This window comes from Triticum urartu, chromosome 4A (genome assembly GCF_056163025.1).
Source record: "Triticum urartu cultivar PI428250 chromosome 4A, HENAU_Tu73, whole genome shotgun sequence".
NCBI classification, from domain to species: domain Eukaryota; kingdom Viridiplantae; phylum Streptophyta; class Magnoliopsida; order Poales; family Poaceae; genus Triticum; species Triticum urartu.
In genome coordinates this window covers 67,806,384-67,878,159 of record NC_141876.1, presented here as the reverse complement: position 1 = coordinate 67,878,159, position 71,776 = coordinate 67,806,384, and the positions used below count along the sequence as shown (strand labels likewise).

Genomic DNA, 71,776 nt, shown 5'->3' with positions numbered 1-71,776 from the left:
TTTGAAATATAGGAAAAATATTACCGCATAGACAATAGCCCCTGATGCTCTTTTCGGTTTTCACAAAGAAAAGCCGAACAGAGGATCAAACAATATCGCAGGAGTCTAATATAAATATGTCTATATGCGTATGCAGGCTTTGCTGCTGGCCTCTGCCGCACTGACTGCGGAGGTCGCCGCACTGAAGCAGGACCTCGAAGGGTCCAAAGAAGAGCTCGGCCTTGACAAGAGATAGCTCGAGGCGAACAAAGGTAAGTAATACCTAGTCTATGGATATATAAAAAAGAATGCGATTGCGAAATGACAGGATCATCGTAAATTTGCCAGGGGCCACAACCGAGGTGGCGACGCTGAAGCAAGCGCTATCCGAGGCCGAAAACAAAGTGGCCAAGGAGCGCACCGAGCGGGAAAGGCAGGAGGCACGGGTGGGCGAGGTGCAGCAAGAGCTCCACGCTCTCGTGACGAAGCACGAGGCGTTGGAGCTTGACTTGAAGACGCGAGAGTCCGAGCTTGCCACGGCCCTCGAGAGCGCAAAGAATTCCAAGGCCGAAGCCCAAAAGGCCCTCCAGGAGATTGATGCGATGAAGATAGCGGCGGGTAAGGCATTCTATATGCAAAGCAAGCATGTGAAAGTAAATTACTTGTTACTTACCCGAATCCGGAGCTCTCCAGGAGCATTCGTAGATTTGCCCCACAACGTGTCGGATGCCGCATAGTTTTACCAGGCCGAGGAGGGAAGCTCAACGGAGAAGCTGTTCTGGTCTCAGTATACTGGGACCGAACACCCGATGCCTCTGAGCGACCAGCTGAAGCAACTGGTTGAGCTGCACAAGGCGGCCGAACATGCCATGAAGGGCTTTATAGTCCGGATGTGGCCTGGTGACGCCCTTCCCAACAGCTACTTCGGCCTGGTGAGGCGGCTTGTAGATGCCTGCCCACGGTTGGAAGTCATCAAGCGGTCCGTCTGCATCGAAGGTGCACGCCGGGCTTTCGCCCGTGTGAAGGTGCAATGGGCCAAGATGGACGCCGTGAAGCTGGTGAAGGAAGGGCCGCCGCAGGGCAAGGAGCATCGCCACCCCGAGATGTACTATGAGGGTGTCCTGAAGGGTGCCCGTCTCGTGGCGGACGAGTATACGAAAGATGTAATATTTGAGTAAACTTGCTCGTGTGATCCTGTATTATGAAAACTTGTTCATATGCGCTATGCAATGCTTGTCTGAATTTAAAATATTACCTTCTGTTCGGCTGTTTATCAAATCTGAGAGATGGCTAGTCGTCGGCTTCTGCCCCCACGCCACGAGTGCTAGGGTGTTCGGGATAAACCTAAGCACTCTTGTTCCCATTGTTGGGTCCTTCGAGGGAGGTGCTCAGCACAACAAACAAGGCAATCGGACCATAATGTGTTATCACTCTCACTTAGCCATAGAATTCTATAATTTTAAATTTCGGCGAAGCCCCTAGTATTCGGAAGGCCAAATTCGGGGCGTGATACACGCCTTAAGCCGGACACGGCCGACTCCTCGCTCTAAGCGGCATAAGTCTTTAGGGACTTGAAACCTCTCGAACAGCGACCAGTCTCTCGCCTTATCATGATAGTCAGTTTTAGCTTTCTCTACTGAGGTGCTTAGCCCAGCAGAATCGGGGCACAATCGCAGTAGTTCTCCCAGTGCTACCTTAGCCGATATAGTGGAACGTAAGGTACCAAAACATGGGAGCCGGGCAAACCCAACTATTGACCCAAGACATGATTTGGAGCTGATGCATATAATGATATAAGTTCGGGGTGCCGCACTGTCGAAAGTGTTCGGACTTCTCACGCCGTATTATGGGGTATGCTTAAGCCCCTAGCGTATTGGCCGTACCAGAGTGTACGGGTGCTAGATGTTGTGAATGAACATATATATAAAAAGGAAGAATGCAACAATAGTCTTAATGCTATGCATTGTTTATTCAAAAAGGTGCATTAAAGCAGAATGATACAAGTAGTGCGATAAGCAAAAAGTAGGACTGTTTGACATGTCCCTTCCAAGGGAAAGCTGAGGAATAGTATTAAAGCAAATATTTCACTCGTTATCGTAATCCACCTGGGAGTTCCGTGGTGTGACGTAGCTTTCTGCCTCCTTGGTTGCTGCACCATGTGTTCGGCAATCATGCTGCCGGACAGGGTTTCCAGAGATTAAAATCCTGAAAGAGAAAAATAACAAAGCGGGAAGCCCCTAGAGTGGTTTAAACCACGACTTGGGGCGTGCCGCAGTCGTGCCCCCCTCCCTGCCTGTGCCCATGGTATTTTTAATGCGTAATTATGTACGTGTGGCACGGATTTTGCCGTTTGGCTGGGACCGGGGTGGGGGCCGCATTGCTATGCGAGCTCGGAACGTGCCAGGCGGTCCTGTTGCCGATTACTCCGGGCGCGCTTGAAGGTGTCCGGGTCCTTAATCGCCGAACTAGTGGATTGCCTTAAGAGGCTGCTTTGTGCTTCTGCTGCGAGGGCCGCAGTGTGCTCCTCCGTGCGGAGAGAGCGCTCTGTGTTTCCATTGACTGTGATGACCCCCCGAGGTCCTGGCATTTTGAGCTTGAGATATGCATAATGCGGTACCGCATTGAATCTTGCGAATGCGGTTTGCCCGAGCAGTGCATGGTAGCCACTGCGGAACGGGACTATGTCGAAGATTAACTCTTCGCTTCGGAAGTTATCCGGGGATCCGAAGACCACTTCCAGTGTGACTGAGCCTGTGCAATGGGCCTCTACACCTGGTATGACGCCTTTAAAGGTCATTTTGTGGGTTTGATCCTTGAGGGGTCGATGCCCATTTTGTGCACCGTGTCCTGATAAAGCGGGTTCAGGCTGCTGCCGCCATCCATAAGGACTCGAGTGAGGTGAAATCCGTTAATGATTGGGTCTAGGACCAATGCGGCGAATCCGCCATGATGGATACTAGTGGGGTGGTCCCTGCGGTCAAAGGTGATCGGACAGGAAGACCATGGGTTGAATTTTGGGGCGACTGGCTCCAACGCATATACGTCCCTGAGCGCACACTTCTGTTCCCTCTTGGGGATGTGGGTTGCGTATATCATGTTCACCGTCCGCACTTGAGGGGGGAACCTCTTCTGTCCTCCGGTGTTCGGCTGTCGGGGCTCCTCCTCGTCATCGCTATGTGACCCCTTATCTTTATTTTCGGCATTTAACTTGCCGGCCTACTTGAACACCCAACAATCCCTGTTGATGTGGTTGGTTGGTTTGTCGGGGGTGCCGTGTATTTGACACAAGCGATCGAGTATACGGTCCAAACTGGACGGTCCCGGAGTGCTTCTTTTGAATGGCTTTTTCCGCTGACCGGGTTTAGAGCCTTTGAATCCGGCATTGACTACCGTATCCTCGGTATTGTCGCTGTTAATGTGGTGCTTATGCTTGTTGCGGCGTGACCTGCCATTGCCGTCCTTGGTATCCGAAGTACCATGGTTCTTTGATATGTTATTACTGCGAGCCAGCCAGTTGTCTTCTCCCGCACAAAAGCGGGTCATGAGTGTCGTGAGGGCTGCCATAGATTTCGGCTTCTCCTGACCAAGGTGCCGGGCTAGCCACTCATCGCAGATGTTGTGCTTGAAAGCTGCTAGGGCATCTGCATTCGGAAAGTCGACGATTTGATTTTTCTTTGTTAGGAACTGTGTCCAGAATTTCCCGGCCAATTCCTATGGCTGCTGAATTATGTGGCTCAAGTCATCGGCATCTGGTGGTCGCACGTAAGTGCCCTGAAAGTTGTCGAGGAATGCGGCTTCCAGATCTTCCCAACAGCCAATGGACTCTGCTGGCAAGCTGTTGAGCCAATGCCGAGCCGGTCCTTTGAGTTTGAGTGGGAGGTATTTGATGGCGTGTAGGTCATCACCGCGGGCCATGTGGATGTGCAGGAGGAAATCCTCGATCCATACCGTAGGATCTTTTGTGCCGTCGTATGATTCTATATTTACGGGTTTGAAACCCTCTGAGATTTGATGATCCATTACTTCGTCTATGAAGCATAGGGGTGTGCGGCGCCTCTGTACTGGGCTATATCGCGACGCAGCTCGAATGAGTCTTGCCCGCTGTGTTCAGCCCGACCGGACTTACTTTTACTGTATCCGGCGTGAAGATTATTGTCTCGCATAGTGGCGCGCCCTCGTGATCCGTAGATCGATCTTGCATGTTTTTCTTTGTCCTCCAATACGTCTCGCAGGTCTGGCGTATTTCCCCAAGCCTTTTTATTTCAATGACGTCGGGGTGCGGGCTGAGCTTTTGGCTGGAATGTCTCTCTGTCGTGGCCACGAGGTGGCCGATCGGCCGCGTCATACGCCGGGGATGTAGGTTTCGGTGCTTCCTCCTCCAGTCGGGGTAGCAACCTGCACTTTGGGTAACTCTTGGAGGGGCGTTCGAGTTTATATTCCTCGGCCGCCAGGACTTCAGTCCATCTGTGAGCTAGCAAATCTTGATCAGCTTGAAGCTGCTACTGCTTTTTCTTAAGGCTTTTTGCTGTGGCTATAAGCCGGCGCTTGAAGCGGTCTTGTTCGATGGGATCCTCTGGCACGACGAATTCGTCATCGCCGAGGCTTGCCTCGTCTTCGGAGGGAGGCATGTAATTATCATCCTCCGCCTCTCCATCTGCCGCTCTCTCAGATGGGCTGGATCCTCCATCCTCCTGCTCTAAATCTTGCTGGAGGGGATTGTTGTTGTCTTCGGCACTGTCCGGAGTGCTATTATCTCCGGTGCCGGTATCACCACTTTTGCCTTGGCGGGACTTAGAGCGGCGCCGCTGACGCCGGCGCTTTGGTTGCTTCTTGGAGGGGTCATCCTCCATTGTCTCGTCGCCATTGCCTTCTTTGGGTGTGTCCACCATGTATATATCATATGATGAGGTGGCTGTCCAGTGCCCTGTGGGCACTGGTTCCTCTTCGACTCCCGCATCGTCGTCCATACCGTCGATGTCTTCGGAGTCGAAGTCGAGCATGTCGGTTAAGTCATCGATAGTGGCTACTAAGTGGGTGGTGGGTGGGCGACAAATTTCTTCATCATCCGCATCCCAATCCTGCCGAATGTAGTTCGTCCAGGATCCTCCTGACAAGGAGAGAGAGACCTTAATGAGTTCAGTATGTCGCCGAAGGGCGAGTGCTGAAAGATATCCGCGGAGGTGAACTCCATGATCGGCTCCCAGTCGGATTCGATAGGCACGGGCGCATGCGGTTTGGAGTCCGTGGCCGGAGAGGGATTCGGCAGTTTGGTAACACGGCTCTCGTGAAGGGTAAGGTCGATATTCGGCTCGATCGCCGCTGAGGATACGGCCTCCGTGACGGGGTCTATCCACCCGTCCATGGATGGCGCAACTGGCTCCGAATTGAGGCTCAGAGCGGCTGCCGGTGCGATCTCCTGAATACGGTCTGATGGTAGAGCTAAATCGTACTCATCGTGACCGCATGTCGCACAAGGCAGGGGCTCGAATCCGTCGAAGATCAAGTCTCTGCGGATATCGGCCATGTAGTTTAAGCTTCCAAACCTGACCTGGTGGCCAGGGGCATAACTTTCGATCTGCTCCAGTTGGCCAAGCGAGTTGGCCCGCAGTGCGAAGCCGCCGAACACAAAGATCTGTCCGGGGAGAAAAGTCTCACTCTGGACTGCATCGCTATTGATGATAGTAGGAGCCATCAAGCCTAACGGCGACGACATAGAGGAACTCTCAATGAAAGCACCAATGTCGGTGTCAAAACCAGCAGATCTCGGGTAGGGGGTCCCGAACTATGTGTCTAAGGCGGATGGTAACAGGAGGCAGGGGACACGATGTTTTACCCAGGTTCGGGCCCTCTTGATGGAGGTAAAACCCTACGTCCTGCTTGATTTATTCTTGATGATATGAGTATTACAAGAGTTGATCTACCGCGAGATCGGAGAGGCTAAACCCTAGAAGCTAGCCTATGGTATGATTGTATGTTGTCCTACGGACTAAAACCCTCCGGTTTATATAGACACCAGAGGGGGCTAGGGTTACACAAGGTCGGTTACAAAGGAGGAGATATACATATCTGTATTTCCTAGCTTGCCTTCCACGCCAAGTAGAGTCCCATCCGGACAAGAGACGAAGTCTTCAATCTTGTATCTTCATAGTCCAACAGTCCGGCCAAAGGATATAGTCCGGCTGTCCGGAGACCCCCTAATCCAGAACTCCCTCATACAGGAAGAGAAATAGATTGGATTCCAAGAAGGACCTGAGTCATATCACCTATTTCAGGTGCAAGGAGCAGGGCACTACTTCAGCGGTTCTCCAAAAAGGAAGCCGGGGATCCAAGGAGGCTTCGAAGTCACAAGGAAACCTCGAGACTTGTCAGAAGTAATATGTTTCAGTTGTAATGAAGTAGGGCACTTTGCCAGAGATTGTCCCAATGAGGATATCCATGTTAAATAGTTGAGTCTGTGAGAAATATAGCAGTAGTAGTGGGAACAATTCTTTTATATTGAGGTGTTGAGTTGAGGCATGTAATGGAAGTGCAGGAGATGGTAATAATTTGAGAATCAATAAAGATAGCATCGTTGGTACTGATTTGGATTTTTGAGTAGTTACTCTATGAAGAAATATTTTGACCATTTTCGAGGATATGAGAAATATGGTATATGGAAGATTTGTGCATTTTAAGGGTGGTAGTACCCTGTGAGGACACTTGACCTCTGGAAAGGATTATGATATTCCACAGAGTGTACTTCGGACAAAGTAAGTATGAGTTTTATCTCGAAATGTGGGATACCTCAAGAATATGGAGGGACGAAGTACTATTGGATATAAAGGAGGTATAATGTTGGTAATATGGGGCAATTGTAACTCCATGATGAGTCAGAGTAATCACGCCTTAGTTTGGTACCAATATAAGGAAGAGAGACACTACAATTGGATGGATTTAAGAAATGCTAGGAAGCTGGATGTTGGAATAATGATCAGTTGCCCCCGATGGTGATTTCAAGGTTTGCAAGTAATGAGATGGGCCATAACCCACAGGCCCCAGGACCTGCCAAGAAGCAAGCACACTCTTGTTGAAGGAAAAACCCTGGAAGAAGTTACGTTTATCAATAGATGATCTTATGGGAGTAATGCAAAAACCTAAGAGTTGTGAAGGAACGATAGATGTTTGTTCGGCTTGCAGAATCAATGGATTTTTTTCCTTTCGAACCTACTTCGTGGACAAGAGAAATTCTGGAAAGCTTGTGAGGATGACTGAGTGTTAGAATGCGAGATTCACTAAACCATGTACAAGGTAATGATTTGGGTGCGGGGTGGATTGATCACCATACCGACTTACTCTTATTATTCGCCTTGCTATATGGGATGATAAATCCGAGTGACTTGCCTATAGTAGAGCGACGATGATCAAAACCTTGATTAAGCCTTAGAATGGTATGTCAATTTTTCCCCTTGTACAAGGCAGTTGTTGCCAATCGTAGGATATACGGTGAGGTTCAAGCCCAGACCCATTTCCTGCAGGAGAAACCATAAAATCGTTGACCACCATGAGATATCGATAGTTGTTTAGTATTGGCGCCAGACCCGTCAGCTCAGAAGACCCAGTCACAGAAGAACCTTATCAAGATGAAAGGACAGAAGAATTGTGGTAAAGGTTATGCCACTACCGAAAGAGCCCAGAGAAGGAATTTTCCTGAAAATCTGAGAAGATGGACACTGTCAACGATAAGGATGGAGTATATGAGTTTTGATGGAACAGTAACCATGCTTCTAAGGGTGGTAGCACCCCAGACCCCCTCTGACAATCGATGGATTTTTCAGAAGACCCCAAACCCAACATATTTCTTTCTAGCCTCTCCGAATCTCGAGGACGAGATTCATTTTAAGGGTGGTAGGTTTGTAACATCCCAAAATTCTAAATTTTGGAATGTTATATTAAATAAATAGTTTTTGATTTGTTTGCTTGATTGTGGTGTGGTTTCTTGTGTGAAATTGAGTGAAATTTGAAACCCTTTTGAAAGTTAAATAAGAGGGAATAAAATGACTTTCCCAAACTTTCATTTTTGCATTGTGATCTCCATGAATTCAAATTCATTTCATCACAAAACCCTAGAGTGAAGATGACATGACTTCTTCCATTTAAATAAATTAAAAGGGTTTTGAAAATAATTGAATTCCATTTGGAACTATTTCAAATTCAAAAACTTTAAGCAACTCAATGATTTTCATGAGAGAAGATAAAATGACTTCTTCAAACCATATGAAATATGAGTTGGGAGTTTTGAAGAATCAAATTTAAAGCCCCTTTGGAAATTATTTTCAATTTGGAGTTATTTGATTTTTTACAAAATTATTTTTTTTCTCCCAAAAATAAAATATATGGAAATTAGGGTAAAATGATTCCCTACATTAGAAAATTGGAGAGAAATAAATTTGAAATCATTTTGGTATTTTTAAAATGATTTTTACTGGGTTTTATTGCAATGGTAGCACTCTTTGCTTTATTTTATTTTCTGTGGATTTTATTTGACGCTAAAAAATGTTCATGTTATAGAAAATCTTTTTCTGAAATTTTTGATATATTGTATGCCATAGTATATTTTTATTTTATTTTGGTTTATATTATTTCCTGTCAAAATTGTTTTAAAAAAACAAATTTCCGTGCCGCCGAACCGGGCCGAGGCCCAGTCCAGCCGGCCCGCCCGCCTCGCCACCCAGCTCAGGACGAAGTCCCGAGCGCTGCCGCAACCGTCGCCGCCTCGACGTCCGTGCTCCGCTCGGACTCCACCGCCGCCTTGGCCCCTCCTCCACGCCACCGTCGCCCCCTCCTCCTATAAATCCCGCAGCCCCCCTCTCCTCCTTGCTTCGCGTCGATGCGTCGCCGCCTTTCCCGCCGCCGCCGCTGCTGCTATCGCGCCGCTGCTGCTGTCGCGCCGCCGCCGCGCCGCCCGTCGCCGCGCTGCACCCCCCGCCGCGCCTCACGCCCGTACGCCGCCTCCCCGCGCGCAGCCGACGCCGCTGCCACCGTTTACTCCGTCGCCGGCGACTCCAACCGCCGCGGTAACCTCCGCAGGCGTCGAACCTTCCCGAACCGAAAATAAACTAAACTCGGTCCGAATCGGTTTTTTTAAGGTTCGTTTTTTTGGAAACTCGTTTTTTATTTAGTTTAGTTATTTAATGAACGCTTTCTGTTTAGGAAGTTTTAGTGCACGTTTTCGTTCTATAATTCTGTTTGACAAACGTTCCTTCGGTAGAATTTTTCTTTTTCTTTTAAATTCGTCCAGGGACCCATCCATGAATATTGTATTTACAGATTAGTCCCTAATCTTCAAACCTACGTTAATTTTTACTCGTTTGTCCAAATACAACGAAACCAACGCCCACTTCTTCGTTATGATCCCCTCTATCGAGATAAACAACTTAAACATGTTTCTGAAAGTTTAAAATTTGGTTTCAAATAGATTTGGATTCAAACTTCTTTTGTTCATAACTCGAGTTTTATAACTCCGTTCGAGTTGATTCTTTTTGCTAATTGAAGCTCTTGACCTAAAATTTCTGATAAGACCAAATCTATCCAATTTTGGTACTGTTAGAATTTTTTCTGTTGCAAGAGTTAATTGCCTATTTTCGAAGTTTTTCGAGATCTTTTCTTCAATTTTTTTGCATGAGTGCTTATGTATGCAATTGCTTGCTTACGATAGATTGACCGGAGTGTGATGAGTAGAACTATCAAGAGTTATGAGTGCGAATCATCTTCATCAACAGTACAAGGCAAGTTCACACTTTGATCATACTTTTCATACCCAGTTTTTATGCATTAGTTTCAACCCTCAAACATTGCATGAGTAGGATTTGATAACATGTGGGTATTGGGAAGTAGTTGATGAGGTAGGAACCTATTGTCTTGCATTCAAAACCGGGGTATTATTGCGTTGTGCTTGCATTACATTGCTATGCTCGTAGACGTGGATTGGTATGTGAGATTCATGAAATATGTGAGAGTTATTGTTAACTAAGGTTTAACTTAAGGTGGCTACTTTAATACACATCTGGGTGGATTGGTTGGGGCACCCTGGAGCACCCAGTAGTTTGCCCGGGCACCTGGAGAACCCAGTGCTTGCCCAAGGGGATCCCGGAGTATCCGTGTGATCACCCTATGGAATGACACCCAGGCTCAAAGGGATCATAAGATTATTCATGCTAGAAACTTCCGTGTGCAGCCACAAGCCATTATGGGCTCTGGCATAGTTGAGTATGTTGTGTGACCTCTTTCAGTGATAGGCTAGCAAATGTAGGGGGAAGTAGGTGGTACTGTCTACCCAGAGTAAAGAGTTAATGCTTCGGAAAGACTGTGTCTCGATCATCCGTTTCTCAAACATCATGTAGTGCGAGAAATTCAACGGAGGAGGTCGAGTCTTGTGGGGGAAAGTGCGCAAACCTCTGCAGAGTACAAACTAATCATGATTAGCCGTGTCCCCGATTACGGACATCTTGAGTATCTGGTACTTGAATTATTGGTTTGATCTCATCACTTTACTTAATTAATTTCTGGGGTTATAATTATTATTTTGGGATTGAGTTGGAGGAACCTTCTCAGTAATTTTTAACCAACTTGGTAGTTAATAAAAATATTCCTTTGTTGTAGGGAAAAATTAGCTTTATGCAAATGTTAAACTTAGAGTCTCCACCAGCCAAATATGCATGTAGTGTCAGCCATTATACAGCATTGCTCTACAGTGTGAAATTGCCAGTACATTCGATGTACTGACCTACATGGCTGCAACGTCTCATGTTGCAGGAATCTTACGATGAGTAAGTGATACGTTAGGGTTACGATTTCTACACTCAACTTTGTCGTTGGTGTTGATGGGAATCCACAACCTTGTTGTTACTTCCGCTATTTGGATTGAGGTAATAGTATTTACGTTACTTTATACATGTGATTTACCTCTGTTATAAATCCTCGAGTACTATGTGTTTCAGCATACCGATCCAGGGATGACACTTAAGCATAGAGACTTGACCGTCTGAGGTCGGGTCGCTACAATAGGGCGCCATCTAAATCAGTTGAGTTGACACCATATGAACCGTGGTTTGGCAAGAAACCTAAGCTGTCGTTTCTTAAAGATTGGGGCTGCGATGCTTATGTGAGAAAGCTTCAACCTGATAAGCTCGAGCCCAAATTGGAGAAATGTGTCTTCATAGGATACCCAAAGGAGACTGTTGGGTACACCTTCTATCACAGATCCGAAGGCAATATATACGTTGCTAAGAATGGATACTTTCTAGAGAAGGAGTTTCTCTCGGAAGAAGTGAGTGGGAGGAAACTAGAACTTGATGAGGTAATTGTACCTTCTCCCTTATTGGAAAGTAGTTCATCATAGAAATCAGTTCCTGTGATTCCTACACCAATCAGTGAGGAAGCTAATGATGATGATCATGAAACTTATGATCAAGTTACTACCGAACCTCGTAGGTCAACAAGAGTACGATCCACACCAAAGTGGTACGGTAATCCTATTCTGGAGGTCATGTTACTTGACCATGACGAACCTACGAACTATGAGGAAGCGATGATGAGCTCAGATTCCGCGAAATGGCTTGAAGCCATGAAATATGGGATGGGATCCATGTATGAGAACAAAGTGTGGACTTTGGTTGACTTGCCCAATGATCGGCAAGCCATAGAGAATGAATGGATCTTCAAGAAGAAGACTGACGCTAACGATAATGTTATTGTCTACAAAGCTCGACTTGTTGCGAAAGGTTTTCGACAAGTTCAAGGAGTTGACTACGATGAGACCTTCTCACCCGTAGCGATGCTTAAGTCTGTCCGAATCATGTTAGCAATTGTCGCATTTTATGATTATGAAATTTTGCAAATGGATGTCAAAACTACATTCCTTAATGGGTATCTTCAAGAAGAGTTGTATATGATGCAACCAGAAGGTTTTGTCGATCCAAAAGGTGCTAACAAAGTGTGCAAGCTCCAGCGATCTATTTATGGACTGGTGCAAGCCTCTCGGAGTTGGAATGTACACTTTGATAGTGTTATCAAAGCATATGGTTTTATACAGACTTTTGGAGAAGCCTGTTGATAACCCACAAGTATAGGGGATCGCAACAGTTTTCGAGGGTAGAGTATTCAACCCAAATTTATTGATTCGACACAAGGGGAGCCAAAGAATATTCTCAAGTATTAGCAGCTGAGTTGTCAATTCAACCACACCTGGAAACTTAATATCTGCAGCAAAGTATTTAGTTGCAAAGTAATATGATAGTAGTGGTAACGATAGCAAAAGTAATATTTTTGGGTTTTGTAGTGATTGTAACAGTAGCAACAAAAAAGTAAATAAGCAAAGAACAATATATGAAAAGCTCGTAGGCATTGGATCGGTGATGGAGAATTATGTCGGATGCGATCGATCATGCAACAGTTATAACATAGGGTGACACAGAACTAGCTCCAGTTCATCAATGTAATGTAGGCATGTATTCCGAATATAGTCATGCGTGCTTATGGAAAAGAACTTGCATGACATCTTTTGTCCTACCCTCCCGTGGCAGGGGGGTCCTACTGAAAACAAAGGGATATTAAGGCCTCCTTTTAATAGAGTACCGGACCAAAGCATTGACACATAGTGAATACATGAACTCCCCAAACTACGGTCATCACCAGTAATGGTCCTGATTATTGTCACTTCGGGGTTAACGGATCATAACACATAATAGGTGACTATTGACTTGCAAGATAGGATCAAGAACTTGCATATATTCATGAAAACATAATAGGTTCAGATCTGAAATCATGGCACTCGGGCCCTAGTGACAAGCATTAAGCATAGCAAAGTCATAGCAACATCAATCTCAGAACATAGTGGATACTGGGGATCAAACCCTAACAAAACTAACTCGATTACATGATAAATCTCATCCAACCCATCACCGTCCAGCAAGACTACGATGAAATTACTCACACACGGCGGTGAGCATCATGAAATTGGTGATGGAGGAAGGTTGATGATGACGATGGCAACGGATTCCCCTCTTCGGGGCCCCGAACGGACTCCAGATCAGCCCTCCCGAGAGAGTTTAGGGCTTGGCGGCAGCTCTGTATCGTAAAAAGCGATGAATCCTTCTCTCTAATTTTTTTCTCCCCGACCACGAATATATGGAGTTGGAGTTGAGCTCGGTGGAGCGTTAGGGGGCCCACGAGGTAGGGGGCGCGCCCCCACCCTCGTGGACAGGGTGTGGGCCCCCTGACGTGGATTCTTCTTCTAGTATTTTTTAAATATTCCAAAAATAATCTCTGTTGATTTTCAGGTCATTCCGAGAACTTTTATTTCTGCACAAAAATAACACCATGGCAATTCTGCTGAAAACAGCGTCAGTTCGGGTTAGTTCCATTCAAATCATGCAAGTTAGAGTCTAAAACAAGGGCAAAAGTGTTTGGAAAAGTAGATACGACGGAGACGTATCAACTCCCGCAAGCTTAAACCTTTGCTTGTCCTCAAGCAATTCAGTTGATAAACTGAAAGTGATAAAGAAAAACTTTTACAAACTCTGTTTGCTCTTGTTGTTGTAAAGATGTAAAGCCAGTATTCAAGTTTTCGGCAAAGATTATGAACTAACCATATTCACAATAACATTTAGGTCTCATGTTTACTCATATCAATGGCATAATCAGCTAGCGAGCAACAATAACAAATCTCGGATGACAACACTTTCTCAAAACAATCATGATATGATATAACAAGATGGTATCTCGCTAGCCCTTTCTAAGACCACAAAACATAAATGCAGAGCACCTTTAAAGATCAAGGACTGACTAGACATTGTAATTCATGGTAAAAGAGATCCATTCACAGTCATACTCAATGTAAACTAATAGTAATGGATGCAAATGACAGTGATGCTCTCCAACTTGTGCTTATTAATAAGATGATGATGACTCAACATAAAAGTAAATAGATAAGCCCTTCGCAGAGGGAAGCAGGGATTTGTAGAGGTGCCAGAGCTCGGTTTTGAAATAGATATGAATAATATTTTGAGCGGTATACTTTCATTGTAAACATAACAACCGAGAGATCTCGATATCTTCCATGCTACACACATTATAGGCGGTTCCCAAGCAGAATGGTAAAGTGTATACTCCCCCACCACCAACAAGCATCAATCCATGGCTCACCCGAAACAACGGGTGCCTCCAACTAACAACAATCCTGGGGGAGTTTTGTTTGCAATTATTTTGATTTGATTTGAGCATGGGACTGGGCATCCCGGTGACCAGCCATTTTCTCGTGAATGAGGAGCGGAGTCCACTCCTCTTGAGAATAACCCGCTTAGCATGGAGGATATAGACAGCCCTAGTTGATACATGAGCTATTCGAGCATACAAAATAGAATGTTTATTTAAAGGTTTAGAGTTTGGCACATACAAATTTACTTGGAATGGCAGGTAGATACCATATATAGGTAGGTATGGTGGACTCATATGGACTAACTTTGGGGTTTATGGAATTGGATCCACAAGCAGTATTCCCGCTTAGTACAAGTGAAGGCTAGAAAAAGACTGGGAAGCAACTAGCTAGAGGGCAACAACAGTCATGAACATGCATTAAAATTAATCAACACCGAATGCAAGCATGAGTAGGATATAATGCACCATGATCATAAATATCATGGAGTCTATGTTGATTTTGTTTCAACTACATGCATGAACATGTGCCAAGTCAAGCCACTCGAATCGTTCAAAGGAGGATACCACCCCATCATACCACATCACAACCATTTTAATAGAATGTTGGCACACAAGGTAAACCATTATAAGCTCCTGGCTAATTAAGCATGGCATAAGCAACTATAATCTCTAATTGTCATTGCTGTCGGATTTCAGGTTCCGGCAGACCCTTGAGGTTCGAACACTGGGGTGCGCACAGAGATCTCTCCCCTACCGATCTACGTCCAATCTCCTCGTGTGATCTAAGCTGGAAACAACGAACAACACAAGGGACACGAGGTTTATACTGGTTCGGGCCACCGTTGTGGTGTAATACCCTACTCCAGTGTGTGGTGTGGTGGATTGCCTCAGGGGCTGACGATGAACAGTACAAGGGAAGAACAGCCTCGCGAGAGGTGTTCTTGAGCTGGTGCGATGAACTGCTTGGGCGAGTTCAGTCGCCTCTCTCTCTCTGCTAGGGCTCTATCAGATCTCTAGATGTCCTCCTCTCCTTTTCTCTCTTTTTTCTCTCTTTCTCCCCCTTATTTTCTCTGTGGTGGCTATCTCTATTTATAGAAGCCCTGGACCTCTCCCCAAATAATGAGTGGGAAGGGCGCCAACAATTGGCCATTTTGAAGGGGAACATCTAGTACAAGTTATCCTGACCAAAGGCGGTCTTCGGCTGCCAAAAGCACTGGTGATGACGCCGTCTTGGGCTCCATGGTGACCTCCGCCCTGCCGCTCTGCTGGTCTTGGTCTCGTTAGACCGGAATGGTAACCTTTGCCCGATGCCTCGGCCTATGCCTGCCCCCTTTGCACCAAAGGGGAACACAAGGACACTACGCAGGCCGGCGCCCTCCTGGTCTCGATCGTCATGGCTTGCGTCACGGGCTCCTCACGAGGTACCCCTGCCTTGATCTCTTTGCCTCCTCGCGAGCCTGCCTGATGAGGCTGCCTCTGAGGAAGCTTCCGGTCGTCCGCCCCGCGAGGCTTGGCCCCTCGCGAGGGTCTTGAGCTTGAGCTGATGAAGATGGGCCGCGCTGGGCCCCCACTTGAGCCACGCCGCAGGCCGCGGGCAGGCAAGTCTGGGGACCCCCGTTCCCAAAACACCGACAGTAGCCCCCGGGCCCAAGGCGCGCCCGGGCTTGGCCTAGCAGGGACGCGAAGGGGTGAGCGCGAAGTGCCGCGGGCCCCAACAGCCTGCGGCCTTGGGCGCCGCGTGGCGATTGATTGGACATGGGCGTATGCGCTTCCCCATGACGCCTTGGCGACCGCACGACTTGACAAGTCCCTACATGCAGAGAAACCGGTCATGATTACCTGCGATCGTGGTGCTCGGCGGTTGGCCTCCTCCGGCTATAAGCACGGGGCTGCGCAAGCCCCTTCAGTTCATCCCTTCCTGCTGCTCCTTTCCTTCTTCTTCCTTGTTCTTGCTCCTCCTTACGCCAATGGCACCAATCCGCTGGTTTTCTGCAGAACAGAAGAGAAAGGCCCCCCAAGAGGGTCCTGACCCACTTCCGCCGAAGAAGCGGCTGGTCCTCTGCCACCGAGATGAGGGTGCTCAGCAGGAGGCATCGAGGCCCTGGTACGAGCGGCCGCCGCCTGGGTTTTTTCTACCCTTGTACGCCTGCATCATGGGTCCTGGGGGAGAAGGCGTCGAGCAACATCGACGGTGCCGCCATCGACGTCGGCGAGTCACAGTGGTGCGCGTCGTTCCTCCTGGAGTCCACGCCGAGCGCTCCTCTCGCGAGCTCGTGCTCCACGCCTCCAAGCTCTTGGATTCGCCTTCCTCCTTCCTTTGCCTTCGAGATGCCGTTGAGCGGGGCTCTGGAGCTCTGGCTGCAGCACGCTGACTGCAGTACCCTTGCGTCCAGAGTGGAGGTCGCGGTCGTCGCTCCGAGCAAGGTCTTCATGACCCAGGGCTGGGGCGAAATCGCCCGGGTCTGCCGGACGGTAGGTGCCCTCGTAATTCATCTTGAATACGATGGTGCCTCCCTGATGTTCTTCAAGGTCTTCGATGCTAAAGAACGCCGGCTGGAGTGCTCCCCAGGGAGAGTGGCAGGGGCAACGAACTAGCGAGGACTTGGCCCGCCCATCGGTCCTCCAGCAGCTCTTCAGGCAGCAGCGGAGGAGCCGGGGAATCCAGCAGCTCCTCCGGGCTCCTCGCGACTCCGGAGACGAGCAACAATAGCTACAAGCCCCCGAGCTCGCGCCGTGCTCGGAGCGGGGCAGTTGCGTCCAGCCGCCGACGCCACTGATCTGGATGGGGTTGGCGCTGATGTTGGGCATCCCATTGTTGATGATGGCGTCCCTTGCAGAGGTGCGAGCGATTAGCGTTCCTTAGGATTAGTACTTTTGTTCCCTGCAAGGAATCGAAGCAACACCATGTGGGGGTATGTAAGGCGTCTGCCATGTCTTTTGCGAACATTATGTCTTAATATGAATCAATGCGAGGTGCTTGTCCTGTCTCGGCTCGGCTCCCCCTTTCTATCCTCACGAGGACGTGGCGCTCTACGCTGACAGGTCCTAGTCCCCAGGTAGGCTTGTATGCCAGGTCACGATGCCGTGGTCAAGGCCAGGAGGTGAGCGGCCCGAGGTCCGGTAAGAGCCCCCGAGTCGCGATGCTCGGGAGGTCCCCTTTAGCGCTCAAGCAGCCCTCGCTGGATGAGAAAGGAAGGCAACATCACCGTGACAAAGCTGCCCTGGGCGAGGGTTTTGCGCTGCGTTGGTCCAACTCCCATAAGGGCGTGAATTATCTCTTGAGTCTGGTGTAGTTCCTCGATGAAGCGCCCGGCCTGAGTGGTGGCAGCTAAGGCGCTGCTGGGTTAGGTCCTCGCGAGCTTCTTCCCACTCCCCCGCACTTTCCTTAATGCTCTACGTCCTCAGGTCCCGGCCCTCGAGCGAGCTCAGCCGTCGCTGGTATGACAGGTCGCGATGTCGTGGGTCAAGGCCAGGGGGTGAGGGCTGGAGAGCCAATAGGAGCCCATGAGTCGCGATGCTCAGGTGCCCCCCTTTTAACGTGCAAGCGGTCCGTGCCGGAGAGAGGGAGAGGCAGCTCACGACGTCCCCAGCGCTGCTCCTGGAGTAGGTCCTGCACACCAATCATGAAGAGAAACAAGACCTGTTGTTATGGTTGCCAGCCAACCTTTGGTCGCTCCGGGGAAGTGGTTGGGGCATTGAGGGCCTGGTGAGGTGGCACCTTGCGGTGCTGCCGCGGCTAGAGCTCGACCACTCAGATTTATCGGCGTTGTAGGGATGGACCCGTGCGCACATGTCGTGCCAGAGTGAGCGGCTCCATAGGTAGGCATCAATCGAGCAGGCGATTAGGTCGGGTACGTTAAGCACGCAGGAGGAAATTCATTTTAAGTAGACGCGGGAAAAGAAAACGCCACTGGGCCAGGCCCGATCAGCTCGGGGTTGATGAAGCCCGAGGGGCGCCCCCAACAAGGTAAGTAAAGAGCATAAGCAAAACGGGTACATGCCGCAGGGACAGACCCACGCGACCTGGGAATGATGCGGCCCTGTGGGCGCTCCCAGCTAAAAACGAAACTTAGAAAGATGTCACCTGGTGCCGTTGAAGATGAAGTGATGTTGAAGAAGTGGGCGATGCGCGATGATGACGTCGACCCTCATGAGCCCCCAGGCCCAGGAGCCTCGAGAGGCTCCGGAGGCGCAGGTGGGCCTCCGAGGACCATCTCCATCTCCGCTAGGACCGCACAATTCCTGACCTCCTGAGCCTCCAGAATGCTCCTCAGCAGGCGCTGATGAGCGGCGACCGCATTCGGCAGGCCGAAAGGCATGCGGACGTAGTTGTGAGGTGGACCCTCGCAACGCCCCATGTGCGAAGGCCAGAGGCACTCCTGAGACGCGGCTCGGTTGAGCCCTGGTACGTCAATGCAGACGCGCAGCCCACCATCCTCGCCTGGATGTGGGGCTACGGTGGGCAAGCGGCGGCTGCCACGCATGACTCTCGACTCCTGTAGCTCTTGGGTGTTTCTTGCGATGAACTCCTGAGGGTTTGGTCTTCCTTGCCTTGTACCTTCCTAAGGGAAACGTGCCTGGAAGCACCCCTCCAAGTGGTGCTCGAGCGCCTCCCTCGCGACCTTGGCAAAGTTGGTGGCTCTCCAAGAAAGAGCCCCCGAGCCCTGCCTGAGGAGGGCGCCGGGCACGCCTTCCTATGCGAGAGAGGGTTGCACTCCCTGATTGGGCGCAGATCCTGACGCAACACCTCCGGAGGCGCCTGCCTCCTTATGGCTTGGGCCAGGCGAAACCTTCTTCTTCTTCTTAAGGGTCGCCTCGGGAAGTCTTCCGTTCCCGTGGTCCGGGTCTTCGATTGTTGCGGCTTGGAACGCGCACTCAAGTGAATACACTGCGTCCCTTTCTTCACAGGGTAGGGTGATGACTCCACCGCTTCCTGGCATCTTGAGGACATTGTATCCATGATGAGTTATTGCCATGAACTTGGCCAGGGCTGGGTACCCGAGGATGGCATTGTATGGCAGACGGATGTGGGCGACATCGAAGTCGATGAGCTCGGTGCGGTAGTTGTTGCGCTGCCCGAAGGTGACTGGAAAGCGAACCTGCCCTATTGGAACAGTGGAACCATCAGTGACTCCTGAGAAGGGCTTGGTCGGCTGAAGCTGATCGTACGGCACGTGGAGATTGTCGAACGTCTCGACGGACAGGACGTTGAGTCCTGCTCCGCCGTCAATGAGGGTCCTGGAGACCTGCACGTTGCTGATGACCGGGGAGCAAAGCATCGGGAGGACTCTGGCCGTTGCTGCGCACTTGAGCTGATCTGCTGAGCTGAACATGATAGCGCATGCAGGCCACCTGAGAGGGCGTGTGGCCTCAAGCTTGGGGAGGACTGCATTCACCTCACGAGCAAACTGCTTGAAGATGCGCTGTGAGGCTGGGGCCTGCACGCCACCCAAGATGCAAGCGATCGCGCACGGCTCCTGGAAGCCCCCAGCCCCCTCGTCTTGATGTTGGCCTTCGTTCCTCCTTGGTGGTGGCGGCAAAGGAGGAAGGCCTGCATTGCCGTGCGGGCGATCCTCACGAGGCTGATCTCTCCAACCTCCCTTGCGAGGCTGGTCCTGCCAGTGATCCTCGCGAGGTCGGTCATGCCACCCTTGGCAAGGGCCACGGTCTTCCCATCGTCCCCCACCTCTTCCTCCTCCTCGGCCATAGCCCCTGTCATTGCGCTCCGGGCGTCGGCTAACACGTCCATCTCTCACGGTCCTGAGCTCTTGACATTCGTTGGTGTTGTGGGTGTGGAGGTCGTGGTACATGCAGTACCAGCTGCCCTTGGATGACTCAGGCTGCCTCGCTTGGTGTCTGGCTCCGCTGCAAGCACGGCAGCCCCCTTGCGCTTCACGTCCTTGGCCTTGGGCTTCTTCTCTTCTGGGTTGGCAGCCGGGAGTTCGAGGAGGGAAAGGCGCCCTTCCTCAGCCCTGGCGCACTTGGTTGCCAAGTTGAACAGCTCCAGGGATGTGCACAGGTCTTCATGGATTGCTAGCTCCTCCTTCATCTTGATGTCGCGTACGCCATCGGAGAAGGCCCAGATGATGGCTTCTTCAGTCACCTTGGGGATCTTGAGTCGAGTGTTGTTGAAGCGCTGGATGTGTTTCTGCAGGGTTTCCCCTTGCTGCTGCTTGATGCGGCGCAGATCGCTCACGGCCGGGGGCCGGTCGCGAGTGCCCTGGAAGTTGGCGATGAAGCGAGTGCGCATCTCGTCCCAGGAGGAGATTGTGCCAGGAGCCAGGTTCAGGAGCCAGGTGCGGGCCCCGTCCTTGAGCGCCATGGGGAACCAGTTCGCCATGACCCTTTTGTCTCCGTTGGCGGCTTCGATGCATAGCTCGTAGAGCGAACTCCGCGGGGTCCGCCGTGCCATCGTAGTGAGGGGGCAGGTCAGGCTTGAACTTGCCTGGCCATGTGACGCCGCATAGCTCGGGGGTGAGGGCACGGCAGCCTGCTGTGGCCACCGGCGCCTTTTGCTGGCACTGGGCTTGTTCCTGGGGATTACCGTGCGCCGCCGCTTGGAGCAGCGCGGGGTCTTGGCATGGAGGTGCAGGGACGCGATCTTGGCGCGCCGGTGCTAGAAGCGGGCGAGCACCTTCTTGGGGATGAGGGATCTCTTGGCAGCTCCTTTCTTGCTGCGCAGGCGCCAGACACGGAGGGTCTCACCCTGGGGCTGCGCGCCTTGGAGCCAGGGCGCCTTCTTGGGGAGGAGGTGGTGGAGGCACCTCCTGATCCCCGCCTCCTGCGCGGAATGGTGGGCGAGGTAGCGAGAGGGACGGCAAGGGGGAGCCCCCTGCGGCACTGACGAGCTTGGTGATGCGAGCAAGCCAGTCCTCGTAGAGGTCGTTGACGGGGCGGTAGTGCAGGAGCTCTCTTGCCAGGAGCAGCGCGGCGTGCACGTCCGTGGGGGCGCGACGGGCGTGGGACGATGAAGCGGCTGGAGTCAGCGACGGTGTAGCGGTGCGGCCCTCCCGCCGCACCGAAGGGTGCTGGGACGAGGCCTGCTGCTCGTTCCCCGCCGGGCCGGTGGCGGCGTTGGCGGCAGGCGACGGGGAACGACGAGGGCGTCCACCGACGGGCGCCGTCTGGGCGACGCGGGTGAAGAGAGCAGCCCGGCGCTCGGCGTGAGCCCGACGAGCGTCAGCCATGGACACGACGGAAGATCACACGCGAACAGCGGAAGAAAGATTCCGGCGCACCCTTACCTGGCGCGCCAAATGTCGGATTTCGGGTTCCGACAGACCCTTGAGGTTCGAACACTGGGGTGCGCACGGAGATCTCTCCCCTACCGATCTACGTCCAATCTCCTCGCGTGATCTAAGCTGGAAACAACAAACAACACAAGGGACACGAGGTTTATACCGATTCGGGCCACCGTTGTGGTGTAATACCCTACTCCAGTGTGTGGTGTGGTGGATTGCCTCAGGGGCTGACAATGAACAGTACAAGGGAAGAACAGCCTCGCGAGAGGTGTTCTTGATCTGGTGCGATGAACTGCTTGGGCGAGTTCAGTCGCCTCTCTCTCTCTCTCTCTGCTAGGGCTCTATCAGATCTCTAGATGTCCTCCTCTCCTTTTCTCTCTTTCTCCCCCTTCTTTTCTCTGTGGTGGCTAGCTCTATTTATAGAAGCCCTGGACCTCTCCCCAAATAATGAGCAGGAAGGGCGCCAACAATTGGCCATTTTGAAGGGGAACATCTAGTACAAGTTATCCTGACCAAAGGCGGTCTTCGGCTGCCAAAAGCACTGGTGATGACGCCGTCTTGGGCTCCACGGTGACCTCTGTCCTGCCGCTCTGCTGGTCTTGGTCTCGTTGCACCGAAATGGTAACCTTTGCCCGATGCCTCAGCATGTGCCTGCCCCCTTTGCACCAAAGGGGAAACAAGGACACTGCGCAGGCCGGCGCCCGCCTGGCGCCCGCCTTGTCTCGATCGTCATGGCTTGCGTCACGGGCTCCTCGCGAGGTACCCCTGCCTTGATCTCTCTGCCTCCTCGCGAGCCTGCCTGACGAGGCTGCCTCTGAGGAAGCTTCCGGTCGTCCGCCCCGCGAAGCTTGGCCCCTCGCGAGGGTCTTGAGCTTGAGCTGATGAAGATGGGCCGCGCTAGGCCCCCACTTGAGCCACGCCACAGGCCGCAGGCAGGCAAGTCTGGGGACCCCCGTTCCCAGAACGCCGACAATTGCAAATATGTTTGTTTCATAATAGGCTGAATCAGGAATGATGAACTAATCATATTTACAAAAAACAAGAGAGGTCGAGTTCATACCAGCTTTCCTCATCTCAATAAGTTCATCATATAATCATCATTACTGCCCTTCACTTGCACGACCGAACAATGTGGATAATAATAATAGTGCACGTGCATTGGACTAAACTGGAATCTGCAAGCACTCAATTCAAGAGAGAAGACAATGTAATATGGGCTCTTTGTTAGATCAACAATAATGCATATAAGAGCCACTCAACATTTTCATCATGGTCTCCTCTTCTCGACCCCCAAAGAACAAGAAAAGAAATAAAACTATTTACACAGGAAAGCTCCCAACAAGCAAAATAAGAACGAAAAGTCTTTTTGGGTTTTCTTTTTAATTACTACTACTACAAGCATGGAAAGTAAACTAACTAAAAGCTACAACTAATTTTTTTGGTTTTTCTTAAGGTTTTTCAAACACACAAGATGAAAGCAAAAAAATAAACTAGCATGGATGATACAATGAAAAAGTATGACCACCGACAACTGACATGAGTGTGTGAACATGAATGTAATGTCGGTGAGAAATATGTACTCCCCCAAGCTTAGGCTTTTGGCCTAAGAGTTGGTCTATGCCCATGGATCGAAGTGGTAGCTGGGGTCCTACTGAGATGCAGCGGCAATTGCCTGATGAGCTGCAGCTTGGAGGCGAGCTGCCTCCGTTCTCCTCTCGTACTTGTCTGCCTCCTCCCTGGTTATAACATATCTCCTTTTGGCCTGAAAGTCAAAGAAAGCAGGAGCAGGGAGAGCGACGTGATAGGTGTGTCGTCTGTCAAAGATTAGTTGGTACCGGAGGGACTGATTGTCCATCTCAACAAAATGATGACGCACCATTGCATTATAATCTAAATAAGCAGGAGGCAACTCAATATCATCTCCACGTATGGGTATCTCAAGAAAATCAGCTAAACGGGTTGCATAAATTCCACCAAAGAAATCTCCATCAATACTATTATTATGCAACCTACATGCAACAATGGCCCCCAAGTTATATTGTCTATCTCCTAATACAACACTCTTGAGAACACTAAGATCAGGAACACACATGTGACATGCTTCATCCTTACCGTTAATGCATCTACCTATGAAGAGAGCAAAATAATGTATAGCAGGAAAATGAATGCTCCCTCTGGTAGCTTGCGTGATTTCCCTAGATTCCCCCATAGTGATACTAGCAAGAAAATCCTTATATTCAGATTTACGAGGTTCACTAACATTGCCCCACTGTGGGAGGTTACAAGCAGTATTAAAGTCTTCTAAGTCCATGGTATAAGATTTATCATAAAGATCAAACAGGACAGTTTGAGAATTGCGTGATGATGAAAATTTAAACCTTCTCACAAATGAATCAGTGAGGTAGTAGTACTGACGGCACTTATCTGCCACGAAGCTCTCAAGATCGGTGTTACGCACATATGCTTCAAATTCCTCCTTAATTCATGCCCGAACCATGAAGTCCTCTGACGGCCATTCACAAGGCCGCACTTGAGCATCTCTTGGTAGTTCATTGTCCGGCTCGCGTATTGCGGGCCTGGGTCCTTGCTTCCTTGAGGAATCACCTTGGTACATTTTCCTAAACATATTTCTTCCTCTGAAAAATTTCTGAAATTTTTAGTAACATAAAATAGAAGTGAACCAAACTGAACAAAATTGATAGCAACTACTCCGACAAGTGCCTAGAGGATATATCATGCATTAAAACTACTTTTAACCATATAAATTTGACATGCAAGCTCAAGAACAGGGTCACCTAAGCAGCAAAAAATTGCAATGAATAAAGCACTAGAACAAAAACTAATTGGACCATTGGAGGAGTCACATACCAAAGAACAATCCCCCAAAGAAGTTTTGTGAGAGGAGCTTTGAGCAAGGAGATCGAAAATGGCAGCAAGATAAGCAAGAACTCGGGTTTGAGCTGGCTAGTGATTTTTTTGGGAGAAAGAAGGAGTGTGTGGTGGCTGGGATAAGTGGAGGGGACTCACGTGGGGTCCATGAGGTAGGGGGCGCGCCCAGGGGGTGGGCGCGCCCTCCACCCTCGTGGGCACGTGGCTGCTCCCCCTGTCGTGTTCTCAGTGCCAGATATTCTCAAATATTCTAGAAAAATCGTATTTAAATTTTAGGGCACTTGGAGAACTTTTATTTTAGGGGTATTTTTTATTGCATGGATAATTCAGAAAAACAGACAGGAAATACTATTTTTTCTTTATTTAATATAAATAACAGAAAGTAAAAAGAGGGTACAGAGAGTTGTGTTTTCTAAATTCATCCATCTCATGCTCATCAAAAGGAATCCACTAACAAGGTTGATCAGGTCTTGTTAACAAACTCATTTCGAATAACATGAAACCCGAGAATTTTCGAATAACACTAGGTTACCTCAATGGGGATATGCATGTCCCCAATAATAAGAATATCATATTTCTTCTTGACAGTAGGAAGCGGAAATTCGAAACCTCCGATAGTGATTGTTGAAATTTTTCCAATAGAATTGATATTGTGGTCTTGAGGTTGCTTCCTCGGAAAGTGTATCGTATGCTCATTACCATTAACATGAAAAGTGACATTGCCTTTGGTGCAATCAATAACAGCCCCTACAGTATTCAAAAAGGGTCTTCCAAGAATAATAGACATATTGTCGTCCTCGGGAATATCAAGAATAACAAAGTCCGTTAAAATAGTAACGTTTGCAACCACAATAGGCACATCCTCACAAATACCGACAGGTATAGTAGTTGATTTGTCTGCCATTTGCAAGGATATTTCATTAGGTGACAACTTATTCAAATCAAGTCTACGATATAAAGAGAGAGGCATAACACTAACACCGGCTCCAAGATCACATAAAGCAGTTTTAACATAGTTTCTTTTAATGGAGCATGGTATAGTTGGTACTCCTCGATCTCCATGTTTCTTTGGTATTCAACCCTTAAAAGTATAATTAGCAAGCATGGTAGAAATTTTAGCTTTCAGAATCTTTATTTTATTAGTAACAATATCTTTCATGTACTTAGCATAAGGATTCATTTTAAGCATATCAGTCAAACGCATACGCAAAAATATAGGTCTAATCATTTCAGCAAAGCGCTCAAAATCCTCATCATCCTTTTTCTTAGATGGTTTAGGAGGAAAAGGCATGGGTTTCTGAACCCATGGTTCTCTTTCTTTACCGTGCTTCCTAGCAACAAAGTCTCTCTCTTATCATAACGTTGATTCTTTGATTGTGGGTTATCAAGATCAACAGCAGGTTCAATCTCTACATCATTGTCATTACTAGGTTGAGCATCAACATGAACATCATCATTAACATTATCACTAGGTTCATGTTCATTACCAAATTGTGTTTTAGCATCAGAAATAGAAATATCATTGGTGTTCTCAGGTGTGTCAACAACAGGTTCACTAGAAGCATGCAAAGTCCTATCATTTTTCTTTTTCTTCCTTTTAGAAGGACTAGGTACATCTACATGTGAATCTTGCTCAATTCTCTTAGGATGGCCCTCAGGATACAAAGGTTCCTGAGTCATTTTACCACCTCTAGTCATAACTCTAACAAAATTATCATTCTTCTTATTATTTAATTCATTGAGCAAATCATTTTGAGCTTTAAGCACTTGTTCTACTTGAATGGTAACCATAGAAGCATGTTTACTAATAAGTTTATGTTTACCTTTAACATTAGCCATATAATCACCCAAGTGTTCAAGCATATCAGCATGGTGTTTCAATTCTCTACCAACATAAGCATTGAAGTTTTCTTTTTTAACCATAAAGTCATCAAACTCATCCAAGCATGGGCTAGCAAACTTAGTAAATGGGATTTCACATTTATCGAATCTATAGAGAGAATTTACCTTTACTACCTGTGTCGGGTTATCAAGACCATGTATTTCTTCAATAGGCAGCAAATTAAGACCATGTATTTCTTCAATAGGTGGTAAATTCTTAACATCTTCAGTTTTATTTTTCTTTCATAGATTTCTTTGCCTCTTGCATATCTTCAGGACTGAGAAATAGAATACACCTTTTCTTCAGAGTTGGCTTAGGAGTTGGTTTAGGAAGTGTCCAATTATTTTCATTAGTCAACATATTATTCAATAGCAATTCAGCTTGATCAACAGTTCTTTCCCTGAAAACACAACCAGCACAACTATCCAGGTGGTCTCTAGAAGCATCGGTTAGTCCATTATAAAAGATATCAAGTATTTCATTCTTCTTGAGAGGATGATCAGGCAAAGCATTAAGTAATCGGAGAAGCCTCCCCCAAGCTTGTGCCAGACTCTCTTCTTCAATTTTCACAGAATTATATATTTCCCTTAAGGCAGCTTGTTTCTTATGAGCGGGGAAATATTTAGCAGAAAAGTAATAAATCATATCCTGGGGACTACGCACACAACCAGGATCAAGAGAATTAAACCATGTTTTAGCATCACCCTTTAATGAGAAAGGAAACAACTTAAGGAAAAAGTAATAGCGAGTTTTCTCATCATGTGTAAACAGGGTGGCTATATCATTTAATTTAGTAAGATGTGCCACAACAGTTTCAGATTCATAGCCATAAAAAGGATCAGATTCAACCAAAGTAATTATCTCAGGATCGACAGAGAAATCATAATCCTTAACAGCAATAAAGATAGGTGAATTAGCAAAAGCAGGGTCATATTTCATTTTAGCATTCAAAGACTTTTCTTTAAGCTTAGCTAATAATTTCTTGAGATCAGATCTATCATTGCAAGCTAAGAAGTCTCTAGCAGTTTATTCATCCATAACATAACCCTCAGGAACAACATGCAATTCACATCTAGGGGGAGAATCTTCATCATCACTTTCATCAATATTATCAGTTTCAATAATTTTATTCTCTCTAGCCCTAGCAAGTTGTTCATCAAGAAATTCACTTGGTGGCACAGTATTATCAAGCATAGAAGTAGTTTCATCATAAGTATCATGCAAAGCAGAAGTGGCATCATCAATAACATGCGACATATCAGAATGAATAGCAGGTGTAGGTGTCGCAAGTTTACTCAAAACAGAAGGTGAATCAAGTGCAGAGCTAGATGGCAGTTCCTTACCTCCCCTCGTAGTTGAGGGAAAAATCTTGGTTCTTTGATCTTTCAAGTTCTTCGTAATAATAAGCACATATAAATCCCAGGTGACTCAAAGAACAGAGCTATGCTCTCTGGCAACGGTGCTAGAAAATAGTCTTGATAACCCACAAGTATAGGGGATCACAATAGTTTTCGAGGGTAGAGTATTCAACCCAAATTTATTTATTCGACACAAGGGGAGCCAAAGAATATTCTCAAGTATTAGCAACTGAGTTGTCAATTCAACCACACCTGGAAACTTAATATCTGCAGCAAAGTATTTAGTAGCAAAGTAATATGATAGTAGTGGTAACGATAGCAAAATTAATATTTTGGGGTTTTATAATGATTGTAACAGTAGCAACGAAAAAGTAAATAAGCGAAGAACAATATATGAAAAGCTCGTATGCATTGGATCGATGATGGAGAATTATGTCAGATGCGATCGAACATGCAACAGTTATAACATAGGGTGACATAGAACTAGCTCTAGTTCATCAATGTAATGTAGGCATGTATTCCGAATATAGTCATACGTGCTTATGGAAAAGAACTTGCATGACATCTTTTGTCCTACCCTCCCATGGCAGCGGGGTCCTATTGGAAACTAAGGGATATTAAGGCCTCCTTTTAATAGAGTACCAGACCAAAGCATTAACACATATGAATACATGAACTCCCCAAACTACGGTCATCACCGGTAATGGTCCCGATTATTCACTTTGGGGTTAACGGATCATAACACATAATAGGTGAATATTGACTTGCAAGATAGGATCAAGAACTCACATATATTCATGAAAACATAATAGGTTCAGATCTGACATCATGGCACTCAGGCCCGAGTGACAAGCGTTAAGCATAGCAAAGTCATAGCAAGATCAATCTCAGAACATAGTGGATACTGAGGATCAAACCCTAACAAAATTAACTCGATTGCATGATAAATCTCATCCAACCCATCACCGTCCAGCAAGCCTGCGATGGAATTACTCATGCACAGCGGTGAGCATCATGAAATTGGTGATGGGGGAAGGTTGATAATGATGATGGCGACAGATTCCCCTCTCCGGAGCCCCGAACGGACTCCAGATCAGCCCTCCCGAGAGAGTTTAGGGCTTGGCGGCGCCTCCGTATCGTAAAACGTGATGAATCCTTCTCTCTGATTTTTTTCTCCCCGAACACGAATATATGGAGTTGGAGTTGAGGTCGGTGGAGCGTTAGGGGGCCCACGAGGCAGGGGCGCGCCCCCCACCCTCGTGGATAGGGTGTGGGCCCCCTGACGTGGATTCTTCTTCCAGTATTTTTTATATATTCCAAAAATAATCTCCGTTGATTTTCAGGTCATTCCGAGAACTTTTATTTCTGCACAAAAATAACACCATGGCAATTCTACTGAAAACAGCGTCGGTTCGGGCCATTCAAATCATGCAAGTTAGAGTCCAAAACAAGGGAAAAAGTGTTTGGAAAAGTAGATACGACAAAGATGTATCACCTGTATTTACAAGAAAGTGAGTGGGAGCTCTGTAGCATTTCTAATATTATATGTGGATGACAGATTGCTGATTGGAAATAAAGCAGAATTTCTGGATAGCATAAAAGGATACTTGAATAAGAATTTTTCAATGAAAGACCTCGGTGAAGCTTCTTATATATTGGGCATCAAGATCTATAGAGATAGCTCAAGACGGTTAATTGGACTTTCACAGAGCACATACCTTGATAAATTTTTAAAGAAGTTCAAAATGGATCAGTCAAAGAAAGGGTTCTTGCCTGTGTTACAAGGTGTGAAGTTGAGTCAGACTTAATGCCCGACCACTGCAGAAGATAGAGAGAAAATGAAAGTCATTCCCTATGCCTCAGCCATAGGTTCTATCATGTATGCAATGCTATGTACCAGACCTGATGTGTGCCTCGCTATAAGTTTAGCAGGGAGGTACCAAAGTAATCTAGGAGTGGATCACTGGACAGCGGTCAAGAACATCCTGAAATACCTGAAAAGGACTAAGGATATGTTTCGTGTTTATGGAGGTGACAAAGAGCTCGTCGTAAATGGTTACGTCGATGCAAGCTTTGACACTGATCTGGATGACTCTAAGTCACAAACTAGATACGTATTTATATTGAATGATGGAGCTGTCAGTTGGTGCAGTTCCAAGCAGAGCGTCATGGCGGGATCTACGTGTGAAGCGGAGTACATAGCTGCTTCGGAAGTAGCAAATGAAGGGTCTGGATGAAGGAGTTCATATCCGATCTAGGTGTAATACCTAGTGCATCGGGTCCAATGGAAATCTTTGTGATAATATTGGAGCAATTGCCTTGGCGAAGGGATCCAGATTTCAGAAGAGAACCAAACACATCAAGAGACGCTTCAATTCCATCCGCGATCAAGTCAAGGAGGGAGACATGGAGATTTGGAAGATACATACAGATCTGAATGTTGAAGACCCGTTGACTAAGCCTCTCTCACGAGCAAAACATGATCAACACCAAGACTCCATGGGTGTTAGAATCATTACTATGTAATCTAGATTATTGACTCTAGTGCAAGTGGGAGACTCAAGGAAATATGCCCTAGAGGCAATAATAAAGTTGTTATTTATATTTCCTTAACTCATGATAAATGTTTATTATTCATGCTAGAATTGTATTAACTGGAAGCTTAGTACATGTGTGAATACATAGACAAACAGAGTGCCCCAAGTATGCCTCTACTTGATTAGCTCGTTAATCAAAGATTGTTAAGTTTCCTGACCATAGACATGTGTTGTCATTTGATGAACGGGATCACATCATTAAGGAATGATGTGATGGACAAGACCCATCCGTTAGCTTAGCATAATGATCGTTTAGTTTCATTGCTATTGCTTTCTTCATGACTTATACATGTTCCTCTGACTATGAGATTATGCAACTCCTGAATACCGGAGGAACACCTTTTGTGCTATTAAATGTCACAACGTAACTGGGCGATTATAAAGATGCTCTACAGGTGTCTCCGATGGTGTTTGTTGAGTTGGCATAGATCAAGATTAGGATTTGTCACTCAGTGTATCAGAGAGATATCTCTGGGCCCTGTCGGTAATGCTCATCACTATAAGCCTTGCAAGCAATTTGACTAATGAGTTAGTTGCGGGATGATGCATTACGGAACGAGTAAAGAGACTTGCCGGTAACGAGATTGAACTAGGTATGATGATACGACGATCGAATCTCGGGAAAGTAACATACCGATGACAAAGGGAACAACGTATGTTGTTATGCGGTTTGACCGATAAAGATCTTCGTAGAATATGTAGGAGCCAATATGAGCATCCAGATTCCACTATTTGTTATTGACCGGAGATGTGTCTCGGTCATGTCTACATAGTTCTCGAACCCGTAGGGTCCGCACGCTTAACGTTCCATGACGATTTTTATTATGGGTTATGTGATTTGATGGCTGAAGTTTGTTTGGAGTACCGGATAAGATCACGGACAAGATGAGGAGTCTCGAAATTGTCGAGACATAAATATTGATATATTGGATGATGTTATTCGGACACCGGATGAGTTCCGAGAGGTACCGGGTAACTATCAGAGTGTCGGAGGGTTATCGGAACCCCCCGGGGGAACTAATGGGCCTTCATGGGCCTTAGTGGAGAGAGAGAAGGGCCACAAGGGGCTGCCCCCCTTGGCAGTCTGAATTGGACTAGGGGAAGGGGGCGGCGCCCCCCTTTCCTTCCCCTCTCCCACTCCCTTCCTTCTTCCCCCTTCCACCAAGTGGAATCCTACTAGGACTTGGAGTCTTAATAGGACTCCTCTCTCTGGCGCGCCCTACAGGGGCCGGCCGGCCTCCCCCTCTCCTCCTTTATATACGGAGGCAGGGTGGCACCCTAGAACACACAAGATCAATTGTCTTAGCCATGTGCGGTGCCCCCCTCCACAGTTTACCACCTCGGTCATATCGTCGCAGTGCTTAGGCGAAGCCCTATGCCGGTAACTTCATCATCACCGTCACCATGCCGTCGTGCTGACGGAAGTCTCCCTCATCCTCAATTGGATCAAGAGCTCAAGGAACGTCATCGAGCTGAACAAGCTGAACACGGAGGTGCCATACATTCGGTGCTAGGATCGGTTGGATCGCGAAGACGTTCGACTACATCAACCGCATTACTAAACGCTTCCGCTTTCGGTCTACGAGGGTATGTGGACACACTCTCCCCTCTCGTTGCTATGCATTACCTAGATAGATCTTGCGTGATCATAGGAATTTTTTTGAAATACTGTGTTCCCCAACAGTGTCTTGCCCAGTACTTCCCAAATGTGACTATTCTGATCAAGCACCTTTGGTGAGTTTCTCTTTAGATTTTAAAAGGTATATATCGATGCAAGTTAGTAAAAGATCATTCTGTCTGTAGCAAGAATTGATAAATGCTGTACTTTTTTAGATGCTCTGTATTAATCGTGTAAGATAGCAGCGGGGAGTTTACATCAATATATTGGTACAATTATTATGGCGGGTGTTCTATGTCCTTTCGCTTAGGTGTTAGGCCTTAGAATTTCATAGATTCAAGGAAGATAATGGACAAGTACATTTGTTATGACCGGGCAGACTTATGCCTGTAGGAGGCCCACCGGGCAAGTTTAGATTAGGGGCTTGGCCCAGAAGTTATCTTATTTTCAGCATCGTGGTTATATATACTAGCTGTAAGACTATTTTTGAGATTAAGCAATAAGACATATTCTATTGCCCGGCTCCTTGAAGGAGAAGGAACCCTAACCCTAGCCGCACGACCTCCCTCTCGCCGCCGTCTCCCTCTCCCGATCAGGACGGCACCCACACGCCGGCCACGTCGCCCTCGCCTCCATCTTCCCCCTGCCTACCCCTACAACCTAAGGAGCAGGTCCGGTAGGACCCTGGGTTCTACCAATTTGGTATCCAGAGACTTGGGTTCGATCATGTCTTCTTCAACGCCCTCGCCGCCGTTGCCCATCGTCACCACCGCGCCGATGACCACCGCCCCGATGTCCACCACCCCAATGACCACCGCCGGGCTCCCATGTTGTCGGGCCTGGTCACCACCACGGGCTCCTCACCGCCGTCGACCCCCATCCCTTCCGCGTCGCTGACAAACATCGTCTTCACGCTGGAACAGGTCACCAATACCTTGCGGGATCTCGTGACGGCCGTCCAGGGACTCCATCTAAACCAGTACCACCAGTACATGGCCGGGCCGTACGCATCTCTGCCGGCTGCGCCGATCACCGCATACGGCCACCCCACGCTGTCGTGGCCGTCCCAGGGTGTGCCGGCCTACAGCGGGCAGCAGTTGCTGCCGTTCCAGGCGGGGCACCCCGGCGAGACCACTCCGGCCGCGGCTCCTCTGTGGAATCTGCCGCCGCCGCGAGCTGCGGCTCCCATCTGGCACCTGCAGCCGCTCTCCCCCGCGGCAACTGACGCACCCGCCCACCCTCCACAACCGCCGCTGCAACCACCGGCGCCACCTCTGCCCAGCTCGGGGGCGCCCGCACCGGCCGGCCTTCCGATACATCAGGTCCGGTTCCCGCCATCCCCGTCGCCACTACCAGCTTGGGCGGCTGGGTCTTCGCCATCGCTAGTCTACACCATGGCTCCGAAGCAGCCGACCCCTTTTCCGCAGTTCGGCGGGCCATCCGGCTCCGTGGGTCCCTACCCGGAGTACGCCGACCAGGCGCCACCCGCCTCGCTGCTTCGCACCTCCGAGGCAACTCGACACGGCGCTCCAACCCAGACACCGCTGCGGTTCACCAAGATCGACTTCACCACCTATGACGGCATAGAGGACCCCCTCAACTGGCTCAACCAGTGCGACCAGTTCTTTCGCGGGCAGCGCACCCTCGCATCGGAGTGTACCTTGCTTGCCTCGTTCCACCTCCGTAGTGTGCCACAGACCTAGTATTATGCCCTCGAGCAGGACAAGGGCACCATGCCTCCTTGGGAGCGCTTCGGCAAGCTCTGCCTCCTTGGCTTTGGGCCTTCGGTGCGCGGGAGCCGACTGGCGGAGCTCGGCCGCCTTCCCTTCACCTCCACGGTGCAGGACTTCGCCGACCGTTTCCAGGCCCTGGCGTGCCATGCGTCGGGTGTGGCGACACAGCAGCGGGCCGACCTCTTTGTCGGTGGCCATCCGAATCACATCCGCGTGGACGTGGAGCTTCGCGGCCCTCAGGATCTCCAGACGGCCATGTATTACGCCCGCGCCTTCGAGGCTCACGCCCAGGCCATGCAGCCGGCCGCCCCGGCTCGAGGAGGCTGACAGGCCACCCAACCATCACCGGCGCCGGGCCGGCCACCTCCGGCCACTCCAGCGACTACTACACCAGCCATGACGCAACCCTTCCGTCGTCTCTCTTCGGCGGAGCAGATGGAGTGGCGATGCCAGGGCCTCTGCTTTAACTGTGATGAGCCTTATACGCCGAGCCATGTCTGCCCGCGCCTCTTCTACTTGGAGACGGTTGACTTCATTGAGGAGGATACTCTGGCCGACGGGGCCAATGCACTGCCACCTCCAGCGGCTGCTGAGGCTGCACCCGCGGCTGCCCCGGCGACGGCTCTCGTGGTCTCTCTCCATGCGCTCGCCGGCATCCGTGAAGAGCGAACCATGCTCTTGCCGGTAATGATCCACGACGAGCTCTTGGTGGCCTTGGTGGATACAGGCTCCACGCATAACTTCCTACCCGAGGCAACCATGCGTTGCTTAGCGCTTTAGCCGACGGGCCGGGAGCAACTTCGGGTCACGGTGGCCAACGGTGATCGCCTCCAGTGTCATGGCCTCGCACGGGACGTACCCATCACCATCGGCGATGAACACTTCTCCATCACGTGTGCGGGCATTGATTTGGGTTGTTTCGACTTCATCCTCGGCGTCGACTTTCTGCGGACACACGATCCCATACTTTGGGACTTCGACACTCTGATGATGACCTTCTGGCGGCTTGGCTGCCGCATCCGGTGGGACGGTGTTGGGGGCGCCGTACCAGCGAATCCACAGCTTCAGCTGGCTGCGACTACCTCCGAGGCCGAGCACCCACTATTGGATCACCTTCTGCAGCAACACGGCGACCTCCTCACCGAACCATAGGGCCTTCCGCCAGCCCGGGTTTATGATCACTGTATCCGTCTCCTCCCGGGCTCCACACCGGTGGCAGTGCGTCCGTACCATTACCCGCAGCTGCAGAAGGACGAGTTGGAGTGGCATTGTGCACTCATGCTCCCCGCGGGCATCATTCGGATCTCCACGTCGTCGTTTACCGCACCGGTTCTCCTCATCCGCAAATCGAACGGCACATGGCACTTCTGCATCGACTACCGCGCCCTTAATGCTCTCACGCTCAAGGACAAGTTTCCTATTCCGGTGGTTGATGAGCTCCTGGATGAGCTACATGGGACGCGCTTCTTCACCAAGCTCGATCTCAAGTTAGGGTACCACCAGGTGCGCATGTATCCGGACGACATCGCCAAGAAGGCGTTTCGGACTCACCACGGCCACTTCGAGTTCTTGGTGATGCCCTTTGGCCTCGCCAACACCCCGACAACCTTCCAAGCTTTGATGAACGGCGTCCTCCGGCCCTACTTACGTCGGTTTGTGCTCGTTTTCTTTGATGATATTCTTGTCTACAGCGCCTCCTGGGCGGAGCACCTCCAGCACGTCGTCATCGTCTTTAACGAGCTTCGGGCGCACCATCTTCATCTTAAGCGCTCGAAGTGCTCGTTCGGGACGCCTTCAGTCGCCTACCTCGGCCACGTCATCTCGGCTGACAAGGTTGCTATGGATGCTGACAAAGTGGCGGCCGCCGTAGCCTGGTCGGCGCCGCACTCACCGCGGGCTCCTCGCGGTTTTCTCGGCCTCGCAGGATACTACCGGAAGTTTATCCGGGAGTTCGGCCACATTGCATCGCCACTCACACGTGTGCTGCGCCGTGATGCTTTCGCATGGGACGATGAGGCGACGGCGGCATTCGAGGCCCTCAAGGGGGCCCTCGCGACGGGCCCTGTTCTTCAGATGCCGGACTTTGACCGCTCGTTCGTGGTGGACTGTGACGCCTCGGGTGCGGGGTTCGGCGCCATGCTTCATCAGGGCGAGGGCCCTCTCGCTTTTTTCAGCAGGCCTTTCGCTCCGAGCCATCTTAAGCTCGTGGCGTACGAGCGGGAGCTCATTGGCTTGGTACAGGCGGTGCGCCATTGGCGGCCCTATCTGTGGGGACATTCTTTCCGGATTCGCACGGACCACTACAGTCTCAAGTTCTTACTGGACCAGAGGCTCTCGACCGTGTCACGGCATCAGTGGATCAGCAAGCACTTCGGCTTTGACTTCTCCATCGAGTATCGCCCGGGTCGTCTTAATACCGTGGCCGACGCCTTGTCTTGCCGCGACGCCGACCTCGACTCCACCATCGACGACTCCGCAGGGGCAGTGTTGTGCATCCGCTCTTCGCCGACCTTCAGCCTCTTCGCCGACATTCGCCGAGCCACGGCGACCGCGGCCGACGCCCTTCTTCTCTAGCAGCAGCTGGCGACGGGCGAGCTGGAGGATCCTTGGCGCTTCACCGATGGTCTGCTCCTCCATGGGCGTTGGGTCTTCGTGCTGGCGCATGATGATCTCCGTCACCAGGTGCTGCTGCTGGCCCACTCGGCGTGCCATGAGGGTGTGCAGAAAACTCTCCACCGTCTCCGCACCGACTTCTACATCCCTGGGGATCGGGCCCTGGTCCGTGACTGGGTTCGGTCTTGTGTGACATGCTAGCGCAACAAGACGGAGACGCTACGACCGGCTGGTCTGCTCCAGCCTTTGGAGGTTCCGTCTCAGGTCTGGGCAGATATCTCCATGGACTTCATTGAGGGCCTCCCCAAGGTGGGCGGCAAGTCGGTCATTCTGGTGGTCGACCGCTTCTCCAAGTATGATCATTTCATTGCGCTCGGTCATCCCTACACTACTGCCTCCGTGGCTCGCGCCTTCTTCGACGGTATCGTTCGTCTGCACGGGTTTCCTTCTTCGATCATCAGCGATCGGGACCCAGTGTTCACCGGACACGTCTGGCGCGATCTCTTCCGTCTGGCGGCCGTCAAGCTCCACCTGAGCACAACATTCCATCCTTAGACCAAACTGAAATACCACAAGAAGAGGTGCATATAACTAATCCTTCTTTATATGTATGTTATACAAAAGGTACATTATATGATTATTGCTGCAGAACATGGGAGAAATAAAGATCTATTCTGGCGATGTTTAAAAATAATCCATCGACAAAAGTTCCGAGGCGACGTCGTTGGAAGGGGTTGAAAGTTTCAAAGATTTTTCCAACATAATGATGTGCAAGTAGTGATATCGTGTAACAAACCAAAAAAAAGTCATCGCACAAGGTATTTTTCCAATGTTATTATCGGTCTTTACTTCGTCCTGGTAAACTTTTTTCGTTGAACAAATTTGGCTCATTTTATATTCCAATTTGGCTCATTTTTGTATCATGATGGTAAACTTTGTTTGTACCCCTAGATATATTACGGTCATCGAATCAATCATGACTGCCCTAAGAAAACCATAATGATATGTTCGTGATGGTGTAAAACAAATCGCATAACCTTTGTACTTAATAATGGCAAGTGAGTGGGCGTCAATTATTATCCAATGGTGCCTGTGTTATATTGTCTCCACAGATAAAATTTAATATGCATTATCTTTGTATAATTCTAGCAAAATGTTTTAAATGCCCGTGGCAACGCACGGGCATTCTACTAGTATACACTTATAAGACCCTGTTTGTTTGGGCTTTTGCTTCTACTTTTACAACTATTTCACTTTGGCCAAAAAGCCATAAAAGCTTTTAAGTGGGTGTTTTTGGAGCTTTTTTGGCTTTTGATGAATCAATATAACCTATTTGAGCTCCAAAAACACCTATTTAGAAGCTTTTATGGCTTTTTGACCAAAATGAAAAAGCTGCAAAAGCAGAAGCAAAAGCCCAAACAAACAGGGTCTAAGTGAAGACTTGGAAATCTCCTTCCAAATGAGCCTTCTAGATTCTTTGGAACACTTGAGTTAGATTCCTCACTCGTGAGTTAGGAAACCAACTTTTCGTTAGGTTCTTAGAAACTTAAGGCTGGTCATAGTGGGGAGTAACTTATACTAGTGTCATGCATATGACACTAGTCTAAGTATCTACCTTCATGGTGCAAAGTAACATAATAGTAGTATCATAGATGGCTTCATTTATTAGCTTGTAGACTCATACTTTCTCGGGAACCGCTATGTTAACATATCATGTTACTCTAAACACCTATCTCCCCATTAACTACATGCCACATAAGCAAAATTTTCTTAAAGTGTGCTATGTTACTACCTAAGTTACTCTCACTATGATTAGCCTAAGAAATTTGAGAGTTCAAATTTATGACCATTGTGACAGCTGTCTCCGGTCAGTTGGTGTGTGCATCCCCTCCCGCGTTCATATTGGCACCTAGTTGGGGACCACATCTATAAGTAGACCCCTACCTCGTAAATAGCATGGTTTCTTGAGAGAAAAACTTCCAAGTGTAAATAAGTGAGCATCCCTTCTTGCACTGCTTTTGAATCAATCATAGATGAGGAAAACTCACCTAAGTCGAATAACGCTATTGAGCATCATCAAGAATTAGACTAAGCCTAGCTTGGACTTATTAGTCTTGAGGAATTGGCATCATGTACAGTGGTGGAGCCATTTACGACATAGATATGCAGAGTCAAATTTTGGTTTCGCTGCACAACTATGTATGCATGAAGAAGTTCATAATAATACCAATGAAACTATAAATTATTCTTTGGCTTTCATAGTCGACAAATACCGGTGTTGGTATTGATGTCGAACTTATCTTCAACGCCTTTGAAGTTATGTTCCTCAAACGCTTCAAATCACCGCACTTGTTCTTCACTTTTCACACCTATATAAATAAAAAATATACAAGTAAGATAATAAGATGGTAGTATCATAGACAATCTTACAAATTCAAAAGTTCATAATTCCGAAATTTAGATGGATAAAATATTAAAATTCACCTTCTTTTTCTTGCACTTCTTCACAAGTTTATAGCGAGGCAGTGCAAACCACTCTCAAAATTGATTGGATGCTACAATAGATTTTGCTTAAAACAAACTTAGGGAATAAAGATAATCCTTATTCTTTACCAACAATTTGAAGAAATAAAGATTAAACACTCACAAGAAACAAACAGACGATGGGCAAATTGCGCACGCCCTCGTTGCCACCTGTCTGCTAGATGACAGATGTGCCGAGTGCATACTGTGAAGGAGAACGTGGGCAGGTGAAGGAGATCGATTACCCCTAAAAAAGATGCGAAGGAGACCCATTGGCGAGAGACGGTGGTCCACGACCGTCTCTCCTATTTGGCCCATTACCGGAATTCATCTCCACTAGTTTTGGGAAGGTTCTAGAACTTTCCCTGAACCGTTTTTTTTCATTTGGATTTTTCCTTTTTACTTTTCCTTTTTCTTTCTTCCTTTTCTCCATTTTTTTCTTTTGGTTTTCATTTTACGAACATCTTCTAAATACTTGAACATTTTTGGAAATCACGAAAAAATTAGATACATGATATTTTTTTAATCGTGAATATTTTTTTCAAATTCATGTACATTTTTTGGAATAGGGGAATTGTTTTGAACCGGCGAACATCTTTGGAAATTTGGGAATAATTTGTGAAATTCTGGAACATTTTTGTTTTTGACGAACATTTTTTTGAGTTCAAGAATAATTTTCGAATCAGTGAACATTTTTTGAATTTTGTGAACATTTCTTAATTGGGGAACAATAATATAAATTCCTGAATATTTTTTAATATTGTGATCATTTTTTAAGAAATTCATGGACATATTCTAGAAATTTAGGATCATTTTTTGAATTTGTGAATGTTTTTGAAATAGACGAACAACTTCTGAATATGTGAGCATTTGTCATTTTTTTTATATGCGGACATTTTTCAAAATGGTGCACATATTAGGATTTCCCGAATATTTTTCAAAACCATGATTTTTTTTGAATTCGTGGTCATTTTATGATTTTTACACATTGTTTTTAATAATTTACAATTAATTTTGAAATTCAGAAGTTTTTAAAAATCCTGATTTGTTTTAAAAGTAAAACCATAGAAAAAACAAAACAAGATGAGAAAAAGGTGGGCATCCCGCCCCATACATGGGCCGGCCCAAAAGGGCACAAGGGAGAGTTGTGTGACTGCAAGTTCTCTCGATCCCTAGCGCGCAGGTCACGAAATAGGGGTCCCATCCGCGATGGCCGAAAAATGATGTGGCGGTTCCTTCCGATGGCTGATGCAGGCTATGGGCAAGCGGCGTGGTGATGCCCCAGATTCGCTATGCGACGGAGGAATCGTACGCTCGAGGCGCTGGCCCGGTGGCTCATAGAGCTAGTTGTCTGACTGTCTCATCGACTTCGATCAATGGGCCAGCATTAAGCGTGAAGCATAAGGCCTAGTAGCAGTGTACTAGCAACGTACCAACTCAATAATCTCCTAAGTGGCGCTGAATCGTTCTTTTCAACTATACAGATGCTTATACCGAAACTATTTTGCAAAAATTATTGGGTATGCATTGCCTACGTCCATCCGTGCTACCAAGACACTTTCCCTTGGATTTCTCGTCGACCAATGATGCTTCTACACCCATAGGATTCCTCACCACCTTCCTCTCTAGCCACCATCCTCGCGAACACCCGCTCCACCATCCGCTCTGGACAACTAAGTCATCACGACCCTTCTCCCCTGCCTCTTTTGAGCGTGTCCTCTGGTTTCTAGTGCACCCTCGGGCATTTTCCCCATTCCTCGAGCCTCCCCACGCTCGTAGGTCCTCCATGCCTAACACCGTCGCTCGTCGCCACAAGAGCTTGCTGTTGTCATGGTCTCTGAACACCCCGTAGTTAAGGGATGTTCTTGTTGAGCGTTGTTGTTGCAGCGAACTCATGTGCCCCTCACAGCCCCCTCCCCTTGTGCTCTCACGCCATCTTGTGCGTCATCGATGTGCTCTCGGGAGTCAAACGTCCGTGTGTAGATTGGCTGGTCGGCTTGGGCCTTGGTAATTATATTAGTTCTTAACTACCTAATTTACAAATGCTCTCCAGTGGGTCCACCCCTCAAACAATTTAGTAAATACTCCTTGAGAAATAAAACAGTGACATGTGGACCCTTGAGAAATTGAGAGTTTCCATTTTGCTTTTTTGGTTGGGTCTCACGTGTGAATGAGAAAGAGCGGGTGGGAGAGTTTTTTTTCTTCAAGCGGGTCCCACGTAAGTGACATATGGACAGAGGGGTAAAAATTGTCGAGAATACGACCTCAAGAATTATGGATAAATGTGAGTAGTGGGATCGAGGTAGGGCAGAAATGGAATTTTCCTAATAACTATTGTTGCAGCGGATGGTCGTTATACTAGTGTCAGTTGAATTGATTCCGGTGAAAACCGGCTTTAAAGCTAAGATTTGTACTAGGCGAGAACCATTTCTACTTGGCAGCACTAGCTGATGCTACACAAGCTCTTCTTAGATATAGTTGTTGCCATCTGTCGATGCAACATTTGTGGCGCATTGAATTGTGCTCAACCATCATTTTACCCCAACACTGGGGGTCCAGCTCTTATATAAGTTCTTTACCATGGAAAATGAGCAAGAACTAAAGGGACATGAGAGACAGAGCTAAAGTGGAAGTTACATGTACGTCGTTCATTTTCCATGGAACGTAGCCAGTTAACCACAATATATGTGTGAATAGGAGGAATTGGGACTTTTTACATGTTGACAATGTCGACTTCTCTGGTGGATGTAAATCACCCTTGTAGTAATTTCTAGAGGAGCTGTACAAAAGCAACTCTTATGGCATCGGCAAATGAGCTATTTCGTAGTATTGTTGGTATACGACCTTGAGCTGGCTCTCAAAGCCCGAGACAAAGTCAACAGGGAAGTTCGCTAGAACAGAGACATGACACAAAGGCATTCACCTTCCTTTCGGAGATTGATGAACATGAATTGGAGGATGACAAACCGGCAATCCAACATTAGGGTCACAAGCAATGACTTGTGTTCACACGGCGGTCTTGCTTGCATCTTTGCTTAATTTTATTCCTTGTCGACTCAAGTTTCTCCTTCTAATGAAGAGTTTGGAATGATACCATTTATCACAAGTATCAGCACATGCAATGAGCTATCTTGATCGCTCGCGGTGTCTCTGGTGTTGGCTTTGCTGATGTTGGAATTGTTGCTGGTTCAACATTGGCGCTCTTGGTTCGGGATTGGTAGGTTTAGCTATGTTGTATTCTCTGTTCGGGCCGAGTATCCCTTGTCTCTCTGCTCCAGGCATCATGTTCACGTCTTCCTGCGTCCATGTCATGTGTTGTACCTTCACTATACTCATTCTATTCCTTCTATTAATGAAATGATACGCATGCTTTACATATTCGCACAAGAGATAATATGCTCTCTTTATTATAATGAAGTCAGTTGATGGGACATCGCAACCTAACACAACTACTCTATCTAAGATTGCATATTGCTACAAGCTTACAACTACGTCATCCACGCCTTCTTTCATAATTATTGCTTACTTAAACTATGGTACAATGTTTTGACATGTTCTTACGTCAGTGAAAAATCCGATGAGAAGGTGTTGTCATTCTACACGGCAAGGGTGCAAAATGGTACCCTTTAGGATCCTCTTTGTCCTTTTTAGTTCAACTGAACGAACTAAATATTGAAAATATTAAAACTTATATCACTTTTGAGTTTAAAAATTAGTTCATTTTGTCAAACTAAGAAGAGTGAGGTTACCCTGAAAATCATAAATATCACAAATTTGTATCTCTACTGCATGACAACCGAACAAGTCGAGCACATTAATGGTCAATCCATGTGTGCCTAAGAGCAACTCTAGCAGAGTCGCCGTATCGGGCCGATCAACATATAATTGCCTATATCGCAATTTTGTTCCAAAATGGCACTCTAGCAGACTGGTCCTATGCCTCCCGGTTGGCATAATTTATGGAGTGTGTGCCCTATTCATCCAGTCAACCTCCACGTTTGGACTTTGGAGGTGGTGGGCGCTAGTCTGGAGAGCGTTCCATCCGCTCGCACTGTAGGGAAGTTTTAGCTCGACCTATTCCTCCTGCGTGCAGCCTGATCAATGGCGCTGATGTTTCGTGGGGCTCCAACTTTCGCTCCTCCAATGTCGCAATCGTTTATCTAGTGAGAAGAGCGACAACTAATGGTCGATTTCATGTTTCGCACCGGTTTCCCACCCACATCGGAAAATCCTCCCCACCTCCTTGTTTCCCGTCGGAGCGTGCCCATTTGCGGTTATGTAAACCCCCACTGCCCACCTTTGGTGACGCAACCACATTCACCCCCTTGCACATCCTCGTCTCGGCACACTCACCCCCACCGACCACTTTGTCGGTTGCCGCCTTGCACGATTTCTTTCCCATTACCACGTTGGTGCGGGCATGCCCTCCCCACGGACCATTCCCTAGCGAGACTAAAGAGGAATGCGTCGCCGTCGAGAGAGGGTCCTGGGAGAGGGTGTAGAACTTCTTCAAGTGAGCCAAAGACGACGCAAGTCGTAAGGCCGAATCACACGTTAGCCGCGCCGCCTCCCCACCGCCCTCAAGTACTTCGACGTCATATCGATGATTGCTTGCATAGAATGAAAATTATGCTCACGCTGGCCTTAGTTTTTTCGTATCCCACATTTAGGAGACACAGTCGTTCATCGATCGTGTGGCGGTAGAAGTCAAGACAGACGGAGTCTCCCCCGTTGGCAAAGTTACTTCAAGAGGAGGAGTCCGTAGTTAAAATAGTTGGAATCTATTTTATAGTCCTAGAAATCTATTTTGTAAATCCATGCTGAAATCCTAGTTTAAAACTTCCATTGTTGAGGTGGGGAAAGAAGATGTCTTCAAGCCACTCGTAGTCGGGTTCCACATGAAAACAAAATACGAAGGCGACTATTATGATGATTATGAAGATTGCCAATATGGCGGCGATCCCTATGAAATGCATTCAATGTCAAAATGTCGACTATTTGGGAGCTCCTAGCCGGTGCATCTCCTAGTCAGCGCCTTATGCGCCGGCTAGGACATCTAGCGCCCACTAGCCTCCAGGAATGGGCCGGCCCATCTAGGGCCCAAAGTTGACTTTTGGAAAATACTATTTTAAAAACTCAGAAATAACTGAAACATTCATGAATTCAAAAATATTCATGAATTTTGAAAAAAAATGTTCACAAACTTAGAAAAAGTTCAAATCATTGATTTTGGAATAGTTCATCAGTTTTGAATAAAAAGTTAACAAATTTGAAAAAAGTTCATAGATTTTTACAAAATGTTTTACAATTTTAAAAAAAGATCACAAATAAAAGTTCAACGATTTTGACAAATGTTCATTAATTTTGAAAAATAGTTCATTGATTTTGAAAAAAAACTTCATACACTTGGAAAAAAAGTGTTCAGCCATTTTAAAAAATAATCACGAATTTGAAAAAAAGTTCATGGATTTTGGAAAAAGTTCATGAATTGAAGAAATAGTAAGTTGTATAGCTATACTAGTTTTGTGAAGGTTCTAGATCTGGTTTTAGGAACCTCCTACATGGTTTCGGTTTGGTTTTCACTTTTTCTGTTGGTTTTCTTTATGCTTTGTTATTTACATTGTTTCATTTCTTTTCAGTCCCTTTTTCCTCTTTTTTCTTTTTCAAAAATGTTCATTTTAAAACGGCTAGAATTTAAAAAATGTTTGGACTCAAAAAAATTATCACAATTTTAAAGATGTTAAAATTACAACATTGTTTGCTTTTAAAAAAATCATATATTGTAAAAAATATTTAGAATTAAAAATTCACTTTCCCAAAAATATATAAATTTCAAAAATTCTTCGTGTATTTTATAAAAAATGTTCTCAAATTTGAAAATAAACATTGCATTTTCAGAAATGTTCAAGTTGTTTTGAAAAAAGTTCATGTTTTCATGAAATGTTTACCTTTTAAAAACCCACAAATTGTGATAAAGTGGTCACATATTTAAAAAATCATTTTTTCTGAAAAATTGAATGGAAAAAGGACCGCTACAACAGTTGACTCGATATAGTTTTCTTAATTATGCTAAGCTTTATTGATCAATGTTTAGGGTTATACAGGAGGGGTCCAGTGAAAAACAAGCCACATGTGGCGACCCTGATCAAGCAAAAATGAATACTTAGTAAGACTATGAGCCTCATAATTCTAGTTGCTACCTTTAGAAAACTAAAAGAACAAATCTTACAATTCTTGATTCTATCAGTTATTTCCCCAACTATAGGACTCGCTACAATAGATAACTGGCTACAATAGCTGAGATGCTACGGTGCACCATGGGCCAGCCCGGTTAGGGTGCTCCCCCTGTGTGGGAGGCCAATTGTTTGGGGAGCTCCTATAGGGCACCTTATGCGTCGGTTGAGGATCCGGGCGCCCACTGCAACACACTAGTGGGCCGCCCATGAACACGCACGGCACTGTGAAAAGTGTATTTAGGGCACAAAAAATCCATCTTGAAACTTCGCTCATGAAAGGATTCGAACCCACGCCAACTAGCTGGCGTGCATGCTAGGCTAACCACTAGACCAACTATGCCCGCGCTATATAGAAAAATGTGATTCCTTTTTTAAAAAATTGAATAAAATTTGAATGTCCATAGATTTCATAAAACATCACGAAATAGAAAAAAGTTCATGTATTCAAAAAGTTCATACAAAATGAAAAAAATATTGATTTTTAAAAAGGTTCAGAAATTTGAAAATAGTTCATATATTTTGGAAAAAGGTCACTAACTTTGCAAAAAATTCATCAATTTTCAAAAAAAAGTTCACAAATTTTGAAAAAAAATCACTAAATTTGAAAAAAGTTCATTGAATTTGAAAAAAGTTCATCAAATTTGAAAAAAGTTCAAGTTCATCGAATTTGAAAAAGTTCATTGAATTTTAAAAAAGTTCGTCGAATTCAAAAAAGGTTCACGAATTTGAGAAGAAAATTCATGTATTTAAAAAAAGTTTAGCAAAAAAACCACTCCAAAAACAATAGAAAGAAAAAACATAAACAAAACCATTCCAGCAAAAAAATGAAGATTATAACAAGAGAAAAGCTATAAGTACACACGTCAAGGCGATTGGCTGGTTGGTTGTGTCACCGGATACGGGCGCTATGGGCACCGTTTAGGAAATGCCAATTGTTTGCCCTCAAATAGCGGCACATGCAAGCTCTCCAATATGGCCACAAATCCTATGCGCAGCTCATTGCGGCGGCACCCCACGCACACTGCGAGCGAGGCAAGCACTCTGGCGGGTTGGCCCATTTTAGCGTAACCTTCTTGAATCTTTTTATTTTTCCTGATGTTTTTTCTACCGCTCTCCAATATCTGAGGTCTACTACTCTTTACTTTTTTTTTTGAAAGGTCAGGTTATTTATTTTTGGGGACAACAATATTCGCGATGTATGTTAACAATTGAACCAACCTGTGGTTGGATGGTTAGGTGGACATTGGTTTCCCCAGCCTACCAGAGTTTAAGTGGTGCTCGCATTTATCCTGAATTTATTTCAGAATTTTCGGCAATGCGTGTTCAGTGGGAGGAGACGTTCTCGTCGAGTACGAAACGTCGACGGTGACTTCGTAAAATCTCAAGATGATATAACGGCTCAGTCTCTCAAAGATGTTCATAGGAGTAGGGTATGCGTATGTGCATTCATAAGGATAAGTGTATACATGTATATATGAGCGCATACGTCTGTACTGTGTTCAAAAAAGAAAAAAGAAAATGTACAATTAGACTTATAGTTTATTCTGTATGATATGCATGTGACACGTATTACCATGCAAAAAAGTTAATAATAAAACAACCTAAATTGCTCATGTTTGGTTTAGCCTCGCATCAGTTAGGCAGCGACTACCTTACTCTGAGAGAGCATCCATAGCCAGATGCCCCAAGCCGGTCTTAAACGTCTGAACGGTCCGTCCGGTCACTGACCGGCATAATTTTTCGACACTGATGGCCCTCTTAAACGTGCCTCAAATACTTGGGCTGACTTGCACCCTTATCCAGCCCAAATATGGGTGGATACGGGGGCGTCCGGGCGCACTCGGGCCTGCCCGTCTCGGCGGACTAACGACGGGGTCCCACACGGAAATGCCTAGAAACTCAACGGTCTGAAACTCGTCTTCTCCGTCGGACCAATGCCGCCGAGTGGCGCCGCTCCGGCGGGCCACGTAGCATCTAGCCCAGCTATTTAAGTCGACGGCGACACCGAAACCTTAGCATCCACATTTCCTCCGCCTGTCCGCCGCCGCCACTTTTCACACCCTCGTCCGCCTAGTAGCCATCCCCACGCCGCCGGGTGAGGAACGAGCCATTTCTAACGCTGGAGTGCCGTCTCGAGCTCCTTGAGCAGATCCGGGCAAGGCTCGAAGCCCGGATCGCCGCGGAGCTACCTCCGGATGCAGTGGATTCGGAGGAGGAGGAGGAGGAGGTGGAGCGGAAGGAGGACGAGGAGGTTGAGGAGGAGGATGAGCTGGAGGAGGAGGATGTGGAGGACGCTGGAGACGTGGATCTGCAGACGGAGCAGCAGGCCATCCTCGATTCCCTCCGCTCGGAGTCAGCTGTGGAGGCCAGACGTCGTCGCCGGCAGAAGATGGAGGCGCAACAGGTCGCGGAGGAGGCGGAGATGCTCGCCTACATGAATGAGGTCGAGCAGGAGGAGGAGGAGCCAGAGCCCTCCTACCCGCTCGTCCAGCCGGCGCCCGGCAGCATCATCATGGACATCTTTGACGACTAAAATTAACTAGGATAGTACGTATGATTCTTTTGCATGTGAAATATGAGAGACTCAAATGCACATTGGCTAAATTTAAGATATGACCGGCCACTATTTGCGGACGTGTTTGGTCGCGTCCATTGCGTTAAAGGGCTGGATTTGTAAAGTTTGGTTGTAGATGATCTAACACTTTGCATCTAGGGAGAGAAATAGCTACGGAACTCAGACACGTCTGAACCTGTGCGCCGCACCGCCTACGGCGATGACCTGACCGACGCAGCCCAGGACGAAAACCGGTAAAGTCTAGTCGGCAAGTTTGACGTCTGACGCGACCCAGCATGCGCACACCTCCTCCAAGATGGCAACGGCAAACTCGAGTAGCCAGCCCCCTTTTCCGACGTCCCTCTCGTGGAATTCCCGCGTGATCACCAGCGTCGTCCGTCTGTCCGTCCGTCTGTCCGAAAATCTAACGAGAAGTCGGAAGGCGACGTCGCCTTCTTATCCCGCCGGTCTGCCCGCCTTATCACGGCCACAATAAAGGCAGGAGCACCGGTCAAAGTCTATCGCTGCCATGCCGCGGCCGCCGCCGTCGGGACAAAAAGCAAAAAGAGCCGCGGTCGATGGCACTGGGGATGCGATCGATCTTGTTTTCTTTTTAACAACAAAAGGCGCACGAAGCGCCAAACTTTTCATTCAGCTCAGCTCAATAGCAACGTACAGCATGAATTACAAAGCCCTCAAACTCGAAATTAGAGAGGAGAGAAACTACAGGGCAAGCCATGTTACTGTGAGCCGAAGCAAAACAACATATGTCAGGTTCTACATTTGATGTAAGAACCTGATGAGCGACGTTGTGAGCAATTCCATTAATTTCCTTAGAAATATGGAACACTCTAGGTTGAAGGTCTGAAGAGTAGCAGAAGAAATCAGCTAAAACTTTCCTGATAGTCTAAGGGGTAGCAGTTTCAGTAATCTTTCTACTAGCCGCAAATGAAGCCAAAGAGAGACAGTCTGTGAGGAAGGTCGGCTGGCTGATGTTGAGACATTTAGCTACTTTTGCAGCCAAGAGAAGAGCAAACACTTCAGCCTGCAGAGGAGTACTTGTAATTGAGGTGGAAGCTTGAATCTGCACGCTGACTTCCTTCTGATCGTGCGGCAAAGAAATGTAGATACCAACTCCAGTGGCTGCTGTTCCCTGTAATAAACCTGGAATTTTTTTGCACTTAAAAGATGCATCAGTATATACTTTCGGTCCCGTGATAAGAAGATCTGATTTAAGCGTTTGTCCCTGCAAGGGAAGTTGATTAGTATGGGTTAAAATGCAACTGGAGTTTTGAGGCTGATGGTGTGAAGAACTGTTAAGCAGATCATAGAAATCATTAGATAGAGAAGTAGCAGCAATATTAACTTGGTGAGGGATAGCTTTCTTTCTATTAAAAAGATAATAATTCCTCGCTTTCCAAAGACACCACATAAAATTTAGAATGTTGACAACAGAAGCATGCGGATGGTTCATATTAAGTAAAGCAATAATAATACTATGGATATTGGTATAGATCTGAACTAAAGCATCTGTTCTGATGAACCAAGGATGAGAAAACCAAGCAGCTCTAGCGAAGTCACAAAGAAAAAACATGTGAACCTCATCCTCTTGCTGACCACATCTGCAACAATATTAAGAAATATGTACGGAAAAGCGCCCAACCCTCAAACCTGTGGGAAGAGCTTTCTGAAGGAGTCTCCAAGCGAAAGTTTGAACTCTAGGGATCATCAACTTTTGCTTCCAAATCAACTTGAGAAGATTTTTCATCTGCAAAGAAACTTGGGAAGGAGTATTTCTTGGATTGGCATGAATATCCTGCAAACACAATTTATAAGTGGACTTGGAAGAATAAGTACCATTAGGAGTTAGATCCCAACATAATATATCCGGGCAATCTTGGTGAATAATGTCAGTTTGAACGATAACAGAGGCTAAAGGCTGTTGAAAGAGAGAGTTAATGAGGTCATTGTTCCAGACTTTCTGACCCGGTATCCAAAGGTCCTTAACAAGAGAAGGATATATGTATCCTGAAGGCTGAATAATAAGATTGTCATGAACAGAAGCCCAAAGGGAACACCAAGGGGTACTCCAAAGAGAGATATTCCCTTGCGTGAGTTGGTAAAAAGAGTGATCTTTCAGTTTAGGCAACATTTTTAAAATGGATGACCAGAAAGCAGATTTTGGAGTAGTAGAAATAGCAGTCCAAATAGAGGCATCATGGAAGTATTTAGATTTAAGCACAAGATGAAGGTGGGAGGAAGGGTCTTTAGCAAGCCTCCAAGCAGCTGCAAGAAGTAAGCCCTCATTAATTGCTTGCAAGTTCCTAATGCCAAGACCACCTTCCTGTTTGGAATTGCAAATGTCCTTCCAAGCCCTAAGACAAAGGCTCTTGTTAGAATTATTCTCTCTGATTCCTGTCCACCAAAAGTTCCTTATAATAGCAGTGAGTTTGGCTATAAACTTCTTGGTAAACAAAATATTAGACATGTAGTACACAGGAATAACAGAGAACACGGACCTAATGAGCTCAAGCCTAGCAGCATGAGAGAGCATATTAGCTTTGTAAGCAGGCAATTTATTCAGAAATTTATCAATAACAAAGTTGTAAGCAGCAGTTCTATTTTTAGCAGGAAGAATAAGCGGACCAAGGTGGGTGAAATTGTTATCCATGATAGAAACAGGAAAAACTTGCTTAATCTCTTGAATAGTGTTTTGACTAACATGAGTACTAAAAAGAATAGCAGATTTGGCCCAATTTGGTGTTTGACCTGAAATATAACAAAAGTGATGGATGAGTTGAGCCATAGAATTTGCTTCCTGCATAGTGGCTTGACCACAAACCAACAGATCATCTGCAAACAACAGAGAATGAATAGAAGGGCAATCTGGACCAAGTGAAATACCCTGGAGATGATGAGCAGCTAGAGCTTCATTAAGAGCAACAGATAATTCATTGATAGCAATAACAAACAAATAAGGCGACATGGGACAGCCTTGACGAATACCTCTGAAACTTTTAAATTTATGAGAAGGCTGCCCATTAATAAGCACAGAGAAAGTAGGAGAAGAAATGCAAGCATGAATCAAATTAATGAAATGATCATGCAGACCTTTACGTGCAAGAGCAGACACAATGAAACTCCATTCAAGACGATCAAAAGCTTTAGCAAGATCTATCTTGAGCATGAAAGCATGATGATTCCACGATTTTAGAGCGAAGGAGTGAGTAATCTCTTGAGCAATAATGATGTTATCGCTAATTCTTCTACCCTCAATAAAGGCTTGTTGTGCCGGATCAATATAGTCCGGAAGATGAGGCTTAATCCTATTAGCCAATGATTTCGCAATGATTTTGTAGAAAACATTACAAAGGCTAATGGGACGATAATCCATAGGAACTTGAGGAACTAACTTTTTTGGAATGAGAGCAATATTAGTGTCATTGATATGAGGAGGTAAAATACCAGTTTTATAAAAGGTAGTCACAAGTTGAGTAACTTCCTCGCCAATCCAATCCCATGCTGCCAGATAAAATTCAACATTAAATCCATCCGGACCCGGAGAAGCATTCAACTTCATATCTTTGAGAATCTGCAAAATCTCATGTTTATCTGGAAGAAAGTAAGTAGGATCCAAAGAGTTGTCAGGCAAACGAGTATTAAAAAAAGGCCTTGCAGTGTTATTGTTTGGCGAAGAGAAGGTGTATCTAAAATAATTGACAAAAGTATTAGTGATAGCACTAGGTTTAAAATGAAGCACATCATTCTCATCCTTAATGGAACAAATAGTATTTCTTTTTCTTCTTTTGATCACAGCCTAATGAAAAAACTTAGTATTACGATCACCAGCAGTGGCCCAACCCTTCTTACTTCTCTGTTTATAAAATTGATTGAGCTTAGAGAGAGTTTGTTCATACCTAAGAGTGAGAGAGCTTTCCAAAGTGTGATTTTGCTGCTGAATTGGAAGCTGCTGAATCTGATTAATACTGGACTCAATTTCCAAAAGCTCTTGCTGGAAGGGCTTTTTCTTCTTACACCACTTCTTCAAAGAACCTGCCAAAGAAGAAGACTTTGCTGCAAAAGAGGTAAAAGTGCAATTATTCCAAGCAGATTTTGCAAAGCTAGTAAAGTCTTTTTCAAGCAACCACCAGTTTTCAAATTTAAAAGTTTGCCTCGGCTTAAGAAAATTACCGTCTGTAGAAACGAGAATGGGCGCATGATCACTGAGAATAATAGGTAAGTTGAGCACTTTAGAATTAGGATAATGCGCACACCAGTCAGAGTTGACAAGGCATCGGTCTAGACGTCTGTAAATAGGATTAACAGTATGCTGTTTGTTACGCCAAGTGTACGCAGGACCACTAAAACCAATATCAAAAAAACCACAATTTTTAACAAGGGAACGAAAAGCAGACATGCGATAATAATTAACACTACCATTACAACCATTTGTATCATACAGGATGTCATTAAGGTCTCCAATACACATCATGGGCTTACCCAAGTTATCATACACAAAAGCAGAAACTTGACTCCAAATAGCACTAGTCTGCCTATGGTAGGGGTCACCATATATACAAATCAAACAAAAGTGAACACCCGAGGCTAGATGAACTACATTAGCTAAAATATAATGAAAGGAGGCACTATGAACAGACACATTGAGTTCATCATTCCACATAAGCCAGAGCCCTCCAGAGGCTCCTCTAGAAGGAACAACAAAACTATTAGCAACATCAAACCTATTAACAAGATCAACCGACCGAACCTTGGAAGATTTGATTTCGGAAACAAAGGTTACCTGAGCTTTAGTAGAACGAATCAGATTGGCCAGAAATAGCATACGTTCATTGCCGAGGTCTCGGCCCATACCTCGGCAATTCCAAGCTATGGCTTTCATGGCGCCCGAGACGTGTTAGGGTCATGCGCCGCTGCCCAAGAAAAAGAGTCGGTCATGTTCCCATGTACTACAGCATCAAATTCCATCTCCTCCCCCCTGACCACTCCTAAGATCCACTCTATCTCGTTGGCAAGAGGAGCTAAAGTCATCCTGATATTCTACTGCAGCTTGACTCGAACTAGAAGGAATACAGGGCTGGGAGTAACGAAAGTGGGTTGTGTGTGGGGGGGGGGGGGAGGGGAAGGGGGGGCGAGGCGGGGGCGGCGAGGAGTAACCGGATCTGGCCAGGAGGGCCTCCGTCAGATTAGATCAGGCTGGATCGAGAAGATGGGAACGGGATCTGAGAGGGAAGAGACAGAGAAAGAAGGCAGCAAAGAGAGGATTGAGTGGATGAGGCGAGCAGAGACAGGGAGGATCGGCTAGGGAGCAAGGATGGGGCGAGGAGAGGAGGGAGAAGAAGAGGTGGGGAGGAAGGAGATCGGTATCACGCCAGTCGCCGGCAATCGCTCCCGTTTGTTGGTGGCGCAGTTGTTCTTCTTTTCCACAGCGTTCTGCTGAAGAAAATCCCACATGATCCGAAAAAACTAACAATTATGTTGCGATCGATCTTGTTGCTGGGGGCATCCAAAACACAAGTTGGCTATGGGGCCGTAGATGGATGGAACGGTGCGGAAGGGGCTGCCAATTCACTCTTCATCTACACACTTTCGAGAGGACGTGATGAAAGCCATAGAACAAAAAAAGGGGCACTTTTATTCCGGCTTTTAATCAATTTGTAGCTGCTGAAGTATGTGGTGCCGCCAATTTTCTTTTTTTCTTATATCTAGGAGATATTCAAATATGACATTTTGCTCTGCTCGTTTTTCAGGACATTTCATTGATTGATTTATCAAGGTGATACGGCCGCATCTAAAGAATGTCCGGCCTTTGAATAACATGATGCACACAACCAACATTGTTTTGCAGCAAGAACAAATCAATCCAGTCTAGGGTGGGGCAGATCCTATACGGAGATTACACCGCCATCCATGGAGGGAGAAAACCTTTCTGGCCGTATGCTCCAGTCGTGTAGACATCATCATAAAAATGTCTCTGTCCTCCGGCTTCTACATGATAGACCAAATACGGAGCCATCGCGTACATGCATGAATAACCTGCACGTAATGCAAACACATATAGGTTTTGAAATTCCCCGTAATTGGTAATAAGAGATATACTAGTAAATTTAACACGGTACCTACCCGTGCCCGGTAAGCTGTTATTTAGAACATAAGTGGCTTATTCGTTGAAAGTCATTCATTGAAAGGATAAATGGAAGAATTACAATGGTATTCCGCAAAAGCCCTTCCTCCTAGAGTGCTGTCTCCAAGATATTCCACTGTATTTTATCGCTTTAATTGATTGATTTTATGTTGCTGGAAATTCCGATCAACTATGAGTAGTAGTAAGGCTGTTGGGCAAGTGAATGAACTATGTCCTAGGCATTTCTGATAAGTTTAGTGAACTAAACTCAGAACTTTTTTAATGGAAAATACGTTTAAAATGACATTGCATAGTGGACAGCTTGATTGAACCTATCTTCTCATCCTTCTCCCCTGCCCCTCAACGCAAACCTCCTCATGCCCAGACGAATCGACAAGGCCTGACTGAACCTATCTCCTCGTCCTTCTCCCCTGCCCCTCAACGGAAACCTCCTCATGCCCAGACAAGGGAAAAACAAGTACCTTTTTCTAATAGATTTTTAGAAAAGATTATGTTTCCTATGGTAACCGGGTTAACGAGTTATGGCCAACATACAACAAGTGCTACAAGATTTTCTTTTTTGGAGTCCTCTAGATCGCATTATAGTTTGAGTAGATCTGATAGGGAGTCTGTGGGCTTCCTTTGGAACTTCAATATGGCATCCATCGTATATTATCATCATTGTTTTAGTTGTACTGGTCGATGGGGAAAAAAGAGATGAATGGATTTTCATTTTGAAAAAATATATAGAATAATACACCTACTGAGACGAAACCACAACTATATATGGCCGTCCCACACAACTTTGTCTAAAAGATATCGCCCTTCCTTCCAAATGCTTCCTTTTTCTATTGATAGCTTACCAGGCTTGCCGCTTGGTATTTCAAATGCTTCCTTAACTATATTATTAGAGGATAAATTGTACAAGGCATGACGATTCAGCTTAATCCACAAAGCCACGCAGATAGTATAGGAAAACAAACACGGGTTGTGTTAGACTGGAACAATCTAAACCATGCGAAAAATAGACCAACTGGATGAGAAAAAGTTAGAACCTATGTTGCACCTTATAGATAATGACACACTAATTACCTTCTTAATTGCACAATTGCTCTTATAAACATTTTACAAAATGATTTCCTTTTTTGTAGGGAACAAAATGATTTCATTTACATCTCCATGATGTTTTAATACCATCGCATTATATTTTCTTAATTCACAACGTTAATTCACGATTTGCAAAAAAACTCCATTAATCCACATGGTTCTTCAGAACCCTTCTCTCGGTTGCATATGTGAGCACGTATTTCCTAAGATATATATCACTCCTTTTAGTGGGCATTATATGCTAAAAACGTGCATTGCCCGTTATCTTTCACTGTTGCTAGTAAGGACCATATATTCTACTCTGACAAATTACCTTTCATTCTCACATCGCGGAAAATCAATGGAAATGGTCATTCCAAAGAACTTATTCTACGATCTATTTGATCAGAGTTGGATTACATGTGTTGGTGCACGACATCACTTTATTATAGACTAAATGGATTGCTGATTGTTTTTTGAGATAGCAAACCGCTCATGCCAAGCGGTTATAGACTAAATGGATTGATTAGTTTAAATATCATGCAGACCCATCTTTTCAAAGAATTTTCGTCTTGCTTTGTGAAAACTGCAGACTTGTTTAGTGGTTCAGGTATGCCTGCACCGCAAGAAATCCAGTTGACCTTTTGACGACCCCACGCCACGCAGATACTTTCCTCTACCCCGCAAGAAAAAAAAGATACTTTCCTCTGTTCCTCGTATTTAGTCTGCTCCAAAGAGGACACTTTAGCTCTTGCCCAGTTCGGTTAGCGTAATCAACATTTCCACAAATGCTAGCAGAGTAGGAGTAGTAGTATACTGTATGTATTTAGGCTCCATTGCCTAAAAAAATGTATTTAGGCTCCAGAGTTGTAGCTCCTAGATTTAGGCTCTACAGTCGTTGTAAACGCAGCAGAAAAAGTGGAAAAGTTGAGCCGAAAGAAACACGGCAGAATCGTCTACTTGCGATCTTTATGCTGCAGCTCAGTTTCAAATGCACGCCCTCGGATGTTTCAGAAATTGTGTACGCATGCCTCATGGTTTTGCAAGTAGTATAACGATCCTGCTTGAGACTTGAGAGCACATCGTGTTGGAACAAAAGGTTGTGACAAAAGGGTCCATGCCCACGATTGAGAGTATTGGCTTGATGAATTGTACAAACAATTTGATGTTCAAACCATTTTTGTTTCAAAAATGTTAAAAATCTAACATCAGATATTGTTTTTAAGTGTTGAATATGTGTTTTGTATTGCACGTGTTGAAGTTGTGACCCATTTCCTAGTCTTGTATAGTTGAGGTAGAGGCCTTCCCTTATATTATATATACGTGCACCAACACCCCATCAATACAACGATTATTATATTGCAAACTTTCCCGTCTACATGGTATCATCTTGAAGGTCCTGACCTAGGGCAAGCCGCCGCCGCGCAGCACCTCCCCGCGCGTGCCGCCGCCGCCGCGTCCTCCTCTGACGTCGCCGCCGTCCTGTGCCGCCGCGCCGCTTCCGCTCCCGCTCGTTGCGCTGACTTACTGCCGCCGCCGTGCGTCCCCTGTCGCGCTGCCGCCGCCCCGTCGCGCCGCAACCCTAACCCGACGCGCCGTCGCCGCGCGCTCCCGCGTGCCACCGTCGCCTCCTTCCTCTTCCCGCCGTCTCTGACGCCTTCCATGAACTCTCCAAGCTACTTCACCATCTGCGGTGAAACCGCTTCCCGGTCACGCCAATCGAGTCGCGTCCTTCCCCGCAACACCCGCAAGGGAGTGGGGGCCGACGCAACCGACGTGGCGGCGGTCGCCGCCGCCTGCAGCAGCCGCAGGCCCAGGACACCAGGGGGCGCCGCACTATCAGCAGGCTCTCCCCGCTGGCCACCAAGCGTTCATCAGCGCCCTTCCAGCCGACTGGCGCCGGCTACGGCGCCCTCCCCGCGCTGCCGCCCCTCGGTGGTTATGGCCCGCCCGTCCCGGCGCCGCCCTACGGGGGCCTTCCATCGCTACCGATACATGTGCCATGGGACCCCACCCTCCTCGCCGCCCAGAACTCCGCACCGTCACCGAGTAGCTCTGTCGGTGGAGGCGACTGGTACATGGACTCGGGTGCTACTGCGCACATGACAGCTCATCCCGGTAACATAAGCTCCTCCACTCCCGTTCACACACCCACTCATATCACCGTCGGCAACGACTCCTCCTTACCTATTACTCATATCGGTAGCACTAGCTTTCCCTCCACTTCCACACCCATCACTATGTCTAATGTTCTTTTTTCACCTGATTTAGTCACAAACCTAGTTTCCGTTCGTCGTCTTACTCGTGAGAACCCATTTACTGTTGAATTTTACGGCGTCGGCTTTTCTGTGAAAGACGCCCGTACCCGGATGGTCCTTCACCGATGTGACAGTCCCGATGAGCTCTACCTCGTGCACGCCGGCGCCTCCACCTCCACACCTGTTGCTCTTCCCGCCGGCGTTGACCTTTGGCACGCTCGCTTGGGTCACCCCAACCACACGGTCTTACGTCAAATCCTTAGGAGTTTCTCCTTCTCATGTGATAAGCTCGACGAGCACTTTTGTGAGGCTTGTCACTTAGGCAAGCACGTTCGTCTTCCCCTTATTGTGTCTTCTTCAGTTTCCACTTTTCCGTTTCAATTACTTCATAGTGATGTTTGGACATCTCCCGTTGCGAGTAACACGGGCAATCTATACTACTTGGTGATTTTAGATGATTACTCTCATTATGTGTGGACTTTCCCCCTTAGTCGTAAATCCGATGCTTTAGCCACACTCACCGCCTTTTATTTCTATGTCACCACCCAGTTCGGCCGCCCCATACTCGCACTCCAAACTGATAACGGAAAAGAGTTTGACAACATCGCTCTTCGCACACTTCTCGCCTCTCACGGCACCATCTTTTGTCTGACTTGCCCCTACACTTCTCAGCAGAACGGCCGCGTCGAGCGCATTCTCCGCACTCTTAGTGACTGTGTCCGCACGTTACTCTTTCACTCTAACGTGCCCGCTCGGTTTTGGCCCGATGCCCTCGCTGCCGCCACTCTCTTAGTTAACATTCGTCCGTGTCGCCCTCGGTGGAACTACGCCCCTCACCACCTTCTCTTCGGCACACCACCGTCCTATGACGGTCTCCGCATCTTCGGGTGTCTCTGTTATCCTAGCACCGCGTCCACCGCGCCACACAAGCTCGCACCATGATCCGTCCCATGCGTCTTCCTTGGCTACCCTCCTAATACCAAAAGGTTATCGGTGCTATGATTCTGTCACTCATCGTGTGTACACCTCGAGGCATGTGTACTTTGTTGAGACGGTGTTCCCCTTTTTTCAGGTTCCTACGGCTTCGGCCCCTTCGGCGCCGACCCCCGCGCCCCCTTCGTGGAGCGATGCGCAGCGGCAGCCCCTGGCGGCGCCCCTGTCACGGCGCCCTATGCCGCCACCACCTGGCTTCATGACTCCCTTCCCCGAGGTCGAGTCCGTGCGGGCCCCCGGGTCCCCGTCTCTCTCATACGAGGTTGAGCCCGGCACCCCGCCCGCCACGCCTGCGACGGGCTCGACGTCAACCTCGCCCGTCGCCTCTTCCACCGCCGGATCGGCCGACGCTGCTGCCGCCGCGGCCCCCGTCGCGGCCTCCGCCGCTGCCCCTGCCGCCGCACCGGGTGCCCCTGCCGCCACGACACCCACCGGCCCTGCTGCCCCGTCACTTGGCGTGACTACCCGTGCCCGAGCAAGAGTGCGTCGGCCCAGTACGCGCTACTCCGCCGACGAGTATGTGTGCACCGCCTCGACGTCGACGCCATCACCCATCCCCACCTCCGCTCGTGCTGCCCTTCGGGATCCCCATTGGCTAGCTGCGATGCAGGAGGAGTTCGACGCCTTACAGCGCAACCACACGTGGCAGCTTGTTCCGCGCCCCCCTCGTGCCAACATCATCTCTGACAAGTGGGTGTTTCGCCACAAGACTCGCCCAAACGGTTCTCTCGAGCGCTACAAGGCTCGATGGGTGGTTCGTGGTTTTCAGCAGCGCGCGAGCATGGACTTCACCGACACTTTCGCCCCGGTTGTAAAACCGGGCACGATCCGTGTCGTCCTTCAGCTGGCCGTCTCACGCGCCTGGCCTGTGCATCAGTTGGACGTTTCCAACACCTTCTTGCACGGTCATCTCGCCGAGCAGGTGTTCTGTGAGCAGCCTACTGGTTTCGTCGACGCCGAGCACCCCGACTTCGTGTGCTTGCTCTCCCGCTTCCTGTACGGGTTGAAGCAGGCGCCTCGGGCTTGGTACCAGCGTATCGCAGCCTTCCTGCAGTCTCTGGGCTTTTGGTCCACTCGCTCCGATGCCTCACTCTTTGTGTATCATCAGGGAGCTGACACTGCATATCCGTTGCTCTACGTCGACGACATCATCCTCACGGCGTCCACCCCCGATCTCCTTCAGTGGCTGACTGCTCGTCTTCGTGATGAGTTCGCCCTCAAGGACTTGGGGCCCCTGCACTACTTTCTTGGCATCGTGGTGATCCGCCGGGCTGACGGTTTCTTTCTGCATCAGCAGAAGTACGCCCACGGGCTCCTTGAGCGTGCCGGTATTCTTAACTGCAAGCCGTTGCCCACCCCCGTCGACACGAAGGCGAATGTCTCTGCTCTGGAGGGGTCTCTCGCGTCCGATGGAGCATTTTATCGCTCTATGTCGGTGCTTTACAGTACTTGACGCTGACTCGCCCCGACCTGCAGTACGCTGTTCAGCAGGCGTGCCTCCATATGCACGCCCCGCGTGACTCTCACTGGACTCTGGTGAAGCGTATTCTCCGTTACATACGCGGCACCATGTCCTTGGGACTCACCCTGACGGCCTCCGCCTCCACCGACCTCGTGGCCTACTCGGATGCTGACTGGGCTGGCTGCCCCGACACGCGACACTCTACGTCAGGCTACTGCGTCTACCTTAGGCCCTCGTTGATCTCTTGGTCATCGAAGCGGCAGCCCACGGTCTCCCGCTCCAGCGCCGAGGCAGAGTATCGCGTCATGGCCAACGCCGTGGCCGAGTGCTCTTGGATACGTCAGCTACTCCAGGAGTTGCTTTGTGATGTTCACAAGGCCACTCTTGTCTACTGCGATAACGTTAGCGCGGTCTACCTCTCCGCCAACCCGGTGCACCATCGACGGACGAAGCATATTGAGCTCGATATTCACTTCGTGCGCGAACAGGTTGCCCTTGGCCGTGTTTGGGTTCTCCACGTGCCGACGACGCAACAGTTTGCTGATGTGATGACTAAGGGATTGCCTACTCCCGTCTTCGAGGAGTTTCGGTCCAGTCTCTGTGTCTCCGCCGACGCTTCGACTGCGGGGGGGGGGGGGGTGGGGGGGTGTTGAGTTTTTGTATTGCACGTGTATTGGAGTTGTGGCCCACCTCCTAGTCTTGTATAATTAAAATAGAGATCTTCCCTTGTATTATATATACGTGCACCAACATCCCATCAATACAACGATTATTATATTACAAACTTTCCCGTCTACATTAAGCATAACAAATCTGACGTTCGAGATTGTCGCGAGCATGGCAATTTTCTGCTGAGGAAAACTGTCATCCTCGTGACAATATCATTTGTCATCCCGGGACGCAGATTTGCCATGCTTAAAAATACGACGTCAGATTTGCAGTAAAATCCTTTTGCTTTGCACTAGCACATTTGGAAGGGTCCCTCGCTCCAATATCGGGTAGGGCGAGGTCAATCGCGCAAAACCTCCCCACCCTGGCAGAGCTACAACCTCTGTCCCGTCTCCGGCGCCCGTCAGCTTTCACACACACACACACGGAGACGGCTTGGGAGGAAGGAAGAGAGGAAGCAGAAAGGAAGGAGAGAAACAAGGAAACGGAAAACAAGTACCCGGCCAAAGTTGTTACGCGGACCCGAATTCAAACCCCTTTTATACGTTGCCGCTAGCTCTTCTGCTCCCTTCCCCCTCGCCGACCGACCGACCTATCTTCCTCTCGCCCCTGCCCCACAGAAATTCCTTCCTTCCTTGGCTCCGGCGCCTGCCATACCCATCACCTCCTTCCTCTATGCCCAAGGAAAGTATGGCGAGTCCCACCTTTAAACCCTTTCTGATTGATTGATCCCGTATAAAATACTTGCCTTCCTCCGTGCGCGTTGCCGCCATGGAAAGGGCCGACATCACACGCAGAGCCGGCCTTGTCTGAGACAGAGACGGGGAGACACCGAGAGAGAGGGGTTTGGATCGGGCGACGGATGGGAGAGGGAGGCCACGTCCTGCGAGGAAGACATTAATGGCGAGAGAGACCCAGGGCAGGTGTTAGTTTGGAGCAAGTGCTGCCGTCTCTGTTTGTCTCTCGGCTTCCACGAGTTCTCGGTGTGGTGAGAAGACGAGCAGGAGGATATGCTTGTAAGGGAGGCCGCGTCTGGAAGATAAGTTTCCGGTCGGGGTAAGTATTTATATACGATATGATTATCTTTATTCTGTTCTCCTCGTTGATTTCCCATTGGATTCCAGTTGAGTTCCTCTCTTGTTCTTGAGTTCTTGGGCGGTGAGTCGAATTTCTTCTCTGATATTACTACTACTATTCCGTATTTCCTACTTGAAGTGGGAGTTACTCTGTTCTTTCCTGGGTCAGTTTCGTGTGAAAATTCAAGAGGGGTTTACATAGCATAGGATTACTATGTATGATCAAGAATCGCAGCACGATCGAGGATGAAGAGTTCCACTTGAAAACGATAAAAGACTCTGAATTAATACTTGTGATCATCCCTTTGCTTTGCTTATTTTTGGCTTCTCTGAAGAAATTCAAGGACGCCGGTGCGTTTCTTGCACAATGGACTTTTCTCTCGCTAGTTTTTTTTTCTCACTTTCACTAGGTAATTGAGTATAGTGTAAAATTTAATCAGCACTGTGATTGGCATCGTAAATTCGTAATCACACACCGTGATGATATTTCTGATTTGCAATATTCGCATGTAAATTGCCATATCTCCGAGACCAGGATCCATCGTTATCTAGAAGAACGGTGCAGTAATCGTACTCGAATTAATGGCATGTCCAAAGCCTACACAATTTCGTCTGACTCAGAAACGGTAATTAATAGGCACACACACACGGGCGTTGAAAATGTGGCGAGGAAATCAATTTTCTCCAGAATTAGGCAAAAGCAAGAAACTGACGCGTACAGGCCGAAGATGAGATATCTGTGCTGCACATTCTCGTGACTGGACCAGAAATTAGGCAGTGGAGGGAGAAGAAGCTGACATGCCTAGCCAGACTAGAAACTAGAGACCTCTCACATGACATGGAAAGCACTCACTGCCAGGTTTGATCTGCGGATTGTCAAATCACATGCAGAAATCTAGTCGGGTTCTATCTTCTTGGGATCCATTGCTTTTGGTCTCTTCTTCTGATCGAATGCTTTTTGGTTTCTTCTTCTTCTTCTACCTTCACACGTCCGGGTTGAGATTGGAGGGTAACGCTTGGAGCTTTTCCCATGGCAGCTTGCTGACATGGAACCGAGGAGGCTGGAGCGGTTAGTGTTTCTGCTCTGCTGCTGTGCGGCCATCACATGCAGTCTGCACGCGGGAGCTCAGGCCCAACCCACTCTACGACAACAATCCGAAGGCTCACCCCACAATGGAGCAGGTGAGTGAATAATCCTCATCTACCACCTCATGAAAAAGCTTCAAAATGTTTTACCTTCCCAGGAAGATGCAAATTAAGTGTGCCTCTGATGTGTTGAAAAAAAATGTTTTCCTGTGAGGTAATTGATCGTGTTGCCTGTGTTGATCAGTGGGCAGGGTGTTGTCGGAGACGGCGAATCGGTCGCATAGCGACCTTTCGAGAAGAACGAGAAGAATCGATCCTCTTGATGGCTTGAGGAAGTATGAGGGAGGGTTCAACATCACAGACAAGCATTACTGGAGTGTAAGTTCTCTTCTTCTTTGTCTGAATACAATCTGAAGAGCCATACACTTGCTGACAAAAGAACTACTTTCTGAATAATACTCCCTCCGTTCCAAATTACTCGTCGTGGTTTTAGTTCAACCACGACGAGTAATTTGGAACGGAGGGAGTAGAAATGACTGCTTTTGCAGTATCATGTTCATTCATTTTTATATTACACTATACCATGTTCATGATCAGGGTATAAATGCATACAAGACACCTATTTAGCCTTTTTTAATGTGCAAAAATGACCTTACACATTGATATATGTTATGTTAGATGAAATTAACTGAATAAAATGAGAGGCGGAAAGCATATGCATCCATCCGGGATTAAAACTGATTGTCCTTGTGTTTACTTTTTCAGTCGACCGTATTTACAGGTAGATCTGGATACATCATTGGTGCATTATGGCTTATTGGTGGCATCATTTTTGCGGGCTTCCTTCTTGCCTGGAAGATTTTCTTCGCCAAAAGTAACGAAAGAGAAAGAGACGGTGCCATCGATGATTTTCTTGACAGATGCCATCTTGTGTCTGTCATGCTTATCATTCTTCTTGCAGTTTTTGCCATGTAAGTTTCAGCTCGGCGGTAGTTCTATCAAATTCTCACATGATATGCAACCATTGCAAAACCAAAAATCTTCGTAGAAACGTTGTGACTCATCTACTGCCACGCTTTATTTGCAGAGTTGCATCGGCAATCGCGCTTCAGGGCGCTGTACGATTTCATTCTAGAGCAGAGTCCATCAAAGATATCGTGGGGAGAACAGCGCTTGAAGCAACGGCGACGATTTACAACATCACAGGAGCCATTGAGAGGATGCAGAATATATCTAAGCTATACAACATTAGTAGCCAATCCTTTGATCATCTGAACTCCACAGTAAAGGCACTGAACTCTGAAGCCGTGGAAATTCAGGCGAAGGCCAAAAAGAACATGCGCTTGGTCAGCAAAGGCATCAACACATTGTAAGAACATTTTTACATGATAAGCATGATAGATACTGCTACATTAGTAGTTGTTGAATCTCATGAAACCTCAGAATTATCATGGGAACTAATACAGGTGATAATTTTCAGAGAACTTGTCATCATTTTAACCGTGACGCTGAATCTTGTCGTGGTCCTTGTCTTGCTAGGTAAGTGATCATGGTGAAATGTTTCTCAGTGAGCATAAATTCTACTATTACATATTACCTGAAAATAAAATTAACACATTGCTTTTTTATTGTAGTGGGAAGACCTCTGAGGCTACAGAAGTTGTACTACATGTGAGTAAATATCATTCACTTCAGACATCCACCATAATAAGCTGAAGAATTCTAGTTCATATTCTGATGACAGTTATCTGTTTGCAACAGGTGCATAGCCTTGTGCTGGGTACTGACAGTCCTCTTCTGGATGTACTTCGGGCTGTACTACTTCCTCGACAAGTTCGCCGGCGACACGTGCGCGGCCCTCGAGGAGTACCAGCTGAACCCCAAGAACAGCACGCTGGGCGCCATCATACCCTGCAGCGAGAAGATGTCCGGCAGCGTCATCCTGCACGATGTTGGTGCAGGCATACATGACATCATAGACCAGGTAACATTTTGAAACTCTGAAGCTGCGTTCAGAAGCAGAGCAGACAGAGTTAGCATGATGCATCCAGATTGTTTATGAATCAATCTTGGTTTCGACAGGTGAATTCGAACATTTACGCCATCAAGTCGGAGTACACCGTGAAGCAGCTGGACTACATCTGCAACCCGTTCGCCGGGCCGCCGGCGTACCGGTACCGGCCGGAGAACTGCTCTTCCGGCGCAGCCACCATTGGTGACATCCCTCAGGTAAACAAACGAGCAGCTCCGCGGCAGCAAATGCTTCCAAGAACCAAAGCATCTGGAGAGGAAATCTAATCTTGAACGTTGTTGTTGTGAAGATCCTGAGGAGGCTGACGTGCTCGGAGTTGGGCGGTGGCGCCAACTGCGCGCCGGCCGAGCTCTCGTCGGCGATCGACTACGACAAGGTGCAGACGTACACGAGCTCCATCCAGAACGTGCTGGACATCTTCCCGGGCACGGAGCGGCTGGTGAGCTGCGAGCTGGTGAAGGCCGGCTTCGCGGACATCGTGGGCAACCAGTGCGCGCCGCTGCGGCGCGGCGCGCGGGCGACGTGGGCCGCGCTCGCCGCCCTGTCGACGGCCATGGCACTGCTCGTGCTCGCCTCGGCGGCGTGCGGCGGCGTCGCAGGGTCGCGCCACGCCGGCGACGACCGCCACTCGGTGAGGCACCTCACGTCGTCGTCCAACTCGGAGGTATCGGAGACCGAGTTCGCCGAGATGCACGCCAAGAAGGTGCGAGTGAAGATCGTCGGGCCGTGAGAGGGAGATCAAATTCTTTTTGCTGTGCTCTTTGCTGTTTGCAGGTGATAGTTTGAGAGAGGGTATACGGCCGGCGGGAGAGACTGATCCCGGAGAGATCATCCATCGCCGGCGCGCCATTGACGCGAAATGTTTGGTTTCTTTTCGTGCGTGGTCTGGAGAATCCAGCCATACACATGCAGTCTTGGTATAGGAGAGGAAAAAGAAGAAATTGGTGTAATCCTGTATTTGACCGGCAAAAATGATGCTGTTTGTATATAGATATTTTAATCAGAGCCTGATTTATTATCTTAAAAGAGACTTCTTTTTGTCGAATCGCAAAACTTGCCTATCTTTCATTGATAGAATAAAAGAGAATGAGTGCAACAGAAAGTGGATCCGAGACTCGCTGGTTGGCGGGGCCTGCTCCTATCCTTAGCCGGCAGGGCCATGCTAGTGCGGGCGGTCCTTCGTGCCCTCCCACTCTATGCGATGTCTGCTCTTCTGCTTCCTTTAGGTACAATCCAGGCCATCGATAGTCGCTGTCGGGCTTTCTTTTGGGCAGGACAGGATACGATCTCTGGGGGTCAGTGTAAAGTTGCGTGGGATGCGGTCTGTGCTCCCTTCTCTCGTGGGGGTCTTGGGTTTCTGTCGTTGCATCAATTCAACCGGTGTCTTCTCCTCAAACAACTGCTCAAAATTCACTCACACTGCATAACCTCCGAGCCAAACCACCTGGCCTCCACCTACGGATGGAGCCACCACCGTGACCTTGGCGACCCAACGCGTCTTAACACTGTTATCCGGTGCGACATGGCAAAGGGTCTTCCTCTGCTCCGTGCTATCACCAGGGTAATCCCTGGCGATGGTCGCTCCACGACATTCTGGCTAGACTTATGGATCCCTAACCACACCACCACTCTAGCGGTTCAGTTCCCGGCCATTTTTTCCCACTCTTAGACCGAACGCTTCCGTTGCAGCTGTTCTAGCCCACCCACAACTAAACACCTACCTCGCCCCACGACTCTTGCATGCTGCAGAGAGAGACCTCGAATCTATCCGCTCTATCCTCGCCATGTTTTCCTTGAATGAACAGGTACCTGACCGGAGAATCAGCAGGCTCGAAGGTAAACCTCTGACCACGTCCTTCGCATACGGGGCAATATGGATGGACCCACCGGTGGATCCGATGGCGCCTGCAATCTGGAATAACTATGCCCCAAACAAGTGTCGGTTGTTCCTATGGCTAGCGCACAAAGACAGGCTCTACACCAATGAAAAAAATCAAATTCGGAAACTATAGCAATTAACGCAAAAATAATCAAAACTATGACCCCGTCGGCCTCGCGTTGGCCGAAGAGGGTGTTTTCGGCCCGGGTTTGGCCGAAAAGGACTTTTCATCCAGGTGTTGACCGAAGTAGGGCTCACCTGGGCCGAAGAGGTGGCGTTCGGTGGTGGGCCGGCCGAAAATCATAGCTTCGGCCCACGCGTGACCGAAGTGGGCTCTTTTCGGCCAGCGAGCGGCCGAAGTGCTTTTCAGCCAGGGGTTGACCGAAGAGGTCGGGATAAGGCTCATGCGGTCGTCTCCTTCCTCTGGACTGCTCGCACTCTGTTTCCTCCTCTCTCTCTCTCTCTCTCTCTCTCTCTCTCTCTCTCTCTCTCTTCTCTGTAACCTCACAAGCCCGCACCGATCTCCTCCAGTTTGCACCCATTTTCACATCCAAGACACTGAATAGATAGATCATAGCATTCTCCAACGGCCTATGGTGTATTTTTTGGTATGGGATAGTTTTTTCTGTGTTTGGAAGGGAGGAGCCATGGTGGGGTGGAGGAGGTGCGGTTGGGAAGGAGGTGGTGGTGAGGAGGAGCAGCAGCTGTGGAGGAGGAGGTGCGGCTTGGGGGTGACCAGAGTTGAGCCTCCGGTCGTCGAGGGGGCGGCGCTGCCGTTGTCCGGTGGTGCAAGTACTCCGCGAGGTGGCCGGTGCCACTGAGTGAAAGAGAGGAGCAAGGAGCTAGGGACACACGCTTCGAAGGTATAACCATGCCGTCACAAATTTTCTCTGAATTGTATATTTTAATTAGTTTAGATAGGTCATATTGCGAAATGTAGTGTTAATATATTTGTGGAGGCATTTTAGTGCATAGTTAGTGTAACGGGTAATATTAGTGTTCGTTGTGATTAATGAGAAGATGACAATGTCTGGTAGGTGAAAATGTCTGAATCAGTAAATCTGAATGTTTACTACGGCGCTGGTAATGTTCGATATAATGAGTTGGGGGTTGATCTTAGCGAGTTTAAAAATGGCGTCACGACACTAGCAGACCCGGACAGACTGGACATTAGACAGTTGAAGTATTGGTTGACAACTAGTTTCGGGCTGGATCCTGAAGTATGTTCCGTCAGTATTCATGCATTGTGGACCAAATCTTGTAAAAATGTCAAGTGGGAGTTGATGCCGATAGATAGGAGCCAGCATTGATTGTCCCTGTTAAGACGCTGCCGAGACCGAAGGATCCACCCATATGCACTTGTGCAACCTATGCCGAAGGAGGAGAATACCGTACAACTCCACATGGGGCATGAACCCGGCCAAGGCAGTGAAGTGGCTAACGAGATTGTTTTATCCGGGTCACAACCACAAGATGTGGATGCTAGCCAACCCGAGAAAGAGTCGGCCAACGTGCCACACAATGTTTGTGGTCCTGATACTGGGCAGAGTAGCCAGTCGATAATATTAGCTGGTTCTGGTTTTGCTGATGGGGATGAGGAAGGGGATGAAATGCAGAGGGTGATGGAGGAAGAGGACGAGGATGGATTAGTGTAGGAACTGGATTCTGAAAATTCTGAGGATGAAGTGCAGGTACTGATTCCTTCTGCATGGGAGCAGGACATATCCACCGGCCTTACGGTCAAGATGGCCATGAGGCTTCATGGAAGTATAATCTGAACCAAGTACAGATAGGGGCTATGTTTGATACAAAGAAAAAAATTGAAGTATGCGGTGATAAAGTGGGCTATGTCTGCGCAGAGGGTTTTCTGGACACACATATCAAGTCCAACAAACTATACCGTGAAGTGTGTTGAAACAGGTTGTCCTGGGAAGGTGCACGGGCACGTGCCGAAGTATGACTGAAGGAAATATGCCCTAGAGGCAATAATAAAGTTATTATTTATTTCCTTATATCATGATAAATGTTTATTATTCATGCTAGAATTGTATTAACCGGAAACGCAATACATGTGTGAATACATAGACAAACTGAGTGTCACTAGTATGCCTCTACTTGACTAGCTCGTTGATCAAAGATGGTTATGTTTCCTAACCATCGACATGAGTTGTCATTTGATTAACGGGATCGCATCATTAGGAGAATGATGTGATTGACTTGACCCATTCCGTTAGCTTAGCACTTGATCGTTTAGTTTGTTGCTATTGTTTTCTTCATGACTTATACATGTTCCTATGACTATGAGATTATGCAACTCCCGTTTACCGGAGGAACACTTTGTGTGCTACCAAACGTCACAACGTAACTGGGTGATTATAAAGGTGCTCTACAGGTGTCTCCGAAGGTACTTGTTGGGTTGGCATATTTAGAGATTAGGATTTGTCACTCCGATTGTCGGAGAGGTATCTCTGGGCCCACTCGATAATGCACATCACTATAAGCCTTGCAAGTATTGCAACTAATGAGTTAGTTGTGGGATGATGTATTACGGAACGAGTAAAGAGACTTGCCGGTAACGAGATTGAACTAGGTATTGAGATACCGACGATCGAATCTCGGGCAAGTAACATACCGATGACAAAGGGAACAACGTATGTTGTTATGCGTTTGACCGATAAAGATCTTCGTAGAATATGTAGGAGCCAATATGAGCATCCAGGTTCCGCTATTGGTTATTGACCGGAGACGTGTCTCGATCATGTCTACATAGTTCTCGAACCCGTAGGGCCTGGACGCTTAAAGTTCGATGACGGTTATATTATGAGTTTATGTGTTTTGATGTACCGAAGGAGTTCGGAGTCCCGGATGAGATCGGGACATGATAAGGAGTCTCGAAATGATCGAGACGTAAAGATCGATATATTAGACGACTATATTCAGATATCGGAAAGGTTTCGAGTGATTCGGATATTTTTAGAAGTACCAGGGAGTTACGGAAATTTGTATTGGCAGTGGCGAAGCCACGCTATAACTGTGTAGTCGCTTGACTACACAGGTTTCTCATACGACATCGACCCCCACATCTGTATACTACGTCGTTGAACCAGGCAACCAGCAATATTTAACTACACAGGCCCATCTATTCTTTTATTTTTCTGCTTGTGTAACAATTAGTTGGGCCACTACTGGGCCATATCGCAAGAAGAAATCCAAAATCCCTTAACTGATCGCACTAGTTGATCCTCAAATTACGTGATCTCGTTGGCTCCTTCACGCATGCCTCTCCAATGACCGTGGACGGCCGCCGCAGCACATCGCCTTCAGACTTGCTGTTCCGGCGACCGGCGTCGGCAGTGCGTCGGTGATCTTTGGCTGGACTGTAGACGTGAGACGTGAGGAACGACCACGTTGGGCCGTCCGGCGAGCCGCGAGCGGCGCACCCGCGGCTGCACAAGATTTGTCGGTCTGAAACTCTGAATCAATCGATCAATACTACTGTACTAGTCTGTATCTGATCCAACACAACTACACAAGGCAAGGCCCTCCACTTTTCTACTTCTACAGTTCATTATTTTCCAGTTTTTCTCTCACTAGGCACTAGCAATTTTAAGATTTAGGATGTAGGAGATTACTTTTATTAAGAATAAGAATTGCATATTGTCCATTTCTAAGCAGTAGATTTATTTTGTCAGGTCATTGGTTTGATAAATGGATAAATTTGTGAAGAAGTGGCAGTCCAACTCAAATGTTGCAAATACCACACAGCAGCAATCACCTGCGAATGAGCAAGAACAGACTCCCATTGATGCTCGAGCTGCTTTGGAACATGTGTTAATTAATAGCAATGCAAGGCCGCGCCCAGCTAAAGAAAAAGAGGAAATTGATACATCTAATATTCCGCCAGATCCTGCGAATCGCATACCAATTTTCCAGTACAGTGCCAAAGTACGTGATGATGTGCGAAGAGCATACCTCCTGAGAGGCCCGTTCCAACCAACAGGACATGCTTTCCTTCAAACAGATTTCAAACGTCATTTTAATGAAGAGTGGTTCAAGGATCACAAGTCTTGGTTGGAGTACAGTACAAAGGAAAATGCAGCATTTTGTCTTTGTTGCTATTTGTTTCAGAATGAAAGTCTAGGCCATGGTGGTGGAGACGTATTTTCAACAAAGGGGTGGAAAAGTTGGAATAATATAAAGAGATTGAATATTCATGTTGGGGGTCCTTCAAGTACTCATAATCAGAACATGAAGAGATGTGATGATCTAATGAACCAGAAGCAATCCATTGGAGTTGTCTTTCACAAGAAAACAAAGAAATCCAATATAGAGTACCAAACTCGGCTAATTGCGCCATTAGATATTGCAAGGTTGCTTCTTGTTTTGGGCTTGCCATTTCGAGGTCATGATGAAAGCGAGTCTTCTTCGAGGAAGGGAAATTTTCTAACTTTTTATGATTGGTATGTTGCACGTTGTCCTGATGTGGCTGCTGTTTCTTTGAAGAATGCTCCTCAGAATTTAAAGTTGGTTTCTTCTACTATCCATAAAGATATTGTGAAAGCTTGTGCTATAGAAACAGTGAACGCAATCATAGAAGATGTGGGAGATGAATGCTTTGCTATATTGGTTGATGAATCTCGTGATGTATCTCACAAGGAACAAATGGCTCTTGCTATAAGATATGTTGACAAAAGGGGGTTTTCAGTGGAGCGTGTTATTGGCCTTTCTCATGTTACTCAAACAACTTCTCTTGCTCTCCAACAAGCTATTTATGCAGTGCTTAAAAAACATAACCTTAGCCCTTCTCGAATTTGTGGCCAAGGCTATGATGGAGCTAGTAATATGCAAGGGCATTTGAATGGTTTGAAAACTTTAGTAATGGAAGATTCTAGGACTGCTCATAGCATCCATTGTTTTGCTCATCAACTTCAACTGACACTAGTTGCAGTTGCAAAAAACCATGAAGATGTGGTGTGGCTTTTTGAGTGGATGAGTGTTCTTCTCTCCACAGTGGGAAATTCTTTTAAGAACAAAGATATGCTTAGAGAGAAACAAGCAAAAAGAGTCCGGACGGCACTGCAGAATGGAGAACTTGAAACTGGTAGAGGTTTGAATCAAGAACTTGGACTTAAACGAGCTCGGGATACTCGTTGGGGGTCTCATTTCAGCTCTCTCTTGAATATGATTGTTATGTTCCCCTCGGTAATTGAAGTTGTTGATGATAATGCACAAAACGCCAGCAAAGCTCTCGATAGGATTAAAGCAAAAGGTGTTCTGGATGCTATTCAAACATTTGACTTTGTTTTCATGATGCACTTGATGAAGGCTATACTTGGGATTACTAATGATCTAAGCGTTGCTTTGCAAAGGAAGGATCAGGACATTGTGAATGCCGTGTCATATCTTCACACAACCAAAAGAACGCTACAGGACATGAGAAACCAAGGTTGGGAAGGTATGATTAAAAAGGTTACTGATTTTTGCATTGAGCAAGATATTGAACTTTCTGATATGGATGCTATGCATATACCCCGAGGATCGAAATCAAAGCGTAAGGCTCAAACTGATGGCATATCAAATAAGAATTACTACCAAAGTGTGATGTATGCTGTTATTGATATATTATGTGTAGAGATTGATGACCGCTTTAGTGAAAGCAGCACAACCTTGCTTCTTG

At 47.3% G+C, this 71,776-nt stretch overlaps 2 protein-coding genes and 2 pseudogenes across 4 annotated transcripts; 2 read left to right on the top strand and 2 right to left on the bottom strand.

Annotated features, from left to right (window-relative positions):
• The first annotated feature begins 32,584 nt into the window (after positions 1–32,584).
• LOC147974822 (uncharacterized) lies at positions 32,585–36,064 on the top strand (annotated as a pseudogene).
• Positions 36,065–48,077: 12,013 nt separating this feature from the next.
• LOC147974821 (uncharacterized) lies at positions 48,078–49,664 on the bottom strand (annotated as a pseudogene).
• Positions 49,665–50,141: 477 nt separating this feature from the next.
• On the bottom strand, positions 50,142–52,316 carry LOC147974820 (uncharacterized). The gene is made up of 2 exons (XM_087519557.1): positions 51,334–52,316; positions 50,142–51,028 (listed from the first exon to the last, which is right to left on the bottom strand). The coding sequence occupies exons 1-2, from the start codon at positions 52,314–52,316 to the stop codon at positions 51,025–51,027; spliced, it is 987 nt and encodes a 328-aa protein (XP_087375683.1). The 3' UTR covers positions 50,142–51,024.
• Positions 52,317–60,444: 8,128 nt separating this feature from the next.
• Positions 60,445–65,223, top strand: LOC125550699 (uncharacterized). 3 transcript variants are annotated; one of them, XM_087517811.1, is made up of 11 exons: positions 60,445–61,082; positions 61,740–61,961; positions 62,140–62,284; positions 62,433–62,566; positions 62,954–63,159; positions 63,276–63,557; positions 63,669–63,727; positions 63,823–63,859; positions 63,950–64,172; positions 64,271–64,417; positions 64,510–65,223. In XM_087517811.1, exons 2-11 carry the CDS (start codon positions 61,941–61,943, stop codon positions 64,948–64,950), a joined length of 1,695 nt encoding a protein of 564 aa, XP_087373937.1. In that variant the 5' UTR covers positions 60,445–61,082; positions 61,740–61,940; the 3' UTR covers positions 64,951–65,223. The 3 variants fall into 3 exon arrangements, with proteins under 3 accessions (XP_087373937.1, XP_087373936.1, XP_048569722.2); XM_087517810.1 differs by having other exon boundaries at positions 60,446–61,082; positions 61,740–62,035; XM_048713765.2 differs by lacking the exon at positions 61,740–61,961 and having other exon boundaries at positions 60,447–61,082.
• The last annotated feature ends 6,553 nt before the right edge of the window (positions 65,224–71,776 follow it).

Bases quoted from the DNA above. Each gene is read 5' to 3' on its own strand.
- LOC147974820 (XM_087519557.1), bottom strand. From the start codon at position 52,316: ATGAAAGCCATAGCTTGGAATTGCCGAGGTATGGGCCGAGACCTCGGC.
- LOC125550699 (XM_087517810.1), top strand. From the start codon at position 61,988: ATGCAGAAATCTAGTCGGGTTCTATCTTCTTGGGATCCATTGCTTTTG. The intron at 62,036-62,139 runs GTCTCTTCTTCT...TTCCCATGGCAG, and splicing joins CTTGGGATCCATTGCTTTTG to CTTGCTGACATGGAACCGAG. The intron at 63,160-63,275 runs GTAAGTTTCAGC...CTTTATTTGCAG, and splicing joins CTTCTTGCAGTTTTTGCCAT to AGTTGCATCGGCAATCGCGC.